General features: G+C 37.6%; 3 protein-coding genes and 1 pseudogene across 3 annotated transcripts; 2 read left to right on the forward strand and 2 right to left on the reverse strand.

The window, feature by feature from the left end:
- Positions 1-26,482: 26,482 nt before the first annotated feature.
- On the forward strand, positions 26,483-26,582 carry LOC113276731 (annotated as a pseudogene).
- A 6,781-nt stretch (positions 26,583-33,363) lies between these two features.
- LOC113275618 (peptidyl-tRNA hydrolase, mitochondrial-like) lies at positions 33,364-36,529 on the forward strand. The gene is made up of 8 exons (XM_026525155.1): positions 33,364-33,749; positions 33,916-34,000; positions 34,552-34,619; positions 34,700-34,750; positions 34,853-34,926; positions 35,612-35,670; positions 35,765-35,841; positions 35,955-36,529. The coding sequence occupies exons 1-8, from the start codon at positions 33,492-33,494 to the stop codon at positions 36,093-36,095; spliced, it is 813 nt and encodes a 270-aa protein (XP_026380940.1). The 5' UTR covers positions 33,364-33,491; the 3' UTR covers positions 36,096-36,529.
- A 1,931-nt stretch (positions 36,530-38,460) lies between these two features.
- On the reverse strand, positions 38,461-40,503 carry LOC113275617 (protein ASPARTIC PROTEASE IN GUARD CELL 1-like). The gene has a single exon (XM_026525154.1). It carries the CDS (start codon positions 40,343-40,345, stop codon positions 38,795-38,797), a length of 1,551 nt encoding a protein of 516 aa, XP_026380939.1. The 5' UTR covers positions 40,346-40,503; the 3' UTR covers positions 38,461-38,794.
- Positions 40,504-42,857: 2,354 nt separating this feature from the next.
- LOC113272570 (thebaine 6-O-demethylase-like) lies at positions 42,858-46,473 on the reverse strand. Its single transcript, XM_026522384.1, has 5 exons — positions 46,371-46,473; positions 45,048-45,322; positions 44,693-44,940; positions 43,521-43,854; positions 42,858-43,428 (listed from the first exon to the last, which is right to left on the reverse strand). The coding sequence occupies exons 1-5, from the start codon at positions 46,471-46,473 to the stop codon at positions 43,183-43,185; spliced, it is 1,206 nt and encodes a 401-aa protein (XP_026378169.1). The 3' UTR covers positions 42,858-43,182.
- Between the last annotated feature and the right edge of the window lie 20,296 nt (positions 46,474-66,769).

Genomic DNA, 66,769 nt, shown 5'->3' on the forward strand with positions numbered 1-66,769 from the left:
ATCGGAAGCTAGAAAGAAAACTTTGATTAAGGTATCTCGTAAAAATCCTTAAGAAGTTTTAAACAAGATATCTCTAGATTTATTCTAGTTGTTCTTGTTGTAGAATTATCATGGTTTTCTTAACTTGGAAATTGATCTTTGGAATCGCCCAAGTTCACTTACGAAAATCAGGTTCACGGACTCCTTGTGTGTGCGTATACTGATTGTAAGTTAAAATCCTAATCTACAAGTTTGTTTTGATATTAATTTTATCTAGTAATTGTTTTTATCAAAATAAACACAAGATTTCCAAAACCTTGATTTACATCTAAAGGTAAATCAAATCAGTGTTGTGCAAACAAAAATCGAATTGTGTCAATCGTGTTGTTGTATCTTCTAAAGAGAGCCTTGGGTTATGCTAGAAGATTTACGAGAAGAATTCCTAAAGACAATCGGTGTTGTGCTTGGAGTTTTTGCTGAAGCATGTACTACCTCTAGTCCGAATAGGTAGTAAGAAATTGGTGTAACAGCTTATAATCAGTGTGTGTTTATTCTGGACTAGGTCCCGGGGTTTTTCTGCATTTGCGGTTTCCTCGTTAACAAAATTTCGGGTGTTTGTGTTATTTCTTTTCCGCATTATATATTTTATATAATTGAAATATTATAGGTTGTACGTAAGTTCAATCAATTGTGAATCCGACCTTTGGGTTGTTGATTAAATTGATTGATACTTGGATATTGATTTTTGATACCGTCCAAGTTACTTCTTATATTCAATCGGGCTCGCAAATTCTTATTTGTTTGATTGCGGATTGAATTGAGAAATTGAGATATAACTCTTTTACTTTTCTTAAGATTGAGTCTGACTGTCTAGATGATTCTCTTGAAAGTATATTGGAGTTAGTCCATACATATTAGCAAACGAATTATTGGGTGTGGTTGTTGTACCCCCGCTTTTTCAATTGGTATCGGAGCAGGCAAACATGTTAAGACCTCACAAGTCTGTGTTTGTAGCAATCTGATTCTATGGACAGAAGTGCTATCTTTATAAAAATACCACCATTCTTCGATGGCACGAACTATTTATGGTGGAAAATTGCTATGCGTTCTTTTATTCAAGTGTGAGATTTTCAATTATGGGTTCGTACAGTTAATGGCTATAATCCTCCATTAGTTACAGTAGACGGTGTAGCTGTTGAAAAGGATATTGGTGAATATGATGATCTTGAGATTCTTGCTGCAAAGAAAAATTCTGAAGGATTAAATGCTATCATCCATGCCATTACCCAGATCTTCAGCACCATGTTACTACATGTAATAAGTCTAAAGATGCTTGGGATATCTTAGAAACCGTATTCGAGGGGAATGCCGCAGAGAAAGAAGCAAGGCTTCAAAATCTAGCTTCTGACTGGGAAAACTTTTGCATGTCTAATGATGAAACCTTTGATGAGTTTAACCAAAGACTTTCTCGAATAGTTAACTCCTCGTATTCATTAGGAAGAACTATTCCGGAGAAAGATATTGTGTGCAAAACTCTCAGATTTCTACCATCAAGATACGAGTCTAAGAAACATGCCATTGAATAAGCAAATGATCTTTCCATACTCTCCAGAAATACCCTTGTTGGAAAGTTAAAGGTCTTTGATAATGAACACGCATCAAGAAAAGAGGTGATTTCTGTTAAAGATGCAACCAATTCTGAATCCTCTAAGGATAAATCTGGTTCGCCAGATACTAAGGATGTTACTCCACGACAATTTAGAAAATTCTTGAGAGACAGGAAAAAGAGTTTTTCTAAAGCTGCAACATATCCTAATGATGATGTACAATGCTATAACTGTCGTGGTTTTGGGCACTTGTCTTCAGTATGTCCTAGATGTAGCCGTAGACAATCGGCATATGCAGCAGCTTTGCCTACTCTTGATGATGGACCTGAATATTATAATCCCCAAGAGATCGCATGCGAGGTTGCATTAGCTTATGGAAAAATTCTTTCAGATACTGATTCTGACGAAGAAGTTTTCCATGTTGATCCAGTTGCTAATAATCTTCTTAAAGAATGTCATCGGAAACTTTCGGAAGTTGATAGCACCATTTTCAGTGAGAAAGTTAAATATGACAGACTTCGTAGTCGGAATAAAGACTTGCAAGACCAACTTGATTCTAGTGGTGCAAGAGATTATCTCAACGGAATACGAAATCTTAAAGAAGAAATTTTCGAAGGTCGAGATCGGGAAATTACTCTTCAAGCAAGGCTAGATAACTTGGAGAACATTGAGATGAACTTGTTATTTGATTCAAAACGAGAAGATATCAATGCTCAATATGAATCATCCAAGAATGAACTAGTTATTGCGCTTGAAAAGGTCAAAAGGTTGGAAGAAGAAAACTCGTTTAGAAATAGCAGCTCAGATAAATTAACCTCAATTTTGGGAGCATGTAGAATTCATCGTGATACACGAGGATTGGGATATGAAGGAATAGACGCTCCTAGTATTTGCAAAGAGGTAAAATTTGTTAGAGCTAAAAATTCTTCTCAACCAAAACCTTCCACTGTTGACAAAAGTGAAGTATCTCTACCAACTGCCGATAACGAAAAGAGGAAATTCTGTCAAATTCCAAAGCAAGCACATACACATTCAGGTAACACTAAACATAAATTTTTCCATTATACTAAAGATTGTTTTTATTGTGGAAAACCAGGTCACTTGCAGAGGAATTGCAGATATCTTAAACGAGATAAAACCAGATCTGATTTTGTTAATAAGATGACAAGATCTGATGTTCCAAAGTGGAGAAAAAATGAGTCTCATAATATCAGTTTTTCTAGTATTTCCTCCAAGAAATTTCATAATTATATTGGGGAGAAAAAGAAATACGTTGCTCCAAAAGATACTCAGAAATGGGTACCAAAGAAGATCAATAAAGCAACGAATACTATTAAGAAGGATCTCCCAGACAAGAGTTCGACAAGGGATAACATCTTAAAAAGGTATGAAATAGTTATTTAAAGTTTCGAGGATGTTTTTAAATTCCTAGAGTCCGTGCATGATTTTGTTTCAAATACCTGTGGTGAGAAAGATTTTGTTCACCTCAACACAACCTGATTGTGTTGAAAGTGCATCCTCACCAAGAAGCCCTAATAAATGTGGTGAGGATTCAAAAGAATTGGGGCGCACACATTGTGTTGGGTAATTTTTGAATATGTGGAACAATTTATTGTTTCAAACTGAGTCTAACGCGCTTACATATTTCTCGAAATATGTGTTGGTAAGCTTTCGCTTTATCCAAGTTCATCTTTACCTAGTGACGAAAGCCATGTTATGTTTCAATCACTTTGAAAATTGCTTTGACGAAAAATGGTTTGTGAATAACAACTATATAACGTCCTCTAAGAATGTTTCAATGATTGAAATGAGAGTTTAGATTATATAACCATTGTTGGATATAAGCATTGTTGTGGAAACACATATATGTATAAGTCCTTATTCCTTGAACCGAAGTTTGCGAACTTTTTTGATCAAGAGAACCGAAACAAGAGCCGTAAACTCAGTTCGCGGACTGGGTTCGCGGACTGGCAGAAGTTCTAGACCCGAGAAAATCTGCTGGAGTTTGAGAACTCCTTTCGGGAACTTAAGTCCGCGAACCCAGTCCGCGAATTTGAGATTGGTTATATCTAAAAATGATTGTTTGTGAACTTATATTTATATTAACTAAGGAATGCAATTTTCAAACCGTGGCTATAAAGTTCATGAACCGATTCGAGTGAATCAAATCGTTTTTGCTTCGATTGTGTCTTGTGTAGTTACATAAGATTTCCTTGCAATTGAACAACTCTCTAACTAGTTAATTTGAGTCATTTGAACTAGTTATGGTTAAGATGAATATGGTTAAATACCACGCGTATTATTCTTAATTACCTAACTTGATTTTTGAAGCATAGCAGGTTAGAAGCAATAATCAAAACCATAATAAGTTGGTTTTTATTGTCAAAGAATCTTTTTCATACTCTTATGGTAACGATTCTCGGTGTAAATCCTTATGGAAAAGGTTATTCTTCCTTATAAGCATGTCAATTCTTGTTTATACAAGTTTGTATCTTAGAAAAGATGATCACAATACTTGATCTTCATGATTACATATTGTGTTATTATTACCATGAGATAGTTCTATTGTTTAGTAACACGATCTCATGAGAGACTTTCAATAATTGGTTCTTAGTTCGTATCTCCTTGTGGGGTTTCTAAAATCCAATATATAAATCCTTATCTCTGGAGTAAGGTCACTCTTGTTGTTCTTTCGGGAATGACATCTTATGGGGGAGAGTTTTTAATTGAACTTGTGCTTAATTGCCATATCTTTGAGGGGAGAAGCGGCTGTGGAACATGTAGGAGTTAACTTGTATTTTAATAAACTCCTTGATGAAGTCACTAAGTTTCGACTCTGTGATATCATCTAAAATAAAGTTGATACGTTTTTCTTTTGGTCAAGAAGTTCCTCTATGAAAATTTCATTAGGATCCCACCAGTCTTCGTACCTTTGCCAATTTATATTGACAAAAAGGGGGAGAATTATTTTGTAGTTCACACTACATATACATATGGTTTACGGATCATTATGTAAGGGGGGGTGTTTTTCATTGTGAGACGAAGTATTGACTAAGGGGGAGTGATACATATCACGTAGTATTATTGTCAAAGTTGTGATACAATTGAACTTTGATGTTGTGTAATAATACTAAGATGGATCTTCAACAAGTACATGATGAACACACGCATAGTTGAAGAACCAAGGAAATCAAGCATGTTGGGTTTTGGAGTAGTAATGCTTTTATTTGTTTAAATCCATATGTAAAATGGTTTTGTCACTAAAATTGACAAAGGGGGAGATTGTTAGAGCATTGCTGGGTTGAACCCACTAGCGTTGGTATGTCAAGTTAGTTGTCAATTTTAGTTTCCAAAATGCATTCTTGATTTAGCATACTAAAGAGAGTTTCGGACTAGATTAGGTCTAAGAAGTTGAATCGAAGCTATCCTTAAAGGATGAAGATTGAAGACTATAAGAAGACATTAACAAGTACTTCATCAACAAAGGTATGTAATTGATTTCATTTGGATTCTTGTTCAATTCTACCTTTCTAATCTATCGAGATAAATGCTCACTCTATGGAACAATTCCTATGACGGTTAATATACATTTATGTATATATACTTGAGGTTATTTGATCCACGACTTTTGTGAGAATAACCTTCATCCTTGGAAAAGTTCTCATGTTATAGTGAATGATCTTACGAATTCAACGAGCCAAGAATCACTCAATTCCGAGTTATAACAATGAAGTTATGAGTGATCTATTAAAGTAGGAAACAACCCATGGACTGCTTGTAACGATTCACGGACTTGGGCCCAATTACATGTGACTGCAAGGCTTTTTTGGTCAAATTGGTGATGTTTCCTTATCTAGGCAAGTTGGCTATTAATCCAAACATATTTGATTACCATATTAAAGTGTTCGTGATTCCTTCCTAAGTTAAAATATGATTTATTCAAATAAATAGAGTATTTGCTAACTAATTATTTATTTAATTATTTTGGAAAGAGTTGTAACTTAGGAAAGACTCTCATAATTAGGAGAGTCTTGAAAAATAAAAATAGCCTAAACCCTAGCTTAGATTTCAAGCTACCTTATTCACTATAAATAAAGGGTTCATGAGTGCTACACGTTTTCACCCCCTTTGGAAAATTGGTGTAAGCTTCATAAGGTTGTTTTCCATGTCTTCTGCTCTTCGTGAATAAGAGTGAGATAAAAGTATTTGTATTGGGGATCACAAAGCCGAGTTGGATTTAATCTTCGTGATTGATCATACAACTTGTAATCTAGGTTTTTCACCTCTTGTCTATTCTAAGGTTTTCTCTTCTGATATAAAACCATTTAAGAGTTATTGATCATAAACCCTAGGTTTTGATAGATTTCAGTTTTCGATCGTATACCAACACTTGTTAGTCGAAATCGGAAGCTAGAAAGAAAACTTCGATTAAGGTATCTCGTAAAAATCCTTAAGAAGTTTTAAACAAGATATCTCTAGATTTATTCTAGATGTTCTTGTTGTAAAATTATTAGGGTTTTCTTAACTTGGAAATTGATCTTTGGAATCCCCCAAGTTCACTTACTAAAATCAGGTTCAGGGACTCCTTGTGTGTACGTATACTGACTGTAAGTTAAAACCCTAATCTACAAGTTTTTTTATAAACTACTTTTAAATAGTAATTGTTTTTATCAAAATAAACACAAGATTTCCAAAACCTTGATTTACATCTAAAGGGAAATCAAATCGGTATTTTGTGCAAAAAAAAATCGAATCGTATCAATCGTGTTGTTGTATCTTCTAAAGAGAGCCTTGGGTTCTGCTAGAAGATTTACAAGAAGAATTCCTAAAGACAATCGGTGTTGTGCTAGGAGTTTTTGCTGAAGCATGTATTACTTCTAGTCCGAATAGGTAGTAGGAAATTGGTGTAACAACTTATAATCAGTGTGTGTTTATTCTGGACTAGGTCCCGGGGTTTTTCTGCATTTGCGGTTTCCTCGTTAACAAAATTTCTGGTGTCTGTGTTATTTTTTTTTCCGCATTATATTTCATATATAATTGAAATATCACAGGTTATACGTAAGTTCAATCAATTGTGAATCCGACCTTTGGGTTATTGATTAAATTGATTGATACTTGGATATTGGTTTTTGATACCGTCCAAGTTATTTCTTATATTCAATCGGGCTCGCAAATTCCTATTTGTTTGATTGCGGATTGAATTGAGAAATTGAGATATAACTCTTTGATATACTTTTCTTAAGATTGAGTCTGACTGTCTAGTTGATTCTCTTGAAAGTATATTGTAGTCAGTCCATACAGATTGCCAAACGAATTATTGGGTATGGTTGTTGTACCCCCTCTTTTTCAGATGAGCCGTTGACAAAGACTCTTATGTTTTATCTATAAACTCCTTTGTCTGGTTAGATAAATCTATCCAATAACTACCGAAGTAGCCAATTTTAGATTCACACTCAATCAATATAGATCTCAAAGAGAAATATAGAGAATGCAGATCTCACGTAGCTGATCAATCAGATAAACTGTTTCTAGTTGGATTCCAGACGATCAAGGTTTATGCACACGATTCACAAGATACGAAGACTAATAAGAAATCTTCAAATCTTCTTTTATCTTCAAAACTTACAGAATACCACCTGAATCTCTTGTGATCAATCACGTACATAACGGAATATGTTAACAATGGATTATCACAAGATGTCTTTAGATCTAACAACAGTTCTAAAGATCCCGTCGATACTTCGATTTAGTTTGAGTGAATCTTATATCATAATAGAAGATTCTCAAGTATAAACAAACTAGGTGCAATCAAAGATTCAACAACCGTTAGTCAATCAAATCAAATCGAAAACTAATAACACTGCAGTTATCTAGTTTCCCACCAATGGTGCTCGTAGAGCTTCTTGATCCCACAAAAGTCTTTAAACGAGGTTGTAAGAGATTTTACCTTATTAGGATACTTTCCTCTCCGAATAAACGGCTCCACCAGAAACAACAATAAATGAAATTTTCCAGGTGTTGATGGTGGTTTTTAGTTTAGGGTTAAAATCATAAAAACTTAGTCAAGCAGTGACGTCACACGTGAATAATAATGTCGCCACTAGCACATTTATTGAACCATTCAACATGTCTGCGTAAAATTACCGGGGTACCTTTTTTTAATATATGCCATGCTCCACGACAGAGCCCTCGGTAGTGACTGACGTCATCTCTACACGTTCCAGCCACGCATACTATCCAAACGTGCCAATGACATGCCATGCCAGCCACATCTCCGCGCCAAAGGCATGCCGACCATGCCAGCCGCACCAACGTGCCAATGGCATGCCATGCCAGCCACATCTCCGCGCTAAAGGCATGCCGACCATGCCAGCCGCACCAACGTGCCAATGGCATACCGTGCCAAAGGCATGCCAGCCGCATTACCGTGCCAATGTCATGCCATGCTAGCCACATCTCCGCGCCAAAGGCATGCCGACCATGCCAGCCGCACCAACGTGCCAATGGCATGCCGTTCCAGCCACATCTCCGCGCCAAAGGCATGCCAACCATGCCAGCCGCACCACCGTGCCAATGGCATGCCATGCCAGCCACATCTCCGCGCCAAAGGCATGCCAACCATGCCAGCCGCACCACCATGCCATCCACATCTCCGCATCAAAGCCATGCCAGCCATGCCACCATGCCATTGGCTGCCAAAACGAAGGGTTGCAACAATCAACGGCCACCCTTCCCTCCGAGATGCAAATCTAAGCCGTCCAAGTTCGCCTCCAAACGCATGCAAATTTTTGGCCCAATGCCAAGCCCTAATTTTGGCCGCGCCTGAACTATTCGAAAACCCTAATTTTGGGCGCGCCTAAAACTATCCTAGCTTGGCCGCGCCTAATTTGGCCACGCCAAAACCATGTCGCTGGCTGCCAAACGGAAGGTTGCAACAATCAACGGCTGTCCTTCCTCCTGAGATGCATATCTCAGCCGTACAAACTTTCCACCAAACGACTTGTGGCAATCTCTTGGCTACGGTGCCAGCTCTTGGCCAAGGAAACAAAGCTCTAATTTGGCCACGCCAAAGCCATGCTGGCCATGCCTCCATGCCACTGACTGCCAAACGGAAGGTTGCAAAAATCAACGGTTGTCCTTCCTCCCGAGATGCAGATCTCAGCCGTACAAACTTGCCACCAAACGACTTGTGGAAATCTCTACGGTGCCAACTCTTGGCCATAGTGCCAAAAATCTAATTTGGTCATTCCGGACATGCCTCCATGCCGCTGGCTGCCAAACGGAAGGTTGCAACAATCAACGGCCGTCCTTCCTCCCGATATGCAGATCTCAGCCGCACAAACTTGCCACCAAACGACTTGTGGAAATCTCTTGGCTACGGTGCCAACTCTTGGCCACAGTGCCAAAACCCTAATTTGGCCACGCCAAAGCCATGCCAGCCATGCCTCCATGCCGCTGGCTGCCAAACAGAAGGTTGCAACAATCAACGGCTATCCTTCCTCATGAGATGCAGACCTTAGCGTACAAACTTTACACCAAACGACTTGTGGAAATCTATTGGCTATGGTGCCAAAGCCCTAATTTGGCCACGCCAAAGCCATGTTGGCCATGCCTCTATGTCGCTGGCTGCCAAACGGAAGGTTGCAAGAATCAACGGCTATCCTTCCTCCTGAGATGCAGATCTTAGTAGTACAAACTTTCCACCAAACGACTTGTGGCAACCTTTGGATATGCAGCCAAATCCTTGGCCACGTCACATACTTAGCTATGCCAATTCTTTGGTCACGGCACCAAACCCTAATTACCCACGCCAAGAGCATGCGCAAGCCATGCCAGCACCGTGGCCACGCCACTGGCTACCAACAGAAGGTAACCACAATCAACGGCTAACATTCCTCTCGAGATGCGAAATCTCGACCGTAGAAAGTCACCACCGAACCGGAAAGCCTCTCAATATTAACTTTCCAAACAGTAGCAACATGCTACACGTTTTCCACGAAAATATTCGAGACATAAAAACATGTCACAAACTGGGGGATGCTCATCAGGGTATTGGTCTGGCGGTTTACAGCGCGCGGCGTACACTACGCTCGTTACAAGAAAGTGTCATAAGAGTGAGGCGGTTAGTAAATACAAGAAATAATTGTGAAACGTTCCCTTCATTATGGAAACATCAATTCCAGGCGTTACCCGTTACCGCTTTCTTACATTAACTCAACTGTTTCCACTTCTTACGAGACCAGGGTACGTTTCGTTGTGACTTGTATAAATAGGTCTCACCTATTTCCACCAAAGGACAAGTTTTTGGTCAGGAGAATACAACACTCAGAAATCACTTGTTAGCTTTCCCATCTGTTAGCTTTCCACTTTCTGATACAAGTTGTAAAACAACTACTCTTCCTGAATCAACTATTCTGGTCTCAACACTCTCTTCGCTTCCCTCCCTAGATCAACCCTTAACCTCCACTTTGTGACCAAAGCAAGTCTGGAACGTCCATTTCTCGGTTTAGTCCAGATTTGTACATATTGATCTCTCGAATCAAAGTACTCCCTTGCAATACATTGTTTAGGGTTTAGACTTGTTTCTCACCCACACACTCGAAATTACCGAAATCAGCAGAAACTGTTTTCACCTTCAAACAATTGGCGACCACAGTGGGAGATTAATCTATCGGTCACAATATCAATTCCCAATTTTTGATTCCATCTTTTCAACCCATATATCGAGATGATGGAAGCATACTAGCCCCGCCTCATTATCAGACACTCTGGAGCGACTGGGGACTTAGAAATGATTGGGGACTTTTCACAATCACGGCGTCGCCGCCCACAAAACTCAGATTTACATCAGGGAGATCCATTTTGTTGGGAGAATCTAAAAAGCAAGTAAGTCACGTCAAAGGAGTTGCATGTTCTACTACCTAGGATTTTCACATAGATAGTAGAAACCGATAGCCATGTTATCCCCATGTTTCATCCCATACTTTCTACAGACAACAAAACATTCACAACTCTGTGACTCTCCTGGGGTATTTATGCCACATATAGTCATAACCAAAACAACATTATTCTAAAAAAAACAACAAAAATTCATTCCAAAAGAATAATCCAAAACCCTCATAGGTAACAATTATCTATCAACCTAAGAATCCAGAAAACCAAACCATAAGTTAGGTGCTCTGTTCGCCTTCAGAAGAAAAAAAAAGCCTAAATAAAGAAGTTCAAAAGACAGGAGTGCATTCAAGGAAAACCATCTAGTAATGGTTTGCTCTTATTGGTGAAAGCCTCCTTCGTGCTTTCGAGAGCCACCCATTTCAGCTTCAGCTCCGTGGACGACCTCGATTTCCGCCTCCTGCTGTGCGACCTCATCCGCGGAAGGGCCTTCAGCCGCCGTAGTCTGCAGCTTTTCGATCTCCGAGAAACCTTCAAAAAACCAGGGAACGTCGAACACGTGGTCTACACACACATCATGATGTAACTTACAGCTTGAGACCACGTCCTTAGAAACGGTATGCCCAGTCATTTTGCACATATCGTCGATCGAAGATAAAGCTTCCTCCACACGCTTGACCAGCGCAAACCGACTAGTAACCTTTTTGGTTGTGGTGATGTGTCCATACCTTTCCCATATCTTGGTATATAACGTATCGTATTTGGCTGGCACGCTGAAGCCGCCGATCAACACATGATCTGGATAAGGAACTAAGTATGGAGGAGCGAAAATGACACCCATAACCGAACCGACAACTGGCAAGGGATTCCTAACTACAATGGCGCCAGCGGTCGCTGGAGCACTCTCCGCTACTTGAGCCGCAACAATATCTTCATCTTGATCGACCTCCATTTCCGGGCCGCCAGGCGCAGCTGCCACGGTTGGAGACAAAGCTGTATCTCCACGGTTTTCTGCCTCGGGGCCATCTTCAGGAGCGGGTTCTCCCTGCGATATCGTGGTTTAGACATTTTTCAAAAAAAAAAAGAAAGAAAGGAAAGATAAGAACGCGTGGAAGGCTCACTGATTCACTTTCAGGCTGACTAGAAGAAGACTCAGCGCTGCTATTGGAAGAGATATTTTCGTCATCACTAGATTCCGAGCTTCCCTCCTTTTCTAGCTCTTCTTCACCACAAGAAGGATCGCATTGTCACCCTCTGCCGCGAGAGCCGTCGTTCTCTGAGGATGATCAGTGCCACCCTCTGCTGCGAGATCCACCGTTTTCTGACTACGTGCAAGCTGGGCAAAGGCGTTCACGCCCAAGTTAAGGAATAAGGAAAGATTTTCAGTAACGAAAGAATTGTTCAATCCGACTGAGTGGGCAAGAAAAAGAATACATACCCGAACGTTGGAAGAATTGAAAGTCATAAGGGACGTTGAATCTGATCGAAAACCACCCGCGCGATCTTTCAACCTTCGCTCCTTCTTTTGGGGACTGTTCGTGTCCATGTTAGGAGACTTCCGTTTGGGAGAGGAATGATCCCTTAACAATGGATGTCTTGCTAAAGTTGCAGCAGAAGGCTTACCACAAGTATTCTTCACTACGTCATTCACGAATCCATGAATGGAAAGGAACTCATCCTGCCAGAATATGTTATAATTGGAAGTTGTTGTCGGATTTCGTGCCGAGAGGAAGAAGGGAAGACTTATACCCGGCGCAAGAGCACTGGCATCAAGAGCAGCTGGCAACAAGTTTTCTGGAACGGCCGACTGATGAGGGAGACGGACCCTTTGGTCAAATCCCATATGTCGAGCCGTCCCGTCAATGTTGTAAGAGACTGCCTGACAAGATCCTCGAAAGAAAGACGGTACATAACCAGGCGTGCAACTTCGCATGAGCACGACCTCGCCAATGCTCGTATTCTTTTCGGAAAGCAAAAATGTATTCGGAACAGAGGAAAAAGTGTCTATTTGAACTATGTAGCCGTGCACTGGAGCCCACGAACGAAAGTTGATTGTGTAGGAGTTGTCAAGGAAGTCAACCAGGTTCGAGCCAGATCTTGGGCGCCTGTTCACCCAGCGAAGTATCCTAGAACCACCCCAATACTCGGGAAGTAAAGCCAGCGATTTGGGAGCGCACTTCTCGAAATGATCCCACAACCACGCTTGAATAAAAGCAACATGGACGTACGAGTCCATTTTCATGTAGCCGTTTGAAGCACGCATGTTCACAACCAGATGATCCAAATGTGTGTACAGAGAACCGAGAAACAAGCCGCCAATGGAAGGAACAACACCTTTTGCTAATCGGATAGCAAATTTAATGAGACCCTGTCTTATTTCCTTCCTACCAGATCCGTCATCAAAAATGTCACTGGATAACCAAATAACCAAGAATGCCGCGACATGAAGTGTACTATTCTTTTGATCCGGCTCTGACTCATCCGTGAACCATTGAGACACCCACCAACTGTAGAAACACCTCGTCTCGTTTTCCTTCCGAACAAAACCTTTTGACTTCGTAACGAGAGCAGCGTGCATTTGTTCTTCATCTTCATACAAGGTGATATCAAGATCCCCTGTTATGCGAAGGTTCAGTAAGACAACCACACTTTCCAAAGAGACAGTCATTTCACTCCACCTGCATATGGCTGTGTGAGTGTCTGGACACCATCGAGAGACGAAAGAAACTAAGCTCGGGATATCTTTCCTGATTTGAAGCGCCGCAGAAGCTGTGACAGCGCCAATAGTTTGCGCTTTGATCAAATTTTCTTTTACGCAGTACTGACTTATCATGAATTGCATCCACTTGTCGAAAGAACGCAACGGACTCTGACAGATTCTGAAGTCAATAGAAGAAGCAGGATACTCTTGCCTCTGAAGGCAAAATCGTATTACACAACCTGGTCGAACCGACTGGGTGTCTCCTTCACCCTCTGAACCGGTCAGAAGGACGGGCACAAACTTAGGAAGATTTCTCCTAGCTGTGGTGGATATTGTGAAAAATTCATCATCCATTTTTGGCCTAGAGCTGCCAATATTTTTCAAAGCCGCTGCAGGGATTTTCTCTGGCGACATCCTAACGAAACCTTCTTGAGCTACTTACGCTTCCAACTAAAACAAAGAAAGGGGTACAAATAGAAGTTACTACAAAGTGCATGAAAACTACTTTATCAACAATGAAGAATCCATTCTGGACGCGAACCAATCTGTTTTAAATTGCAAATCATGACGCTCATAACCGAAGAAATGGGGGACTGGAAAATCCTACGTTGCTGCGGAAAGCACGCCCCTTGCCGAAGCCGTACCTTGCAGCTGAAAGTACGCACCCGGCCAAGAAAGCGCGCCCCCACCGCGGAAACTATGCACACGGTCACCCCAAGGAAAAGGAGGAAACTCTAAAAACCAGGTTTTCGTGGGAAAGGAATTGGTGGCAGGCACCTGCCCGTGCATGCCTATTTTGCATAATAATTGAGGTGGCTAACATTACTGCGGTGATCACGCTTGAAATATTTGTAAAAGTTCATGGAGGATACACTTATGGCTAGGGTTTGCACCAGTACAAAAAAAAAATATTGAAAGAGAAACGCTGGAATACATACCTGGAATATGCTTGCCCGCTTTATTGCTGCCACTCTACAGCTAGCACAAGGACGTGAGAACAAAGATACAAGATAAAAGGAGAGCAAACCCCTTTTATAGGCGTGACATTTTTGGAATTTGAATAAGGAAAGGATTTCCTATTTGAGCTATATATGGAAAAAAGAAATTGGGCCCGCAAGAACAAGCTCCACGGTGCCAACAATCCGCGCCACGCCAAGCCAGCGTCGTGCTAAGCCAACGCCACGCCATACCATGCCGTGCCAACGCCCACACCATGACATGCCAGCACCCACGCCACACCAAGACAGCGTCGTGCCAAGCCAACGCCACGCCATGCCAGCGCCCACACCATGCCGTGACAACGTCCACACCATGTTGTGCCAGCACCCATGCAACACCAAGCCCAGGTCAACGCTCACGCCATGCCAATTTCAAGCCAGCGCCCACGCCGAGTTTACGCTAACGACCCTGTTCCAAGCCAACACTACGCTGGCGACTCCATTCCGAGCCAATACAATGCCTGTGGCTCCATTTTAAGCCGCACAATACCTGCGGCTCCCATTCGAAGCCGACCAAAGCCAACGGCTCCGTTTTTAAGACACACCATGCCAACGGATTGCCAATCCAATCCAGCAATGACAACCACTCTGCGGCCTAGCTAGCAGCACAAAGAGAAAAATCTACGCAAAGCCACCAACACAAGAATCACGAATTCTCCTTACCTCCCGAAAAAGGTTAGACGGATCTTCTTGACCATCTCTTCATGACTTCCCGTTTCGATTTTGTCCATGTTTGTCGCCATATTATGCTTACCTCGCAACAGAGCGCTTTTTCCGAGATAAGCAGTGGACTTAATGTTGATGGTGGTTTTTAGCTTAGGGTTAAAATCGTAAAACCTTAGTCAAGCAGTGACGTCACATGTGAGCAATAATGTCACCACTACCACATTTACTGAACCATTCAACATGTCTGCGTAAAATTACCGGGGTACCTTTATTTTTATATGCCATGTTCCACGACACAGCCCTCGGTACTCACTAGCGTCATCTCTACACATGCCATCCATGCATGCTAGCCAAACGTGCCAATGGCGTGCCATGCCAGCCACATCTCCGCGCCAAAGGCATGCCAACCATGCCAGCCGCACCACCGTGCCAATGGAATGCCATGTCAGCCACATCTCCGCGCCAAAGGCATGCCGACCATGCCAGCCGCACCAACGTGCCAATGGCATTCCGTGTCAGCCACATATCCGCGCCAAAGGAATGCCAACCATGCCAGCCGCACCACCGTGCCAATGGCATGCCATGCTAACCACATCTCCGCGCCAAAGGCATGCCGACCATGCCAACTGTACCAACGTGCCAATGTCATGCCGTGCCAGCCACATCTCCGCGCCAAAGGCATGCCAACCATGCCAGCCGCACCACCGTGCCAATGGCATGCCATGCCAGCCACATCTTCGCGCCAAAGGCATGCCAACCATGCCAGCCGCACCACCATGCCAATGGCATGCCATGCCAGCCACATCTCCGAATCAAAGGCATGCCGACCATGCCTTCATGCCATTGGTTGCCAAAACGAAGGGTTGCAACAATCAACGGCCACCCTTCCCTCCAAGATGCAAATCTCAGCCGTCCAAGATCGCTACCAAACGCGTGTCAACTTTTGGCCCAATGCCAAGCCCTAATTTTGGTCGCGCCTGAACTATGCCAAAACCCTAATTTTGGTCGCGCCTAAAACTATCCTAGCTTGGTCGCGCCTAATTTGGCCACGCCAAAGCTATGCCGGCCATGACTCCATGCCGCTGGTTGCCAAACGGAAGGTTGCAACAATCAACGGCTATCCTTCCTCCTGAGATGCAGATCTCAGCCGTACAAACTTGCCTCCAAACGACTTGTGGCAATCTCTTGGCTACGGTGCCAAAGCCATAATTTTTCCACACCAAAGCCATACCGGCCATGCCTCCATGCCGTTGGCTGCCCAACGGAAGGTTGCAACAATCAACGGTTGTCCTTCCTCTCAAGATGCAGATCTTAGCCGTACAAACTTGCCACCAAACGACTTGTGGAAATCTCTTGTCTACGGTGCCAACTCTTGGCCACGGTGCCAAAACCCTAATTTGGTCATGCCAAAGCCACGCCGACCATGCCTCCATGCCGCTGTCTGCCAAACGGAAGGTTGCAACAATCAACGGCTGTCCTTCCTCCCGAGATGCAGATCTCAGCCGTACAAACTTTCCACCAAACGACTTGTGGAAATCTCTTGGCCACGATGCCAAAACCCTAATTTGGCCACGCCAAAGCCATGTCGGCCATGCTTCTATGCTGCTGGCTGCCAAACGGAAGGTTGCAACAATCAACGACTATCCTTCCTCCTGAAATGCAGATCTTAGCCGTACAAACTTGCCACCAAACGACTTGTGGAAATCTCTTGGATACGGTGCCAAAGCCCTAATTTGGCCACGCCAAAGCCATGTCGGCCATGCCTCCCTGCCGCTGGCTGCCAAACGGAAGGTTGCAACAGTCAACGGCTATCCTTCCTCCTGAGATGCAGATCTTAGCCGTACAAACTTGCCACCAAATGACTTGTGGCAACCTTTGGCTACGCTACCAACTCCTTGGCCACGTCACATACTTAGATATGCCAATTCTTTGGTCATGGCACCAAACCCTGATTAGCTACGCCAAGAGCATGTGCAAGCCATGCCAGCACCGTGGCCACGCCACTGGCTACCAACGGAAGGTAACCACAATCAACGGCTAACATTCCTCTCGAGATGCGAAATCTCGGCCTTCGAAAGTCACCACCGAACCGGAAAGCCTCTCAATCTTAACTTGCCAAACAATAGCAACATGCTACACGTTTTTCACGAAAACAATCGAGACATCAAAACATGTCACAACCTGGGGGATGCTCATCAGGGTATTGGTCTGGCGGTTTACAGCGTGCGGTGTACACTACGCCCGTTACGAGAAAGTGTCATAAGAGTGAGGCGGTTAGTAAATACAAGAAGTAATGGTGAAACATTCCCTTCATTATGGAAACATCAATTCCCAGCGTTACCCGTTACCGCTTTCTTCCATTTACTCAACCGTTTCCACTTCTTACGAGACCAGGGTACGTTTCGTTGCGACTTGTATAAAAAGGTCTCACCTATTTCCACCAAAGGACAAGTTTTTGGTCAGGAGAATACAACACTCAGGGAAAATGGGAATAACCTAAGTTTCAAAGCATCATAATCTAACCTCTAATTCTTAGAGTACTACAAATTTCCTCAAAATCCCTAACATGGTAATAAGGTTTTTCATTTTCTTTCCCTAAAAAGATTGGGAGCATCTGTAAGGTCCCAGGTTTCAGTTCATAGGGTGCCTCCGTTTCAGCTAACTTAATACACGAGGGACGAGTAGTCCTAGTTGGATTCAACAAAGCTTTCAAAGTTGCCATTTCTGGCGCTATCGGAGCAACAGGGATTCTCTCCTCAGTTAAAGAACGTTCAAAAACAGACTCTTCAAAAGTCGGACTCCCTAGATTAAGGTAATCGAGACGCTTCAAACTACTAGGTTTCTCTTTAACAAATCTACCTAGTGCGTCTCTTTTATGTTCATGCATACAATAGAATTTTATAAATTGGAAGGGTATGCACACACATATCAAGGCCGACTCAACTAAATCAAACCTATTGATTTCTAGCAAACAAAAAGCATGATGGCTCCACTTAGATTGTTTCTAGACCAGCTTCTAATCCTTCGAAAGGGAATTCGTAACAATTTAAGCAAACCCCTCTGGAATCAATCCGAGTTAAAGCAAGTTGAATAGAGGCGAGGGAAGCTCGGTGGAGCTTTGATACCCAAGGCCTCACCGGTATTACAAGGTGGCGCAGTCACGCATTCAACTTACAAGAACCGTCAAGAACTTCGAAGTATGCTTAAAAGAGTAACCAATATTTTTCGAATGACTTTCCTGTTAAGCTCGTTACCCTATCAGGCTCGTTCTAGTCAAAATTTTAGGCTCAGGTTCGCGTAGGTTACGTGTTCCTAAAGCGGGCAAGAAGAGAACGGTGATGAAATCCAAACCCTTATCTTGTATGGCCAGGCCTTGCCCTTTACTAGAAAAATAAATGTCTGTATTCAGTCCTCAACATATATGCATACGAAGGAGTCCAGTAACTCGCTGACAGGGGATTCACGAGTGTTTAAAATCTTACCTCCCGTTCCAGACGGGGGATGAATCGGTTTTAGTCGACTCGGGCCACTGACTCCGATGTCAAGTGTACGAACCCAAGGTGCAGAGACAATATCGTAATTGTCCTCCTTCTCTGGAAACAGTTTATATTTAAAGTACCCTTCTGTACGGTGAAAAAAAAAATAATGTCCCAAAGTCCAAAAGTCCAAAAAGAAAAGAAAAATTACAAAAATAATAAACCCTAATACAGTTTTTTTTTTCTAAAAGAAAATAAACAAACCCTAAACTAAAATTGTCTAAAATAAAATAGTCTTCTTTTCTGTTCTTTTTGCTTTAATCTTTAGCTCCAAGTCTTTATGAAATCATCAAACTCTTTGGCTCAATTTTCTTTATGATCCAGAACCTGTAGACACAACACAAGATAAATACCCAAAAAAATTAAAAAAATAAAAATAAATAAATAAATAAATCTAAAACCCTAAAAACAAGTCAGCGTCGGCGGTGCCAAAAATTGATGTGATTTGTAGATAGTGGTAAAAGTGGTTCGATTCTCAGACTTGTGAAGGATATTAATTAGACTTAAATTCTAATATTAAAATAGAAAACTCACTAAAAATTATAGCAAACTCAATCAAAGTTGATATCAATATTAAAAGAACACTGAGGCTAAGATTCCACTATTTTCCAAGATCAAAGTGATTAAACCAATACTTATATTTATGCAATTTTCTCATTTAATTTGATTCTAAAATATTGCAACAAGTAGATTTTCAAAAGTAATAATTGTAAATACCAAGTATGAAGCATCAAAAGTCTTAAAACTAAGCATACTCCATCAAAATAAATCACAATCACTCAAATAAAAATCATATTCAATAGTAGTTCAAGGCGAATAATCATATAATTATTGCAAATAAAAAGATAAAATAGAATATACCACTTTTTGTTGGAAAAATAGCTTCCTCTATCGCCTCAGCAATGGGGTTTAGCTCCTCATATTAACCATGTTCTCAAAGTATGTTTTTATAGCTCAAAAGTGTACAAGAAGGTGAAAAAGTGATAACACAGCCGATTCGCAACAGTGTGAAGGTGTTGCAGAGTCTCTGTTACAAAGAGGAAACAGTAGCTAAAGACCTAATGCAATTACTGTTGATAAACGATAGATGGGTTCTGTTGTTGAATAGCGATTGTGTTCTGCGACAGATACTTGTGCGTCAATGTTCTTCGTGTTCTTCCTCTTCAGCAGCAGCAGAATACTGTATTATCCTGCAACTCGATCTCTGGAGCTATGTGGTGTTCTAAACTTCTCCTAAGGTTTCGTACCCCCTATATGAGACTCGAAACAACTTATATATACTATACAGATGACGATATTTCGAGAAAGATTTCAATTATCTTCCCGTTCTTTTCTCTGCAAGTCACGGACTTTTCTTCACAGAAAGTTATGGATTCTTTCCCTTTTCTTCTCTGGTTTCCGTCGTCAATCCTCTTCTTAGGATAGAATCAAATCCAACAGGTGATATTCTCTTCCCTTTGTGTACGTATTTACTAAAAATAAATCAACTTCCCATAATTTCTCTCTTGCCTTGTTTTCACGAGAACCACATCACAACTTCTCCTGGTTCGATTCAAACTCTACTACCACCCCTGTTTTGTAGCAACGGGCTAATTCGAGTCATATCCATGAAAATATCCAGCATAATCCACGTAACTTTTCAACAGCAAAAAACCCGAGATTATATCACTTTCCTGTTTTGCTTCATACTAACAATCCAGCCCAAGTTCATCGAATAAAACACCCATACACGCCCTGTTTAGTCCACTGAAGCCTAACCCAAGAGAATTCAGCGGTTGAATCTCTCCATAATCAAACCCTAAAATACGATAATTCAAATGTAGAAGATGGTCGCCCCCTATCCAGAGTAGGGGTGCGATTAGCAGCTGCCTGGAAATGGGATGCCCCTTAGTAATTAGGTTACCCCTTATCCAAAGTGAGGGTCCGAATAGCAAATGTCCTCCCATGAACGCAAAAAACACTTTTCGAGCCAATTTAGCCGCAAAATCTTATTTTTCCAAAAACACCTACAAAGACATAAAAAGCCAAAATAAATACAAAATCGAGCACTAACAATATACATAATTGAGAACAAAATAGACATATAAATGTGTCTATCAAATACCCCCAAACTTATTATTTGCTAGTCCTCGAGCAAATCAAATCTAAAAAATAAAATCCTAACTCACTGTTGCAGGCAACGTCGATTGCATTCAGCGTATGCAATAAGCCATTAAACCGCTAGGTGGCCCTAGCGGCGGAGTGTTGTCTGCGGAGGGTTTACCAGAGGTGTACCCACAAAACCTTTACTCCAGACCCTAACCATCTACACAGAACCTTGGAAGGCACTAAAGAATCTCCTTGGTTGGCATACTTATTGACTACAGGAGGAGGTACCCTGATGCGAAATTCCAATTGTTGTACACGAGTTTGCACTCTAGCATACTAAAATTCATATATAAGTGACAAAGATCTATTCAGATAGTCGCACTATGGACATCAATACCCGGAGTCAAAACTAATCACATGGATAGATCAAGAAGATGGATATAGAGAAAAACATAGATGGTTTTGATGTTTACTAGGTGAACGGTGTTTCTCATATCTGTCTGAAGGCCTCCGCCAAAATGAACCTATCCTAATGGACTGAGATACTAGTCTGACTAATATCAACACAGTGGCATATACAAGGGAACCAGTGATTGATAATCCTAACTCTAGGTCAACACAACTGGCATGTACAAGGGTTCCAGTGGTCGAATTTATTGAATTTATTCCAGTTGGTCTAATGGTCTGGTCTCAGTTTCTTTCTTTTTTTTTTTTTTTTTTTTTTTTTTTGTATCTCAATCACTCTAATTCACCCTAGCATTGGTAACAACTTGAATCGTGAGCCCCACCTAATCACTTAGAGAAACATAGTTTAAAAACAAAACAAAACAAAAACAGAAGTGAAAAGGACTCAACGAGATATGGTGAAACTATCATGTTATTTCTAACACCTGAGCTCTGTGCTTTTATGAATAGACTCTTTAGATGTTTCCATCTAGTCAGATTGGTTCCTCAACTCCTACAACCAAAATGCTTCCATCCACTTAGATTGGTTAGTGCCATCCTTAATAGGGATAAATTTCTAGGCTCTGGAGTTTATTTATTGCAAAGAAAAGGTAACAAAAAGTTCTACCCCACCCCCAAACTTAAATCTAACATTGTCCTCAATGTTTCTAATTAAAGAACAATACCAAAAATATAAGTAACATGAGGAAATAGTAAAGAGAGAAGTCGGAAGGATAGTACCTGGGTGAAGTGTAACCAAAAACCTACGAAAATATTATACAACATAAAAAATCGCCTCGATGGTCAATCAAGGTAAACAGGGTCCTCCAGAGGGACCTCCTCAACATCACCTGTAGGAAAAGGCTCTAAAAAGGGCTTCAAGCGCTGACCGTTAACCTTCGAAGAACTACTACCATCTGGTGTCTCAATCTCAACAGCGCCATGAGGAAAAACAGTACGGACCACAAAAGGACCGGCCCACCGAGAGCGCAACTTCCCGGGGAATAGATGCAAACGAGTGTCATACAGAAGAACTTTTTGACCTGGAGAAAATGACTTTCGTAAAATATTCCTATCATGCACAAGTTTCATTTTGTTCTTATACTCCTTAGCACTATCGTATGCATCTCTACGAATCTCGTCCAACTCATTGAGCTGGAGCTTTCTTTGAGCTCCTGCCTTGTCAAGTGAAAATTTTAAGTTCTTAATAGCCCAATAGGCTCGATGCTCTAACTCAACAGGCAGGTGACATGCCTTGCCAAACACTAAACGATAAGGTGACATTCCAATGGGTGTCTTAAATGCAGTACGGTAAGCCCATAAGGCATCAGTAAGCCTCGACGACCAGTCTTTCCTGTATGGATTAACTGTTTTCTCTAGAATAAGTTTAATTTCCCTATTGGAAACCTCTACCTGACCACTAGTCTGAGGGTGATATGGGGTTGCTACTTTATGTGTAATACCGTATTGTTTCATTAAAAGAGAAAGTTGTCTATTACAAAAGTGTGAACCTCCATCACTAATTATAGCTCAAGGCATACCAAAACGTGTAAGTATATTCTCTTTCAAAAACTGGACTACGACCCTGTGGTCATTCGTTTTACACGGAACCGCCTCAACCCATTTAGGCACATAGTCTACAGCGACAAGTATGTAAAGATAACCAAACGAAATAGGAAATGGAACCATAAAATCAATTCCCCACACATCAAAGACCTCAATCACTAAAATAGGGTTCAAAGGCATCATATTTCTACGGGAAATGGTTCCTAACTTCTGACAACGCTCACAAGAAACACAATGACTATGGGAATCTTTAAACAACGAAGGCATGCAAAATCTTAGCAGTAGTCTTCTTAGCACTAAAATGACCCCCACATGCATGTTCATGACAAAAGGAGATAATACTAGACTGGTCACTCTCAGATACACATCGCCTAATGATCTGGTCTGGACAATACTTAAAAAAATAAGGATCATCCCAAAAGAAATGCTTAACCTCGGCTAAAAACCTAGAACGATCTTGCTTACCCCAATGTTGAGGGTTCGACCAGTAACAAGATAATTCACTATATTTGCATACCAAGGTGATTGGGAAACAGAGAACAATTGTTCATCAGGAAAGCTATCCCTTATAGGAAGGGAATCACTAGGGGAACTAACAACTAGCCTAGACAAGTGGTCTGCTACTACATTTTCTGCACCCTTTTTGTCTCTAATGTCTGGAAAATTCTTGTAACAAAGGATCCATCTAATCAATCTAGGTTTGGTATCCTTCTTAGATAAAAGGTATTTCAAAGCAGCATGATCTGTATAGATTACGATCTTAGAACCTAATATAGGACCTAAACTTATCCAAGGCAAACACGATGGCTAAAGTTCCTTCTCGGTAGTTGTATAGTTCATTTGGGCATCATTCAGAGTTTTGCTAGCATATAAATCACATGAAGTAATTTGTTTTCTCGCTACTAACAACGCCTATAGCATAATCTGAAGAATCACACATAATCTCAAAGGGTAGGTTCCAGTTAGGTGCCTGGACTATCGGGGCAGTAGTGAGTAAAGTTTTAAGCTTCTCAAAAGCCTCTAAACAAGCATCATCAAAGACAAACTTAACATCTTTTGCAAGCAAATTGCAAAGAGGTCTAGAAATCAAGCTAAAATCCTTAATGAATCGACGGTAAAAACCTGCATGCCCTAGGAATGACCTAATATCTTTTACGGTTTTTGGGACCTGTAAGTCTTAATAAGGTCAACTTTGGCTTTGTCTACCTCTATACCCTTTGAAGAGACGATGTGCCCTAAACAATTCCTGATTTAACCATGAAATGGCATTTTTCCCAATTAAGCACTAAATTTTTTCCTTACACCTAGTCAACACTAATGTCAAATGATGCAAGCACTCATCGAAAGATGAACCAAACACTGAAAAATCATCCATAAAGACCTCTAAAACCGTTCTACCATATCAGAAAATATGCTCATCATACAACGCTGAAAAGTTGCAGGGGCATTACATAGCCCGAAAGGCATGCGTCTATACGCAAAGGTACCAAAGGGACAGGTAAAAGTGGTTTTCTCTTGGTCTTCTGGGGCAATAACGATCTGATTATAACCGGAGTAGCCATCTAAGAAGCAATAGTGACTATGTCCAGCTAATCGCTCTAGCATTTGGTCGATAAAAGGAAGGGGAAAGTGATCCTTCCTTGTGACCTTGTTCAATTTCCTATAGTCAATACACACGCCATCCCGTGGTCACTCGGGTTGGGATTAATTCATTATTATCATTCTGGACTACAGTGATACCTGATTTCTTGGGGACAACCTGAACAGGGCTGACCCACTTACTGTCTGAAATTGGGTAAATAATACCCGCATCTAACAACTTAAGCACCTCTTTTCGAACTACCTCTTTCATGTTAGGGTTCAGTCGACGTTGCATCTCCCTAGAAGGTTTGGAGTCTTCCTCTAAATGAATCTGATGCATACACACAGTAGGACTTATACCCTTAATGTCTGCTATAGTCCACCCTAAAGCTTCCTTATTGTCTTGAAGTACATTTACTAGCCTACTTTCCTGATCACTATCCAAATGGAAGCTACAATCACAGGTAAAGTCTCAGATGGGCCTAAAAACACATACTTTAGAGTATCGGGTAGTGGTTTAAGGTCCAACTTTGGGGGCTCTTCTAAAGAAGGAATTAGGGTAGTCTCAGAAACTGGTAACGGTTCGAACCTAGCTTTCCATCTATCAGTGTCTAACACAGGGGTAGAATCTAATAGAGCATTCACCTGTTCAATAGTGCTATCGTCGTCAAAATCTAAACCAAAATGGGATAGACAACTTTCTAATGGGTCTTCAGACAAATGTTTGGTAATGACTCCTGAACTAAGGCTTCTATCATGTTCACCTCCTCAACACATGTGTCATCTAGCTCATGAGGTTGCTTACTGACATTAAAAATGTTCATCTCCATAGTCATATTACCAAAAGATAAACTCATCACACCATTTCGACAGTTAATGATCGCATTAGACGTAGCTAAAAATGGGCGACCTAAAATCACAGGTATCTGGTTCTCTGGGTCAGGGACAGGTTGGGTATCTAGGACCACGAAATCCACTGGATAAATAAACTTGTCGACCTCAATAAGAACATCCTCGATAACACCTCGAGGGATTTTAACAGACCTATCAGCTAACTGCAGTGTTCTGAGTAGGTTTCATTTCACCAAGTCCTAGCTGTAAGTATACATGGAATGGCAGTAAGTTCACACTGGCTCCTAAGTCAAGTAAAGTTTTTCTACCCGGAAGTTACCTATTGTGCAAGCAATGGTAGGAGAACCTGGGTCTTTGTACTTTGGAGTTGTGGTGTTCTGAATGATTGAACTTACGTGACTAGCTAAAAAGGCTTTCTTATGGACGCTAAGTTTTCGCTTTCGCGTACACATATCCTTAAGGAACTTGGCATAAGCAGGAATTTGCCTAATTGCATCTAATAAGGGAAGGTTTATGGTAACTTGCTTAAAAACCTCCACTATGTCATTAAAGTTCGATTCCTTCTTTGTTGGTACTAATAGCTGAGGAAATGGGGCTCTAGGCTAAAATCAGACCTTTCAGGAACCGAATTCACATCATCAGAAACTTTATCAGTCTCTTCAGCTACTGGTCCTGAGAGGTGAGATCCTGAGGGGTGAACTACAGTATGTTCACTATCGGGCATGGTTACCTTATTGTCTACAACTCTACCACTTCTAAGGGTTCTAACAGCATTCAATTGATTCGATGGTTTTGCACCTAATTCATGAACTCCTCTAGGGTTGGGTTGTGTTTGACTAGGAAACTTACCTTTTTCTCTCAAAGAATCACTTATCAGACCAACCTGGGTTTTTAACTCGGAAATAGCCTGACTATTTTCTTGTCCTATCCTGTTACTAGCTTGTAGACTCTGTTCTACGGATAACTAAATTTTGCAGTTTGCTGAGTTAACAAGGCGAGAGATTCCTCTAAACTTAGGATTTTCTTATCTGACTGATTCTGAAACTGAGCTAGTCCTGAAGGATTCTTAGTATAGCCAAAACCTGGGGGAGCATTAGAATTACTAAACTGACCTTGACTTTGGCCCTTAGACCACGAAAGGTTCGGATGGTTTCTCCAACCAGGATTATAGGTTTCTGAATATGGGTCAATCTTTTGACGGTTATCAAATCTAGTGTTATTATAAAGAGCATTGGTTGCTCTTCAATATTCTGGCCTTCCCAAAAAGGCTCCACTCTACCACTAGTCTGGCCCACTTCTAAAGCTTCTAACCTTTTTGCTATAGCAGCAATTTTGGCATATGATTCATAGCCTCCTTCTACCCTATTAACGTTTCCTCTACTTAAAAGAATTGTTTTCTGGGGTGCCCTACTATTTTCCCATTGCTGGGTTTTTTCGGTGATTTCATTAAAAAATTCCATCGTCGCATCAACAGTTTGGTTTTCAAATCCACCAGTGCATAAAGACTCAACCATGGTCGTTGTGGAATAATTTAAACCCTCATAAAGGATCTGAACTAGCCTAACCTTTTCTAAACCATGATGAGGACACTGGGATAATAAATCATTGAACCTTTCCAAATACCTATATAAATATTCTCCCTCTTGTTGTGAAAATGTGCATATTTGCGTCCTAATAGACGATGTTTTGTGCCTAGGGAAAAACTTATTGAAAAAGGCAGATGTAAGTTGTTCATATGTCTCAATTGACTCGGAGTCCAAATTATATAGCCATGACTTGGCCTTATCTTTCCGGGAAAATGGGAATAACCTAAGTTTCAAAGCATCATCATCTAAGCCTCCAATTCTTAGAGTACCACAAATTTCCTCAAAATCCCTAACATGGTAATAAGGGTTTTCATTTTCTTTCCCTAAAAAGATTGAGAGCATCTGTAAGGTTACAAGTTTCAGTTCATAGGGTGCCTCCGTTTCAGCTAACTTAATACACGAAGGACGAGTAGTCCTAGTTGGATTCCACAAAGCTTTCAAAGTTGCAATTTCTGGCGCTATCAGAGCAACAGGGATTCTCTCCTCAGTCAAAGGACGTTCAAAAACAAACTCTTCAAAAGTCGGACTCCCTAGATTAAGGTAATCGAGACGCTTCGAACTACTAGGTTTCTCTTTAACAAATCTACCTAGTGCGTCTCTTTTACGTTCAGGCATACAATAGAGTTTTCTAAATTGTAAAGGTAAGCAGACACATATCAAGGCCGACTCAACTAAATCAAACCTATTGATTTCTAGCAAATAAAAAGCATGATGGCTTCACTTAGATTGTTTCTAGACCAGCTTCTAATCCTTCGAAAGGGAATTCGTTACAATTTAAGCAAACCCCTCTGGAATCAATCCGAGTTAAAGCAATTTGAATAGAGGCGAGGGAAGCTCGGTGGAGCTTTGATACCCAAGGCCTCACTGGTATTACAAGGTGGCGCAGTCACGCATTCAACTTACAAGAACCGTCAAGAACTTCGAAGTATGCTTAAAAGAGTAACCAATATTTTTCGAATGACTTTCCTGTTAAGCTCGTTACCCTGTCGGTCTCGTTCTAATCAAAATTTTAGGCTCAGGTTCGCGTAGGTTACGTGTTCCTAAAGCGGACAAGAAGAGAACGGTGATGAAATCCGAACCCTTATCTTGTATGGCCAGGCCTTGCCCTTTACTAGAAAAATAAATGTCCGTATTTAGTCCTCAACATATATGCATACGAATGAGTCCAGTAACTCCCTGACAGGGGATTCGCGAGTGTTTAGAATCTTACCTCCCGTTCCAGACGGGGGATGAATCAGTTTTAGTCGACTCGGGCCACTGAATCCGATGTCAAGTGTACGTACCCAAGGTGCAGAGACAATATCGTAATTGTCCTCCTTCTCTGCAAACAGTTTATATTTAAAGTACCCTTCCGTACGGTAATAAAAAAAATAATGTCCCAAAGTCCAAAAGTCCAAAAAGAAAAGAAAAATTACAAAAATAATAAACCCTAATACAGTTTTTTTATTTCTAAAAGAAAATAAACAAACCCTAAACTAAAATTGTCTAAAATAAAATAGTCTTCTTTTCTGTTCTTTTTGCTTTAATCTTTAGCTCCAAGTCTTTATGAAATCACCAAACTCTTTGGCTCAATTTTCTTTATGATCCAGAACCTGTAGACACAACACAAGATAAATACCCAAAAAAATTAAAAAAAAAACAAAATAAATAAAAATAAATAAAAAATAAATAAATCTAAAACCCTAAAAACAAGTCCGCGTCGGCGGCGCCAAAAATTGATGTGATTTGTATATAGTGGTAAAAGTGGTTCGATTCTCAGACTTGTGAAGGATATTAATTAGACTTAAATTCTAATATTAAAATAGAAAACTCACTAAAAATTATAGCAAACTCAATCAAAGTTGATATCAATATTAAAAGAACACTGAGGCTAAGATTCCACTATTTTCCAAGTTCAAAGTGATTAAACCAATACTTATATTTATGCAATTTTCTCGTTTAATTTGATTCTAAAATATTGCAACAAGTAGATTTTCAAAAGTAATAATTGTAAATACCAAGTATGAAGCATCAAAAGTCTTAAAACTAAGCATACTCCATCAAAATAAATCACAATCACTCAAATAAAAATCATATTCAATAATAGTTCAAGGCGAATAATCATATAATTATTGCAAATAAAAAGATAAAATAGAATATACCACTTTTTGTTGGAAAAATAGCTTCCTCTATCGCCTCAGCAATGGGGTTTAGCTCCTCATATTAACCATGTTCTCAAAGTATGTTTTTATAGCTCAAAAGTGTACAAGAAGGTGAAAAAGTGATAACACAGCCGATTCGCAACAGTGTGAAGGTGTTGCAGAATCTCTGTTACAAAGAGGAAACAGTAGCTAAAGACCTAATACAATTATTGTTGATGAATGTTAGATGGGTTCTGCTGTTGAATAGCGATAGTGTTCTGCGAAAGATACTTGTGCGTCAATGTTCTTCGTGTTCTTCCTCTTCAGCAACAGCAGCAGAATACTGTATTTTCCTGCAACTCGATCTCTGGAGCTATGTGGTGTTCTAAACTTCTCCTAAGGTTTCGTACCCCCTATATGAGACTCGAAACAACTTATATATACTCTACAGATGACGATATTTCGAGAAAGATTTCAATTATCTTCCCGTTCTTTTCTCTGCAAGTCACGGACTTTTCTTCACAGAAAGTTATGGATTCTTTCCCTTTTCTTCTCTGGTTTCCGTCGTCAATCCTCTTCTTAGGATAGAATCAAATCCAACAGGTAATATTCTCTTCCCTTTGTGTACGTATTTACTAAAAATAAATCAACTTCCCATAATTTCTCTCTTGCCTTGTTTTCACAAGAACCACATCACAACTTCTCCTGGTTCGATTCAAACTCTACTACCACCCTTGTTTTGTAGCAACGGGCTAATTCGAGTCATATCCATGAAAATATCCAGCATAATCCACGTAACTTTTCAACAGCAAAAAACCCGAGATTATATCACTTTCCTGTTTTGCTTCATACTAACAATCCAGCCCAAGTTCATAGAATAAAACACCCATACACGCCATGTTTAGTCCACTGAAGCCTAACCCAAGAGAATTCAGCGGTTGAATCTCTCCATAATCGTTCCAAAATCAAACCCTAAAATATGCTCCGCTGTAAAAATAATTCCCGCCAAAACTGATAATTCAAATGTAGAATATGGTCGCCCCCTATCCAGAGTAGGGGTGCGATTAGAAGCTGCCTGGAAATGGGATACCCCTTAGTAATTAGGTTACCCCTTATCCAAAGTGAGGGTCCGAATAGCAAATGTCCTCCCTTGAACGCAAAAAACACTTTTCGAGCCAATTTCGCCGCAAAATCTTATTTTTCCAAAAATAAATACAAAATCGAGCACTAACAATATACATAATTGAGAAAAAAATAGACGTATAAATGTGTCTATCACTTCCCTCCCTAGATCAACCCTTATCCTCCACTTTGTGACCAAAGCAAGTCTGGAACGTCCATTTTTTGGTTTAGTCCAGATTTGTACATATTGATCTCCCGAATCAAAGTACTCCCTTGCAGTACATTGTTTAGGGTTTAGACTCGTTTCTCACCCACACACTCGAAATTACCGAAATCAGCAGAAACTGTTTTCACCCTCAAACACCTGGCTCTTAGGATAGTTTGCTAGAAATGCAAACTTAGGTATTTATAGAACAAGGATGTTTGGACACCAAGGAATTTCCAAAACCGAAAATGTTCTCAAGATATGCAATGAATGGAAAAATTCAGTTTTCCTAATTCCAATAAATGCTTGTCCAAAATTTCTGAAATATCTCAATAGAATATCTCAAATTAATAAATGCACATCACTACTTTTTATTTTCTAGAGCTATGTATTAATTGTCGGTAATTAATGAATATAAAATCAAAAACCTTAATTAAAAGATTCTTAATTTATATTGGCACAGGATCACCTTGAGTACCAAGGAATATCTTTGAACAATAAATGATAAGAGTTACTACTCATGTTCAAAGTATGTTGACATCTTTTCGCTGCAAATCCTTATTTCATATGTAAATGGATTTACATTCTTGGAATCGGTTATACCACACTTCCAAACAAGCTTCGAATTGGTTTGCCTATATTCCAAGATTACTATGTGATTGGTTATACCAAATCACAACGGTTAGTTGTGATCGGTCCTTCCAAGTCACACACATGGGTTCGGGTCGTTTATACCAATCACTAGGATCGGTATACCTAAATATGATACCTACATGTTATCGGTCACACCATTTACCAGGACCGGTTACACCAATTACAAGGATCGGTTCCATCTACACATGGTATCTACTTGTGACCGGTCACACCAGTTACCAGGACAGGTTACACCAACTACAAGGATCGGTCACACAACTCTTATGATCGGTCACACCAATTACTAGGATTGGTCACACCAATTACAAAGATGGATCATACCATCACATGGTGATTACTTAGGATCGGTTACACCAATACCAGGACCGGTCATACCAAATCATAAGTCCAGGCATTGTGATCGGTTATACCAAGATACATAACCTGAGTTAAGATTGGTTCTACCAACTCACACATGTTGGTCATCCAAAGATAACAATGAATAATAAGACCAATAAGCCTATTGGATTCCCTTTCGATTCACAAAACAAGTTTAGGAATGTACTTCCTTTAAACGAATGTAAAACATTGTTTCCTATGATGAAATCTTCACCATAAACCATACACATAATCATAACAATATATACAAGATTATGTCGATGTCATATCTACGAAGTTCAAAAGATAAGCGTTATACTTCGTGGTCTAATTCCTTTATATTATGATTATACTATTATGATCATGTCACATCACTAGAGTATAATATACAATATATACAGCTTCACGGTTATGTTTTCAATATGCACGAATTGAAAGATATGTTAGGAATGAAACAAGTTCAAGTCAGTATTACTACCCTCAAGTGGAATGATCATGTCGTCGTTGTAGTTCGTTACTTCTTCGCATTCTTAAGGTCTTCGAAGTAATACTTGTATGTCTCAACATTCATATACTTTCTAGTCTAACCTAAACGAAGTTGAATATAGTATTTAATCAAGAAACTTTAGATGAGTTTTGATACTAAAATATTTAATCAAACTTGACATACCAACGCTTGGTGAGTTCAACCGAGCTATGCTCTAACATATATGATCAGAAAGGAAGAAGAAAACAACTCTCTTTGATAACGAATTCGATACTCTTGATTTCGTTGAGGATCATCCCGAAATAAATTCCTACTTTTCCTGCACTCGTCAAGATGTTGAGGAAGGGAGAATGATTTTTGCCGATATTGTTTTTGATTTTATTAAATTCTTTGAGGAAGCTAAGATTCAACTTGTTGCTAATATGAAAAATAAAAACATGTTAAGAATTGAGTTGAAAAAGGTTCTTGCTGACTTTGCTCTCATGAAATTTTTCATGTTAATGATCTTCTTAATGAAGCTTAATGAATAAATATTTCCCCTGGAATTTGTTGATGGTTAAAGAAAAACTCAAAAGGGTTAAAAACCAATGACGAATCTATTAACAATAATAATGAGCAGAAACCTAGTTGGCTGGACATGTGGTGAAAACGGATTTGTTCGGAACAGACGTATAATAATAGCTTCAGTGGATAATTTCATATGTCTCATCGATCTCACCTCTCAGCTATAATGCTCAATCCAGCGAACGAAGGTAATAGTTATGTTTCGTTCAACACTCACTTTAGAATTCCAACGAGAATAATGAGTTGTCATCCACTATGCCTTTAAAGTGAAGGAAAATATTGAAGGAGGAGTTGGGAGATTTAGGGTTGTAAGAGAGGTGGCTTGAGAGACCATTGTACTTGAGAGTTGTTCATAGTTTGCATGTAACCATCATCAATACTTAGTGAAATAACTCCAATGAACGTAAAATTTAATACCGAACCACGTAATTATCTTGCCTCAATTACTTTATTTACTTCCTTATCATACTTCACGATAACTAACCTTTGATTACTCGAATCATAACCTTAGATCTCTTTGGTTGTGACCGAAGGCTTTTCCTGTAGTTATATGCTATTGGAAAGTATAGAAGGGAGGCACTTTCCGATTTTCCAAAACTGAGCATATTATTACTAGCATAAGCTGCATAATCACATCCGAATGAGTAACCCAAGTGTCTATAGAGCTGCACAAGAACCGACCCATCAAGTCGAAACCCGTCCGCACCCAATGAAATCGTCGGTTTTTAAACCAAACTCGCCCGTAGTGGGTTGGTATATGGTTATGAATCAAAAAACCCGATATGGATGGATTAGTTTATGGTTTAATGCTAAAACCGACCGAACTCTCCTATAAAAATCGATAGTGTTGGTTGTTATTTTATTTTTATTGGAAGTATTGTTATATTGAACTTTGAAGACTTATGGTTGTGGTTTGGCTTGTTTAAGTAATTAAGAACTTAAATAAATATGTCTACATTTTAAAACATGTGTATAGGTGTATTAATGATCATTCAATATATATATAGCAGGTCCAAATATAATCAATATTACAAATAAAAAACTGGCTGGAAATGCTGAAATATAGACATTGTAGACTGGGTTAACACGGATTTAAACTCAAAACCGACCGACCCAGAATAGGCGAGTTTAAACATGAACTAAAAATAGATCGGGTGGTTTTGGTTTTAAAATTGTAAAACCGAAGTATTAGGGGGTTGGTAGGTGTTTTTGGGCGAAACCCGAGCCAACCGACCCATGTGCAGGTCTAAGTATCTAGATTCTAGGGCCTAACATATTTCCATCCTAGCCATCAGCGCAAGAAATCCTCACCGTACCTAAATCAATTGATCAAAGGGGTGAGAAGTCATTAGCAACTACCTAGAAATTCCAGAACAGAAAGTAGAAACCATTGCGAATCAGAACAGGAAAACAAGTCTTTAGGCAACTTGGAAAAGGGAAACCAAAAACTTGCGCGTTAAATTTCAGTATATCAAAGGAAACAACCATGATTCTACCGGCAATTTCATCTTCTTCTCCAGCAATTACAGTTCGTATTACTTGTCGTGTAACTATTGGTTTTCTTTCTCGGAGAAAGAAAATGGCCGTATCTCAATTCTCATCTTCTTCACCATCAACCTTAATCTCATGCGCATCTGCATCCACAACCACAAGCACAACAACGGAAACTGACGGTAAACCTAAACCATGGTTATTCGTTGGTCTTGGCAACCCTGGAAAGTTATATAACGGAACCAGACATAATGTAATGTATTTTACCTTAATTAATTTCTCCTCTTCTTTTCCATTCAATTGGGCAGATATATGATTAAATTGCCTTTAAAATTCTACTTTTATTCCATGAATTGGAGTTTCTATGGTTCATTAAATAAGAAAAATCTCACCTTTTGTTGTTACTGTTTGGTATTTAGGTGGGATTTGAGTTAGTAGATGCTATAGCTGAAGCTGAAGGAATATCAATGAGTAGTGTTTCGTTTAAAGCTCTATTTGGAAAAGGTATTTCTACAAACTCTACTTGGTTTACTCGGTGTTTCGTTTAAAGCTCAATTTGGAGAAGGTATTCTACATACTCTTTTTCGTTTACTCAATAAGGTTATGAGTTTCAAGTAACTCGCGTTCTTAAAAATTGGTAACATGGGGTACTAGAATTAGGTAATTGTTGTGGGAAACAGTAATAGAGATTGTTCTGGCACCATTACATAAAGTGATCTAAGTCTAGCTAAAATTGTTCAACTTCAGAACGAGGGTCTTAGAGTTGAGGTTAACTTTTAATTTCTCATGTTTATGCTTAGCGATGAATCCACATTTCAAGGATTTAGATGAAAAGTTGGATCATTCTTTGATACATACCGACTCAAAGTCAGTAGCTAGTTGGGCCTTATAGAATAATCTAGTTTGATCCCGACCGTGTGGGAGGTTTACAAGTTTCAAATAGGTCGCTATGTTGTAGAGATGTGTCACCAATTTGGTGTATCAAAACTAATTTCCAAACAATAGCTAGTCCTTTATTTGATGGTTCTTGATTCGATATGGTTTTCTATGTGCAGGCCATATAGGAGACGTTCCTGTTATGCTTGCGAAACCACAAACTTTCATGAATTTGAGTGGTCAATCGGTAAGTAAGCAAATTCTGTGAACTTTTTTTTTATCTATTGTTGCTTCACCCGTGTGCTTAATTTTGATCCTCATTTGTAGGTTGGTTCCATCGTTTCATATTACAAGATACCGTTGAAGCAAGTAGTTGTGGTAATGAATTTAGTTATATTAAATATTTCCTATACTGGTTTCAGAAAGAGAGCATTACATTTCTTCATCACTTCTATTAAACTCTTATGGTCTTCTAAACAGATATTTGATGACATGGATTTGCCTTTCGGAGCATTACGTTTACTGCCAAAAGGTGGACATGGAGGGCACAATGGGTAAATTGACTAAATTCTATGTCGCACTACTTCTTTTGATTTTCTAGGATTCTTGGTAATCATGTCACACTTCTTGTTTCCTTTCTAGAAGGATTCATCTCCTCTATCCGAATCTCGTATCATTTCTATTATATTGTCAGTTCCATGTTCTGTTACCTCCTTACTGGTACACTTTCGCCTTTCATAGGATGACAAGTCACAAGCCTTTTAATTTCTATTCAATTCATAAAACACACTTGATACTCCTGAGTATATTATATATGATGGCATCATGTAAATTGCGGATAGATGAAGCTCCATGACTAGAAATGATCTGTGTGGATATAGCCCCCCACCAGTAAGGGTTTGGTTTTAATTTGGCGGGATGTTTTTCAGAAGCATTGCTCCTAAGAACTTGCCTAGACGTATGACCCTGGGCTAGGAACTGTCTATTTTTACTAAAGAAGAGAAGTTTTGGGGGTATTTTGTGCATCCTTAAGGGGGAATCCTAAAGAAGCAACACATATTAGTCCTAAACACAATATTTATTGATCAAGTGGAAAAGGAAGAAAACTGATTCTTAACCAAACTAATCCTAGTTTTTTTGGTATTTTCATTTATTTTGTCATTTCTCTTTAGAAATAACTGTATAGTATGGCCATATCTTTGCTTAATTTGTGAGCTTATCGTTTTCCTTGAATGGCAGGATGAGAAGTGTCATTGACCATTTCAAGGGTAGCCGTGATTTTCCACGGTTGAGAATAGGTATGCATTTGTATATCTTGCTTACATATCTATCTAATTTTTGTCTGTATTATAATTGAAAAAATATTAAAGAATTAGTGTTTATTCTGATAAGGAATTGGACGACCTACTGGCAAAATGGATGGTGCATCGTTTGTTCTTCGACCTTTCAATAAACAAGAGCGCGAAGAGGTACATCACACTTTGTACTCGCCTTGGAAGCACACTATAATCAAAAGAGTAAGGGTTAAAGAAAGTTAGAAATAATTCTAATTGTCTAGTGTTTCATTTTGTGTTTACTGCAGTTGGATTTCACTTTCCAAAATGGATATGACGCGTTAAGGATACTTTTGCTTGAGGGATTTGATAAAAGTGCTGCATTTACTAATTCTGCATCAAAGTCCGCATCGAAGTCCGAATCAAAGTCTATGAAACAGCTTGGTTAAAATGTTAAAGTTTTGATAAATTATCTGGATAAGCAGAACCTTACAATCTCCAAAGAAAAAAGGTTTGTTGTTCTTTGAAATGGTAACCTGAAGCTGAAAACCAGGGTTTTGCCAGAGCCTGGTTAAGAGTTTCAAGCTTTTTGAGGTGAAGAAGCATCTAAAGTTGAATGATCCAACTGTCAGCTGGATTTCTCCAATACGGATCGCATTGAATTTCCCGATTTTTTGTTCTGATGTATTTATCTCATTTTTTATGTGAAGTAATTGTTGCCTATCCCAAACACTTAATTTTCACTTCACATCACAGCTATATCCCTGAATGAAAAGCTTGTGGAAAAATTTTCCGAGGAATACCAGAATAATGTTCGACTGTTGGTGAAATGTGAGCATATTTATTCTGACTATAGACAGGAAATCTGAAACTATTCGAGCTACGTTTTCGTTTCTGTTTTCTTTTCTGTCTTTCCACAGATTCAGCATAAGCAACTGCAGATATCATTAGCCATCCAGCATCAGCAGCTGCAGATACCATAAACCGTCCAGAAATGGTGCAGTAAATCATTCCTTATTCTTCAGGTACCTACCACAACCTTAAAGTTTTCCTTTCTCATTTGAAGAAATCTTTTGCAGTTACGTAAATAGGATTTCATGTATTTGAAATTTTGAATAAACGACCAGCAAATCTAGACATGCCTGTTGCTTTATACGGATGCTTTTTTCATGCAATATTTTTTGGTGAATAGCAGCCCTCTTTGACCCACAGATAAAAGAGGCATGTAGTGTATTTGATAACAAAAATAAACATTGGTGGGACTAGGTTTTTCATGGTTTCTTATTCGGTTGTTTCTGTCTGGCAAGAGTCACTTCTTTTTTTTCTTCCACGAGGATCATCAGAATATATTTTACAAAACTTACTATCTTCCAACTCTGGTCAATATGTTTGATCCCCTGGTTAATAAATTCTGGTCCCTTCATCATAGCAGCCTTTTATTAAATCTCCCTACAGATGAGTAGTAAAAGTAAAAAACGCCCTACGGATTTCTTTTTCCTGTCGGGAAGTTAGGGTTAGGCAACCAAGGATATGCACTTTATATTTTCTTGTAGCTAAAAAAGAGTTTAGAAGTCTGTAAACAACTAGTTCATTAGAGGATATGATCCCCATGGACATGTAATGTGCTCCTTTTGATGCAGTCAAATGACAAGTAACAATAACAAAAAGCTTAGAGGCGTAAAAGTATGTTATTTAGACAACAATTACCTAAAAGGTTTCGCTAATCTTTGGTTAAAACAATAAAGTGCCATCTAGGATTTTACAGGGACTTGTTATCATGGTTAGCTTTCTGTTAAACCAATGCAGTTGCAGTGTATTGTAAATAAAAATCTGGAAATTAGATCCCATGGAAATTACTTCTAGTATCTAACAATTCTAAATAACTTTCATCCATAAAGTAGTATTTGGCATGTATATTTTATTTTGTTCTATCAATATGCCCCCAAACTAACAGGCTTTTGTGAGTGGAGAATCAAATGATTATGTGAAGGTGTTGTACAACCAGCATATTAGGGTATTTTGATTGGTTCACCTTATTACATGATTTGATATAAAGTATGCTCTTGTCTAGTGAAGAATATATATAATTTTAAAAACATGAAATTTTGTATAGACAGACTGTTTAAATCATCTTTTTTTTCTTTGGCTCAAGACTGTTTAATTCATCTCCAAGAGCCAAATGAATCCACTCTTAGATTATCTCCAGTCCACAAGTGAATATTACGGCTTAAAATCTCAGCCCAAAGCACCAGAACTTGCACAAAATTGTACTGAAAAACCCCCATTGGCGTCCCTGCAAGATTATGACCCCTTGCTTTTCTGGGTATTATTCCATAAAAACTCCAACTTGAATTGATTGAACTATAACCTCTCACAATCTTTCACAGAAGAATGGTGATAGGAATCTACTGCACTGCTCTATTGCCCAGTGGTTCCTGGCCTTGCTAATTATCACAGAAAACAAGCCAAATAACTTCTTGCCCCAAAACTTACCCCCAGGACAGTGTCGCAGAGGTCCTGCTCTATGGCTGTTCAACAGGACAGAGGCCACAGATAGATAGGAGCCGAATTGGGAGATATGTACGGGGAAAACATTTGGAAGTATCAAGCAGCTTCGAAAATACCCTCTGCACACCGTGCAGTGACCAGTGAGCATAGGCAAGATTCATTTTGGTACTGAGAACAACTTGGCCTTACTAAAGTCTAAAAATATGAAGTCATCAACCACCAGCACCACAAATGTCTCGCATCAGTCAAGATAAGCAACAAGGTACAATGTTGCCAAACTTTGATTCCTGAAAACATGTGAAGTGCTTCCCTTAAATCACATCTTCCAAGAAATTGACCCTTCCTACACACCACAACAACATCACAAACAAAAATATAAACCCCACAAATATTGCACCTAGATATTCAACCGACAAACCACATGTCACCCATGCAAACCATAAGTCCCATTACCTATACTCCCATTTCTATTAAATACACATCCAACCGTAGATAATAACAACAACAACCTCTCCTGTGGTAAAATTTCTTTAAGAAAATTACCTCAAACAACAGGAGTAAAAAAAAGACCGTAAAAATAAAATAATACATTACAACAACAAAGAGCAATATTTTCTGCTCAAAATCTATCTATCTATAACTAACATCGACTGGCAGAGAATCCAACAAGAGAATTAACCAAATCAAAAGTGACACGTGTACCCTGCTGTTGAATATTCCCGATAATCGACAAAGAAGCTGACGTCGGTGCAAACGCTAAACAAAACGTCCCGGCGGAGTCAAGCGGCACCAAGTAGTTCTTAGCCGGTAATGCTATATATTTCTCACCGGGGAAATGTAAAGAAATAGTCGGAACATCAACACTTCTCATCGTTGAGAGATCATAACACGTATCGAAAATTGCTACACCACTTGTAGACGGTAAATTCTGAGTTCCTTTAACAAAAGCATCTCTGAGTGAGTTATAAACATCGGTTTTCAACCGAGTCACAGCCGTTCCGGAGTCAATAATTATGCCACCGTTACCACTTTCATCCACTTCAAATGCCGATGGCGGAATCGTTAACATTTCTCCTCCAACACTTAACCCCGTTAAACCCAGATAGTAATAAGTATCTAATTGGTTATTGCGGAGTAACGGAGTTGTGACGGAGTTATTCACGTTTAGCTCTGAGCTGGTACCGAAGTCGAGTGTTGAAGTTGAGCTAGAATCTCTATCGACTAAACAATAAGAAAATGATTCAGTTTTGAGTTGTGATGGAAATGAAAGTGAGCCGCCACCAAGACCTAATAAACCAGCTGAGCCGACGAATAAACCTTCATTATCATGACCACAACCAAGAGAAACGTTGTTGACGGAACTCGATTTGCCGAAAGTTAAGGTCTCGCTGACAAAATCACCAACAGTATAAGAACCGTCACCATATGAAACCTGATATAAGCAAACACCGGCACGACATGCCGAAACATCTAACGCTTGGCATGTATCAGTGTTACACATAATCTGTGAGTAAGATGAAGAAGAAGACGGTTCAAAAATCGGGTCGGTTTGCTGGTAACAGTCTGTACAAGGTGAACATTGTACCCAAGTGACATCACTACCTGTATCAAGAACCATATATAACGGTTTAGGTGGACGACCGATTCCAACTCGGGAGAAGTACTCACCACTTCCTTGACTCGTTCCTGATATGATTGGACCTTCTAATTCAGTTTTTGATTTCCCTCCTCCTTCAGTCATCAGACTTCGTTCCAATGTTGTTTCTACTGGTTTGAGATCTGATTTCTTGATTCCATTAACAGCTAGATCTAGTTTAGTGTTAAGAGATCTGACTCGAGCTGAATCACGTTCTAATCGAGATTTGATCAGAGTTTTGTAGTCCTTATGTGAGGATGAGTGAAGTGAATCTCTAGAATGCAGTTCCAGAGTAAATGATTTTGATGAAGAAGAAGAAGAAGAAGAGAATTCAGATAATGTTGTTTCTTGTTGGAGAAATGTGTTCTGAATGGTGGTTTCTGGTTTGGAAGAAGAAACAACATCAATGGTTTTCTGAATTGAAGCTGTAATATCAAGAAGTGTAGTTTTTTTAGGAGTTTCTACTACTAAGCTTCTAGATTGAACAAGTGAAGGTGAAATATAGAGAAGAGTGAATAGAAGAAAGTACATGCAAAACCTCCTTAATTCCTCCATTGTTGTAACAGAGGAGGAAAGTGGAGAGAGTGAGAAATGGTGTGGATTAGGGCTTCTTCTTTTAGAAGGAAATGAATGGAAATGGGGGGTTAGGTTTATTTAAGAAGTGAGAGAAAGAAAGAGAGTGAGTGAAGGAGTGACTGGTGGGAGTAATGGCAGTCACGGCCCTCCCTCGTTAAAAGGTGAAAGGGGCAAATTATAATAGCTAGCGACGAAATGAGTGAGAAAGAAAAGAGGGAATGGAAATTTGAAACGTTTATTTACATCTAAAATTGTATAACAGGTGTTAGTTTTCAAGATAAAATATTTTTTTATGGGCAGAAGCAGATATACTTTTTACTGAGGAATTTCTATTTTTTATTTGCTTCGATCATCATCAGGTCTCGGAGTTTGACATGTAAAACTTGGCTTTGCTTAAAAAAAAAACTTGGCTGGAATAGTAAGAGTTTGTGAATGGTTGGTTATGGAACTGCCTTGGTTACGTCTACAACTGAACATAATCCAACCGGCGGAGAGCCATATCTACAGCTTTCTGAACTTGTTTGAATATGCTTTTACTATTCGTAGTAGATTTTCAAATCTGGAGTATTAATTTTCGCGATCATTCTCTTCCTTCTTTTCTAACCAGACTGTTATTAAGAATGTACTGTACTTTTTTAGCTGACCGTAGTCCACAGTGACCGTTGCATAAGTCGTGTAAAAAAAAACACAAAAAAGACAGCAATGATGTCTTGTACCATTTTGCGGGTAGCTATCATGCTCAAGCGGTTTCTTTACCGTTAGATCACGTTAGAATCCAGATCTAACAGCCTTGAACCCTTTAGAAAAAATGGTGGGTCCGTTCCTGAAAGTGGTGGATCCTTTCCTGAATGCGAATCTAACCGTTGATTTGATCATCTAAAGGTAAAGAAGTCCGCTTGAGCGGGATAACTTCCCGCAAAACGGTGCGGGGTAGCATTTGTCTAACGACAAGTAGTTTAAGTTGCAGAAAACCTTCAACTGGTAGGCGAAAGATGCAAAGTAGTACTCCTTTTATAAGCCAGTTATATGACATAAAATGATACAAATTTATATGGATAAAGAATCACATACTTGCAATACCTTATTCCATAATGGACCGAGGTGAAAATTAAAGTTACAGAAAGACAACCATACAATTACCTCTGAAATGGTTCTTCCCATTTTAAGACTAACATTTCCAATCTAATGTTGCTGAGAGCCTTGGAGAAATGACATCAGTACAAAATATTCGCCTCAATATCTAATATGATCTTTTGAGTGTACTTTTCTTTTACCTCTCCGACGAATATCGGTTGATTACATTCTCTCCAGATGTTGCAACAAATGGCATAAGGTAGGATTTTTTAAATTAATAAATTTCCACTTATAATAGGATTTGTTCAATCTTTGTCTCTGAAAGCATCCTTTATGTCATCTCCTGGAGTTCATTCACCTAACCGCTGGTCTTCCCGAAATCTAGTTCTATCCCCTTTATGCATGATCCCTTTATAAAACTCCCATTTGGTTGGTGATCTCTCGCCACATCACGCTGCCAATGTTTTTTCTTATTTTTTTAATCAGTATGTGTTTTTTATTTATTTTAGTCCCCTCTTACTTTTTAAATTAGTGTCTTTTTTATTTATTTTAGTCCCTACACAGATCAGATACTAACCAGTGTTGAACTCATACACTTTATATCACCACCTAACAACTTTATCACTGTACCACATTTTTTTATTTTTTTTGATACATGATATATTGGTACCTGAAATATTAGGGAATTCAGTTTATTGATATACAGTTCAGAAAACAAAACACCGGAACCATCTCCTCAAGTGAAGGTGACTTATTGTTTACACGTGAATAGCATTATATATGCACGCTTCCTAGAGAAATAAGCAAAGTAGTACTCTTTTTATAGAGCTTAATTAATTTTACTATGGGAAAGCTTCAATGACAGACTGAATAGCGCGAATGGGTCTGATTTTATGAGACCGAAACCCTGCACTTCTGAACAAAACTTCCAATCATTTGCAGTTCTCTCCTACCACCAGTATTCACCATCATATCCATATTTAGAATCAATCTTGCCTTTGTAAGTTCATCTTCAGATTCTTCTAGAAGTACTACATCCACTATGATTACTTTACTCGTTTCTTTCGGCATCTGCGATGCAACCATGAAATCTATTTGAGCCATGCCTGGTATCATCGGCACCATACTTCTCCGCATCTCCTAAAAGTAGAGTACCGACCGACTTAAATGAGTAAACCTTCTCAACTCCGCCATTACAAGTTTCTTGTTATAAGATATTCAGGTGTACCAAGTTTCTTGCCAATTTTGTACAAGTGCTCCCAGTGCTCAAGCTATCTTACTCAAGTTGAGACATTTAATCTGTGGTTTTGGGTTGTGTGTGTGTGTTTCGGGTTGTTTTTGTAAGTGCTCAAAAGTCTAGCTAACTGGTTGGTGCACCATATACGATTAAATCACGAGAGAAAAGAAAGAACCTCGTGGGAAAAATTAGTAACCATAGGAAACAAAGACCAAAACTAAGATCAATACAAAATTGAACATATAACAAAACACAAACACAACACACTCTCGAGAAATTACACTTCTCAAGCACTCTGTCAATAATAATTATTGTTTCTCATTTGCCTCAATACGTTTTATTTTCTGGAAGTAAAGGTACATTACATAAGAGTTCTTGAGAAAAGTCTTATTAATTAGAATCAAAAGTAATGATGAAAACAATTAAGGACTCGAGCACCAACAAACGGCAAAAAGACAGCTGAATATGACATCCAATCACGTAGTATTATTGTGTTCTTGAGATTTCACATCCTCATGGAGTCAAGAAATGATTTTCCGTCGAGCTTCCTTGACTGACATTCCTCCACAAGTTCCCCAAACGTAGATCCACTTTTGAACAAAACATGTGTCTCTGGAGTAATCAAGCTTGATATTGGGCCTATTACCGACTCTAGACTAGGATCATGAAATGTTGCGATTGAGAGCCTCTCCTTTGTTGAGTTCACTACTGCCCGGTGATCGACGCTATGGTAAATTCCATTAGTCATTATCTGTAAAAGAAAAACAATAAGAAATTTTATGGGTATAGGCAAAACCAGTACTCAAAACAAGGAACAGTAGTTACCCTAGCTTAAATAAATACCTCCGAAATGTCTTCAACATTCACTATGAACGCATTAGGTAGAGGTTTGACTGAAATCCATGTCCCTTCTTTCTTTATCTGTAATCCTTCAACTTCGTTGATTTGAAGGAGGATGGTCAAACCGCCAAAATCCGAGTGCGACGTAAGACCGATGACGAGATTTGGTTGAGGACAAGGGGGATAATAGTTCATCCTCATTGCTTGTGTCACATATTTAAACACCTCTGACATACCCTTAATCTCGGCTGCTTGTACGTGTAGAGCTTTTTCCATCTTCTCAAAGAGAACCATGGATAAATTTTTTATTTCTGATGAGTAGGATTCGATTGTATCCCTGTACGTAAATTAGATGATTATATGAAAAACTATAATAAACCAACCAAATTAATTTATCCAATCACATCACTGAGAAAATTCCAAAAGAGAGAAAAATATTATGATCCACTATAATGCATACTCTTTTAAAGAGCGTTAATTTTGCATGTCTATTGGTCAATGGGGGAGCCAGAAAATAATATCAAAAGGGATAAAAAATTATAGAAATAGGGAGACTTAGGTGTGTTGGTTTTTTTATGTCGGTTCAGCAATAAAACATAATTTTTATTACTTTAAGCTGAATTAGTACTAATCCTAATCAATGAATTAAGGTTTGTTTATGTTAATTATGTATGTTTAAGGGTACATAAGGACAAATATCTTTTACACTATTTGGAATGTCATACTAGTTATGATAATCTTATGTGAGGTTGTTTTCAACTCTTGATGGAAGGTTGAATGACACATGTGCTTCCTAGTATGAGGTGAGGTGTACTCCGTTCTATATCTTATTTAAAAAGGAATTTTCCATCATTAAAGAATAAGAGAAGATAAAATTGGAAGCATCTGCGTACAAGTTGTAGAATATATAATTCTAAAGCATGCATTTAGAGAATTATATGTCAGCATAAAATATTAAATATGTTCACATACAACATGGTTACAACTAATAAGGAATTGTAAAGAATTATTTAAAGACTGATATTCTAACAAGGTGGACTAAATGTTAAATATGTGTGGGCCAAACAAAGAAAACAAGAATAAGAAAAAACTGAGTGAGGTGCATACAAACCGACTATGAAAATGTGAGATTAAAAAGTCCAGTGCATAAAAACCGATTATGAATTAATAATAACCTGAGAGGCGGTGGGAGTTTTGAAAATAAATGAGGCTTCCTTAAATGGAGAGGAAGAGTGAGCATCATAAATATATCTGCCCAGTCAAGTGCTTGGTCCTCTGATGCAATAAAGCCTTGTCCAAATCCTTCTACATCTCCATCTTCCTGTTCATATTTAGTTTTCTCATCCATAGAAAGGTTAAAGAAACCTTGAATTTCTGATTTTACATTATCCAACAATGAAGCATCGACTCCATGGTTTACTACCTGCAATATATATATATATAAAGGAAGATTATCAATATCTAATAATTAGTGTAGCAAAGTACAACTACTTGATGCAATCACAATGCTTGTATTTACGACATATATACCTGAAAGAAACCCCATTCTTTGCAAGCAGAATGAAGCCTATCCAATTCTAACTTTCCGATTAGGGGTTCTGGAGATAATAAAATTTTTATATCAATGACAGGAATGGTTTCATGATCATCTATCACAGATGCACCCATAGGAAACATAAGGTTTTCATCGGTGCATATGTATCGAGAAGGAATTTCAGAAAGCGTGAGTTTAGCCAATTCTTGAACACTTGGTATTGCCATACCATTACCTAGCTTCACAAGTTTTTGCTTTCTCCATGATTTTTCTAAACTAATTAATGAATCAATTTCTTATCGGAAATTCCGAATGTGAAGTACTTGTGTTTCTTTCTCTCTTTGGATAATCCTATATATACTTAAAATGTATTGCGCACTGTTTGTACGAGTCATGCATTTATCTTTTCACTAGACGAAGGGACAGAGCTACTAGTTTGATGTCTATTAATATGATTTTACCTAGTGTTCAAAGATAATCAACAACTAAATTAATATGATCAAGTTCTTGTTTAGAGCAACTGGCGGTGATTGTGAAAGCCTAAAAAGGTACTGTGTTGATTTGCCATGAAAGAATTATATTTGAGTCTGCAATGCGGTTTAGGCTTGAACAAATTAGCATCACAAATTGTTCATTTTTAAAGATTATTATTCATACATTTTGCATAATGTGTATGGGCCAATGACCCCTCTCATTGCTTTTGCTCACATGGGAAAAGAAGTGTGTACTTATGTATCATATTTTGTGACGAAATCATTGAACTGTTGCGCTAAAATCCGCGAAAGCGTTTAGCACAACTACATAATAGTACTCTAAATATTGCAAATAACTACAAACTAGAATAAAAAAGACGAGAATTTAACGAGATTAAATTTGATGCCATAATAGTACTCTAAATATCGCAGAAAACCTTCAACTGGCAGGCGATCTTGTTTTTCCCCATACAAAATATGTTTACCAAAGTTCTCCCTCTCTTTTCTAGATCATCCCGAGTTAGCAAGAATTATGATATAGCAACCACGTAAAAAGTTTAACTTTGGTATGCATATTATTATTACGAACAATCTTGTGAGGAAAGTCAACGAGGGATGGGGAAGGAATTAGAGATGAGTAGCAGGAGCGTATCGTAAAGTCCCCGCATGTTCCCCACTTACATATTTTCTGTTCTTTGACGTCACTCAGTGTCACGTGTTGCATCTTGTTCGATAGTTCCCCTGCTTCTACTATCTCAATATCTAACGGTCTCCTTCTCAATGTAGTCAATATCGGATTTCGATGAATATCGGTCGAGTAGCGAGACACAATATTTCAGTGAATACCAGTGAAATATCGGCCAATATCGGCGGAATATCGGCCAATACCGGTAATATCGGCATCTCGGTTAAACAGCGAAACCGATATTATCGGCGGTATCTCGGCCATCTCGGCCGAGATTAACTACATTGCTCCTTCTCAAGTCCAGGTTCCAATTCAACTACCCTTCCCTATCCCTGCTATAAAATTGCTTGACTACATTGTTTTTCTTTCTTGAGACATTGTATAGGTTGGGAAAGGCAATTTTCCCAGGAGCATTACCTAACCACTGGTCTTTCCAAAATCCAGTTTTATATATTTATCTACTTTATGCATGATTCTGATTACAAAAAAAACCTTTAAGCATGATCCCTTCGTAGAAGCTCTCCGTTCGGTTGGTGACCCCACTACACATCCTGTTGCCAATTTTTTTTATTTTATTAATTAATGTGTGGTTTTTTATTGTGAAAATTTCTGAGGAACTCATATTTGATTCCTCTCTCTTCTAAAAACCCATCATTAAGATAGTATATATCGGTAGGATGTACGGTTAAGATTAATAGTTTTAGATTGACTTTAAGTTTCCAAATTTTATATGAGACTAAATTAACCTTTATGAATTACGACTAATTAAAAAAATTAGTAGTGCAACTAATTTCACTTATAATCAGTCAACTAAGTGGTCACAAGATATTTAGATTGGATTTATTCTCATTAACTAATCTGTTTCCATTTTTCTAGGCTAGTTACCGTGATTTTCTTATTCTTCCGTCTTCTTTTCTCTGATTGATATTTTGTCTTCTCCTCGGCCTATATAGGCATTTATTCTCATTATACTTTGTTTTGTTTGATCAATTAGTTGTAGGGTTCTTCTACGTGCTGAGCAAAATACAAAATCAGAACAACCAACGATATAAAACTGTGTTGGATTTGGTATGGATGTACTTGATGGTCGGATGGTGGGTCTACAAGAAATAGATATGGCAGTGACGAATACATCGATCGGCTAAAGAAGATAAATCTCCTATATGATTAAATTTTTTTTTGAAGAAATCCTTGTCAACGTTTGAAACCATGGTAATCCTAGTAGGATTTTGACATCAAACACATCTCAATCTTAAGGTAATTCAAGGAAGAATATCTCGAAACACCTTTATTAAGAATATATATCAACAGATTTATGTTTGGTTCCACTTGTCTGTTTAAAAGTTTTAATTTCAATGTGAAATAACACTAGTTCAGTTTATAAGAAACACCTTGATAAACTTATACTACAAGAAATATTAACTAGTACAATAGTTGTCATTGTGGAAGTGCCGACCAAAAAACTTGACAAAACAACACCACTACGTAATTGCCCGAATTCAGACTCGTAAACGGTTGTAAAAAAACACAAAATTGGTTAAAAAGACCAAAATCAACAATTCCTGGGTGAAATGGACAGTTAGATTTTGATACTGTTTAAATGTAAAAATAGGCAGGATGTAACCAATTTCATCGTGCCCATTTTCAAATATTTTTTCTTATTTTTAATTTACACAGGATGTATCCAGTTTAATCCTTGCTATTTTTTAAATTTAAGCTAGGATGAAACCAGTTTCATCATTACTATTTTTTCTTTGGCCATTTCACCCAAACTATTTTTTACTCGTCAATTTAAACCGTGATTTAAAAATATTTGGACAAATGACCCATTTTCCGTAAAAAAAAAATGTAATCGTTAATACACGAAAATGAAAAATGTTATTCTAGACAATTTATGCTCAAAAACCTATTGAAGAGGAAAAAAATGTACGAACATTAAGTTCATTGAAAAACTATAAAGATTTGTCAGCAATTCCTGAACATTTGATGTGATTTTTACCTCCAAGATAATTTGTTTCTAGAGCTCGTGGTTAAGCATTTCCACTAAACCGGCTTGAGTCATTTGTGGATCTCAATGGGACACTATTGTCTCAGATACCAAGTTTAATGCTCCATTGAGCTGGCTTGGTTCATGACTTGGCAAAACTTGTAGAAAATTCCAATCAGCGAGGTAACTTGTCGAGAAATGGAGACCGATCAAAAGTTAGAATTTTCCCAACAACTAATAGACTTCTTCCTGCACGTTCTTTTACATCTCTTTAATCTGAAATTAGCCAATTAGTGTACTACACATAGTTAGAAGAACAGTTGCATCCAAATCCCTTTAGTTATCAGATGACCTGAGAGTACGCCCAGAAGTAAAGACAGGAAATTTGAATCTTTACTACAACAAACAAGGCCATCTTTTGCTTCCTCTGTAGGTAAACAGAATGTGTTATATCTCATATACGTTAGCAGTGAGAGCTGTAAGAGTTGGCGATGTCGCAGGACTATGCCAATCAATTGTTGGTCGACATAGGAAGATGTCATATGGGTCAAGGCTTCCTACTTGATAGTTTACACTGGCAGTAAGCCCCAAAAGTGGCCCCAGGCTAGCTCCAAGCAGTGCCGGGACTCAACCCCATATGAGGGGGCGGTTTTTACCTGGTCTCCTCCACGCGGTTCATTTAGAACTACTTAAAAAAAAAAATTGTGGTCGGGATTTGATCCTGCAACCTCTAGGTCACTTTACCTTGGGTTTTACTAATCTGCCCTTCAACGATTAAAACATTTCCAACCGCCGTGTCCTTTTTTCTGCCCTCAAAATTTACACGATTACCCTTCATTTTGTGTTGTATTTACATTATTTTTTAGTGAGAAATGGAAACATGGAGGGTGCTCTCTAGTCCTTTCATTGTTGATTGAAAAAAGTTTGGGACACCAAATCCAATTTTTTTGTGTCAATTGATGACTTAGGATTTACAAAAAAGTGGCCATATAAAGGACACCCCTCGCTTCGGTCGGTCGGTCCAATTAGTGTTATTTTAGTGGCGGGACAAAAGGTTTTAAGAGTACAATGCCAATCGTACATAGATGCTAACATATGCTTGGCAATGCCAATCGTACATAGATGAACCCCGATGCTTGGCAATGCAAACTGATGAAGGTTTGCATACTGTAGCCCTGTGGCCATTAACATGATATTTGACAAATATTCTTTTTTTTTTTAATTTTTACCTGTCATTTGAGTAAAAAAATTGAGAAACAAAAGGGTTTTCATTATTGGTTTTGTTGCTATAAAGCTCCCAACTTCTTGACTCGTACATATTTTGTGTGAAATTAACTTTTCATGCATAGGCTGATGAAAATTTGATGTTCACATGTTTTCTCGATGAACATTGATATTTTCACCCCATGTAAATTAACTTTTCATGCGTATGCGGATGAAAATATGATTTTTCACATGTTTTATAAGTGAGAAATCATATTTTCACTCTTATGAAAATGATTATTCGTGAACTTATACTTATATAAATTAAGGAATGCAAGTTTACAAATCGTGGTCATAAAGTTCATGAATCGATTCGAGTGAATCAAATCATTTTTGATTCGATTGTATCTTGTATACTTCTATAAGATCTAAGCAATTGAAAAACTCTCTAACTAGTTCATTTGGGTCACTTGAACTAGTTATGGTGAAGAAGAATATGGTTGATATGAAAGTGCTCATATGGCTAACCATTTGGTTAACTACTGTTGAACCAACAAATGTACATGTTTGGGTACGGTTACACAAACCTAAAATCGTGCATTTCATTTGTGTGTAACAAGCTAAGTTTTCGATCTAACGGTTTAAAGATATTAGCTTGAATCTAATCAGGTTTTCATCTAACGGTGAATATTGAATGCTTTGTTACTAAGCTAACATTGATTGCAAACCCTGATTTGAAATACTATATAAGGGAGAACTCTAGCAAATGGGAAACTTAATCCCCACACTTCATGTGTGATGCTAGTTGTATAACCTAGAGTCGATTCTCCTTTAACCTTAGGTTTCTTCGAGACCCTGTAGGTTAACGACTTGAAGACTTTATTGGGATTGTGAAGCCAGATCGATACTACTTTTTTGTAGTTGTGTGATCTGAACTTGCTGATTCTATCATGTTGAGTACAATCATAATGATTGGATTGAGATTGATATCTCCGATAGGCAAGATATAAAAGTAATCACAACCATCTTCGTCTCATCGTTTGTGATTCCGCAGTATCTTCTTTCACCGCGTCGATTAAGATTATTGTGAGTTGATTGATAATACTGAGATGTTCTTCGGGAATATAAGTCTGGTTTATCAATTGGTTCCTGTTCACCTTGATTTATCAAAAGACGGAACAAAACTCGTAGGTATTTATGTGGAAGACATATTTATCTATTACCGTAGACTTTTCTGTGTGATACAGATTTGTTTATTAAAGTCTTTGACTTTGGGTCGTAGCAAATCTTAGTTGTGGGTGAGATCAGCTAAGGGAATCAAGTGCGTAGTATCCTGCTGGGATGAGAGACGTAAGGAGCTCAACTGTACCTTGGATCAGTGTGAGATTGATTGGGGTTCAACTACAGTCCAGACCGAAGTTAGTTTGTAGTAGGCTAGTGTCTGTAGCGGCTTAATACAGTGTGTGTGTTCAATCTGGACTAGGTCCCGGAGTTTTTCTGCATTTGCGGTTTCCTCGTTAACAAAATTTATGGTGTCTGTGTTATTTCTTTTCTGTATTATATTGTTTATCTTTATAATTGAAATATCACATGTTGTGTGTTTGAATCAATCAATTGGGAAATCCGACCTTTGGTTGTTGATTGAAATTGATTGATCCTTGAATATTGGTCTTTGGTACCGTTCAAGTGATTTATCGTGTATTCAATTAGACTCGCAGATTTCTATTTGCTTGAGTAAGATTTGAATCGAGAAAGAGAGATATAACTATTTGATATACTTCATTAAGATTGAGTCTAGTTGATTCTCTTGAAAGTATATTGGAGTTAGTCCATACAGATTGCTAATCGAAATATTGGGTGTGGTTGTTGTACCCCCACTTTTTAGTCTTATAATGTGACAAAAGATGGGGGGGGGGGGGGGGGGTTGTTTTAGATTTTAAAAGAAAAAAAAAGTAAATAAAGCAATTAAAAAGATAAAGGAAATCTATAAGAGAGATTAGATCAAGGAATCCTTCTTTGTTGCAAAACAATGATTCAAGTTATGTTCTTTTCCACTTTTTATTACTCAAAGATTATCACCAACCGTAGGTAAAGCAGCTAGATCAGCAACAACATCTTTAAATTCAACGCAAACCCAATCTCGATCTGTTCTTCTCTGTCAAGCCAATAAATATCACCTCATTCTATTACTGATTTCAATAGCATCAGGATTATCTTCTCAATTCAAACCAGAGAACAACAACAACTCATTCGAACTCAACCCCATATGTGTTCAACATCATCTGCTTCCATTTCTTCTCTGTGTTCTTCAATCGACTAAGAGAACCTATCTTCCTTCTTATTCATCTCTCGACTTCATATCATCTCTTTCATCTACGATTAACAGAAACAACACCACCTCTTCTCAAATCCATACAGCTAACATCAATTCCATCACTGCATCATCAATTCCTCATTCTTCTTCTTCTTCCATCTAACCCATCTCTCAATTTCTGTAAATCTCAGATCCCCTTTTTATCTTCGAGAACACCAACCCTAATTTCTAAATTCATCCATCATCTATTTACCTCATCTCCATGTCTTGCTCGAATAAACAGTGGCAAACCCCCACCACATCTCATCAATTCTTCTTCAATCAGTCTTTGATTCAACAGCAATGGCTTCGATTTCTCTCAACTCTCTTCTCTCGGTTTCATGCTGTTGTGCAGCCATTTCTTTATCCTTCTCAATTTCAGTAGCAGCGACTACTGTTTTATTAGTTTCAGGTAAAAAATAATGAGAATAATCTCTCGATTCTAAGGTTATAGATTAGGGTAGGATGATGATACCCCATTAGATAAAATCCACCCCAGTTTGGGTGCTTTTAACAATTATTTATAAACACAAAAATGGCTATCCCTTAGCCTTGCCCAGCCTTCCAATATCACTCGCCTGTGAAATAACCTTTTAGCCTTTTTTAACTCGATTTGGATAGTTTCTTCTTCTTTTCTTCCGCATGACTTCAGAGTACCTAATAACTCAAAAACACACGTAAGATACATAATTTACAAGAAAAATAGCAAAGAAAGCATAAACCATAGATAATAAATATGGTGTATTCTACACCTATCAAATTCCCCCACACTTAGACTTTGCTAGTCCTCGAGCAAATCAAACTAAAACTTACAACTTCAAAGCATTCCAGTGTCCCAAGCATCCAAAGAGCTATGAGGACATAGAGTTTCTGCATGCTAGTAATAAGAAGTTAGAAATACTAAAGAACATGTTCTCATTCTTAAACGTTGAGTGAGAAATAACCAAACCATAATGATAGAACGCGTGTTTGAGAGCGACCAATAAGCATTTCGCCTCGACTTCTGCCTCACCAAAAAGGATTTTATGAAATTGCACTCAAAAGACGTACTTTTATGGTTCTCACATGTGTGCAAATAGGAATGAAAAGAGAAATCCTGCAACACGTTGAATTGTGGGAAGGACAACTTCTGAAATATTTTAAAAACCCACATATTTTAACATTTGGAAAAACCATTTTTTCTGAAAATCTCTAAGAAATGAAATCAACCACTATTATCGAGGATGAGATTACTTACTGAGTTTCACATACGATGCCAGTTATGATAGCACCACTCTCATAACATCCAATAGAAACGTCTTCCGCTCCTCGTCTTCATCTTCTTGGTCTTCGTCTTCGGCTTCAACTATTGATGATAAACTCTCGAACTTCGTAGATCCTTGATAATTTGTAATTTTTTTCCTCAAAATCCTTGTCGCTTGAAACTTCTTAATGTATTTTTGTTTCCCCACGGCTTATTAAATAAATAAAAACCAAAAAGTAACAAAAATTTCTCTTATTATCATTTTTTTTTTCAACTTTTGTTTTTGGTAATTTTTTTTTTTTAAAGTAAGATAAGAGAAATAATACAAAACAAAGTGAAATAAAACAAACCATGGCCGTGGGAAAAGTACTTTACCGCTCGATTCTTCACAACTTGTATTGTCTCGATATCATAAATTTCAATAACTCTCACCTTTTGATTTTCTTTGCTCTTGTAAATAAGTCTCCAACTTGTATGTGTAATTATTCTCATTGTATTGTAGGTCTTCAACATATATAAAAAATCTGCTCTTTGTATGTTGCTTTACTTGAATATGAAATTTGCTCTTTTTGTCGTCTCGCTGCTTGTAAACCTTGAACGTCTTCAACTTTCCTTGTAGATTTTGATGTCGCTCCACTTTTTGATGATAATGGTGTTTCTATGGACCCGTTGTTGTCGAGAGAATGGTGCTAACAACAAATCGAACTACAAGAAGGAGGCTTTCATCCATAGACGTCACCGTCATGATTGACAAAATTAGCACTCAAGAGATCAAAAATAATGCTGAAACTAGTGTGAAGTTGGGTAGCTCACCATTCTACCCGGAATTAACGTACGGTGACACACGCTCAAATCAAAGCTTTTTTAGTCAGCTACAAAGAATTTTTGGTCAGTGCCTCACATGATATAAATACGAGTAGTCTCCACTAATGATTGATCAGCAACTCTAATAATGCATTTCCTTATGCACCTCATTTGCCACCGGCATGATTAAATCCATTATTTAACACTCTAACAAGTAAGAAATCCGAACGTAGTTTTCTAACACTTCCAAGTTTAATTATGTCGGTCAGAATTCTCTATGTGAACATATCTAGAAGTATGCTAGTGACTCTAAAATCTCTACAACTTGGAGGTTTTATGCAAAAAAAAATTTTAAAAAAAATATGCTTAACCACTCCCCCACACTTAAACCTTACATTGTCCTCAATGTAATTGAATCCTCCTAGCAAAGTCAAGGTGGGAAATCCTAACATGATATGGAACAAGAAAAATAAATAACAAAACAAAAGGCAAAATAAAAAGCAAAAGGATAAGAAATACAAAACCTATGGGTTGCCTCCCATTTAGCGCTTGGTTTAACGTCGATGGCCCGACTTGCCACTTGTAAGATTCACTCCCCATATACTAACAATCGGAAAATTTGGGGATCCAACCATAGTACCTGTTTTGCAAACACTAGCTTCATACAGATATTAGCACAAGAAAATAATAATAATGTTATCACTCGATAGAAATTTCCCCCACACTTATTCTTTTCCACACTCGGAAGTGTATAAAAAACATAGAATTTGGGAACTTCCATGTATTCCTCTTGGCAAACCTGCATAGTGTTAGAATCAAGTGGTTCCAATGGTGGATATCGAGAAACAAAATCATTCAAAAATATTTTCGAAGCACATACATTCAAACCAATAATAGGTAAAGGAGAAGAATCAATATGCAAAGAGTTATACAAACCTTGCACAATCTCTTGTATTACGGAATCCTCTTCATCCTTAAAGAATTCGAGTGAATTACTTACCTCTTGTATATCGTGGTCCTCTATCAACCCTTGCAAGCATTCTTCGTCGTTTTTTACCTTAACTAAAGTCTTGGCATCATTAAAATCATTGGCAAGTTCAATTGGGTCTTCCACGAATTCAATCAATTTGGTTTCATTATCGAGCATCATCTATTCAACATCTTCATCATAGGAATCGGGCCATTCACTAAAATGATTCTCGTCGGTATAAATTGTAAGATCTTCTTGTGCGGGTGTTACTCCGTTCATAAAAATAGGTAAGTCACACCCAATCTCCTCCTTTTGAATAGGTGAAGGGTCGTTATTATGATCCGGAGTTGGAATAACTTCCTCATTTTTGTAAAGCTCATACACTACCGCGGACTCATTTCTTTCCCTAAGGAATTTTTTAAAAGCACTTATTGCATATTCCTCAAGCTCTACCTTTTGAATAGGTGATTGATCATTATTAAAATCAAGGCTCGAGTAAGCTACACTAGCGTCAAAAAAAATCTCCAAAGGTTGGTCCTTTTCAACACAATCATCTTCACTTTCAGACTCACCATAATAAGAATATTCATTGGTTTCATAACCTTTATCCAGACGTCGTTTAAGTTTCATATGAATGGTCCTACTAATTTCTGCGACAAGCTCTTCTGAGGATCCATCATCTTCCAGCTTGTATAATTTCTGTGCAAGTTTCCGGACGTTAATACACTTTCCACCATTAATAGAGTTACTAGACTATATCTCCTGTTTTGGAAAGAGTGAAGGAAAAACACGACGAAGAGGAGTATATTCCAAATTCTCTGTCTGCACATTACTAGAAAACAATTTATTAGAAGTAAAATTATCCTTCCATCCCTGTGATTGTCCACTTACATACCCGTCATAAGGTTGTTGATATGTATGAGAATATCCATAAGATTTTGTAGGAAATTGATCATAGCCAAAATATTAATTTTGATTGTATCCTAAGGATGGTTGGAAGTTTCCATAATGTTGAGGTTGAAAACCGTATTGATTGCTGTAATATGCTTGCTCTTGTCCACCATACATGGAAAACTGGTACCTGAAATAAAAATTCTCGAAAACAAAGTTAGAAACAAAAATAGAATAAAATGAAAATAAAATAAAAACAACAAAAGCTGCTCCGCTGCTCCTCGGCAGCGGCGCCAAAATTTGATGTGTGTCGTAACCACAACAAATTAATTAATATTTTCCACCTAATTAACAAGTAATATAGCGTAGTCAAGTTCGTTCCCACGAGGATCAAGAGGTTTTAGTTGTCTTATAATGTCACAAAAGGGGGGGTTTTGGTTTTATATTTTAAAAGTAAAAGAAAGTAAATAAAGAAATTAAAAAGATAAAGGAAATCTATAAGAGAGATTAGATCAAGGAATCCTTCTTCGTTGCAAAACAATGATTATAGTTATGTTCTTTTTCACTTTTTATTAGTCACAAATTATCACCAATCGTAGGTAAAGCAGCTAGATCAGCAACAACATCTTTAAATTCAGCGCAAACCCAATCTCGATCTGTTCTTCTCTGTCGAGCCAATCAATATCACCTCATTCTATTACCGATTTCAAAAGCATCGGGATTATCTTCTCAATTCAAACCAGAGAACAACAACAACTCATTCGAACTCAACCCCATCTGCGTTCAACATCAGCTGCTTCCATTTCTTCTCTGTGTTCTTCAATCGACTAACAGAACCTATCTTCCTTCTTATTCATCTCTCGACTTCATATCATCTCTTTCATCTACGATTAATAGAAACAACACCACCTATTCTCAAATCCATAAAGCTAACATCAATTCCATCACTGCATCATCAATTCCTCATTCTTCTTCTTCCATCTAACCCATCTATCAATTTCTGTAAATCTCAGATCCCCTTTTTATCTTCGAGAACACCAATCCTAATTTCTAAATTCATCCATCTTCTGTTTACTTCATCTCCATGTCTTGCTCGAATCAACAGTGGAAAACCACACCACATCTCATCAATTCTTCTTCAATCAGTCTTTGATTCAACAGCAATGGCTTCGATTTCTCTCAACTCTCTTCTCTCGGTTTCATGCTGTTGTGCAGCCATTTCTTTCTCCTTCTCAATTTCAGTAGCAGCGGCTGCTGTTTTGTTAGTTTCAGGTGAAAAATAATGAGAATAATCTCTCGATTCTAGGGTTATATATTAGGGTAGGATGATGACACCCCATTAGATAAAATCCACCCCAGTTTGGGTGCTTTTAACAGTTCTTTATAAACACAAAAATGGCTATCCCTTAGCCTTGCCCAGGCTCCCAATATCACTCGCCTGTGAAATAACCTTTTAGCCCTTTTTAACTCGATTTGGATAGTTTTTTCTTTTTTTCTTCCGCATGACTCCAGAGTACCTAATAACTCAAAAACACACGTAAAATACATAATTTACAAGAAAAATAGCAAAGAAAGCATAAACCATGGATAATAAATATGGTGTATTCTACACCTATAAATTAATATGGCAATTGTTTCCTTGGTAACATATCAAAACAAAATTACTTTGTAGTTTCGGTTTTGATATTGGTTATATAAAATAGTGTGTGGAACCCTCGTGCTTAACTCTTATAGGTTGCAAGTCTTTTGAGATTTGTAAGATCCTTTCGGTTTGTCCTTTATTTGCTCGTACCTTTGTCATTTTGTGAGAAAAAGGGGGAGAAATAGATGGAGTAAACAAGTGATATTGGTATTGGTTTGGTATCACTAAGCAAAGGACAATGGTGCTTAAGCGTTATATCTAACGAAAAGAGTAAAACATATACTAAGGGGGAGTGACATATCATATTGATACTTGTAGTTATCTTAACTACAAAGGTATAACAAAGACGTGCGGATTGAAAATCTACCTATCTTACCTTTAGGGGGAGTATTAGCTTTGTTATTATAATGTCAACAACGACATTTGTGAATTGAATGTATACAGGTTATTGTGCTGTTGAAACTTGGAATCAAGTGTATGTATAATGAATTCTTGTAATTTGTTTATCCATATGATGTAAGAGTTTTGTCACTAAAATTGACAAGAGGGGGAGATTGTTAGAGCATAGCTCCGTTGAACCCACCAAGCGTTGGTATATCAAGTTTGGTTGTCATATTTTAGTGAACCAAAACTCATTTGAAGAGTTGCTTGATTATTTACTAGAGTCAACTTCGTATAGGTTAGATACAAAGTTATTAGGATATGAGACATACAAGTATTACTCAAAGACTTGAAGAATGTGAAGAAGTAAAGAGCTACAACGACGACATCATTCTTCCTATTGAGGTTAGTAATATTTTGACTTGAACCCGTTTCATTCCTAACGTATCTTTCAAGTCGTGCATATTGAAAACATAACTGTGAAGCTGTGAATGATTATACTCTAGTTAAAGGTAGTATTAAGGAATACAATACGAATTATAACGCTTATCTTTTGAACTTCGTATATAATACATCGACATAATCGTATGAATACTATTGTGATTATGTGTACGGGTATGGTGAAGGTTTCGTTTTAGGAAACAATGTTTTACATTCGTTTAAAGGAAGTAAATTCATAAACTTGTTTTGTGAATTGAAAGGGAAATAGCTAGGCTTATTGGTATTGTTATTCATTGCAAATCTTTGGATTACCAATATGTGTGTTTAGTATAACCGCTTATGACTTGTTTATGTTCTTGGTAAAACTATTCACAAAGCCCGACTTATGTATCGGTATGACTTTTATTAGTGAAACCAATCTTAAGTAATCACCTGAGATTGTATGATCGATATTTGTAATTGGTGTGATCAACTATAGTAATTGGGCAACCGATCCTAAAACTTTGTTGGGACTAATCACAAGATGTTAATCGATCCTTGTAGTAGGTTAACAAGTTTTTAGTAATTGGTGCGACCGATCTAATAACTTGTGCAACCAATCACAAGTAAGTACCATATATAAGTGGTAACCGATCCTGGTACTTAATTAGCCATTTTATGGAAACTAGTGTGACCGATCCTAGTAGCCACTTGGAGGTAGAACCGAAACTTGTTTTGGTAGAACCGTGAAACCCATGTTTGGTGGTTGAATGTTTTTGATCAATCACATAGTTCTTGGAATACAGATGAACCAATTCTAAACTCGTTTCGAAGTGTGGCAAATCGGTTCCAAGATTGTAAATATGAAAGAGGATTTACAAATGTCAACATACTTTGAACACGTGCAATAATTCTTACCTTTTATTATTCAAAGATATTCCTTAATAACTAAAGGAGAATCCCGTATCGAAATAAATTGAGAATCTTTTAATTAAGGTTTTTAGTTTTACATGCTTTTAATTTCCAGCAATTAATTGCATATCTTTAGAAAATAATAATTAATAATGTGCATTTACTAATTGGAGATTTTCTACTGAGATTCCGGTCATTATTTAGACAGAGCATTTCCAGGAATTATGAAAACCGATTTGGTGTTTATTGCATATCCTTGAGAATATTCGATTTTGGAAATTCCTTAGTGTCCAAACTTTCTTGGTCTATAAATATTGAAGTTTGCATTTCGAGCAAACTAATCCTCAGAGCCAGCAAAAGTACCTTGTTGTGTTGTTACTGGTGGAGCCGTCTATTCGCAGAGGAAAGTAACATAATTAGGCGAAATCTCTTACGACCGTTCGTTTTAAAGAATTCTTTGCGATTGGGAAGCTCTACAAGTACCGTTGGTGGGAAACTAGATAGTTGTAGTTTATTATTAGTTTTCGATTGATTTGATTGACTAAAGGTTGTTGAACTTTGATTTCACCTAGTTTTTTTGTGCTTGAGAATCTTCTCTTCTGATATAAGATTCACTCAAACTAGATCGAAGTTTCGACGGGAGATCTTTAGACTGTTTGTAGATCTAAAGACGTCTTGTGATAATCCATTATTAACAGACTCCATTATGTGTGTGATTGATCACAAGGGATTCAATTTGATTGTGTGCAGGTGTTTATTGAAGATCTAAGAAGATTTGAAGACAAAGAAGATTTCTTATTTGAGTTCATAATCTTTGGTGTGCACAAAAATTGATCGGCTGGGGATCCAACTATAATCCGTTTATCTTTTGACAGATTGGATTGATTAGTTGTGTAGATCGGCATCAATACATTTTTTTGTGATTAATAGTATTGATTTCATAGTCTAAAGAATTACTTTGGTAGTTGTTGATAGATTGATCTAATAACCCGACAAATGAGTTTATTGGGATAAACGGAAGAGTGTTTTGTCAAACTCATATCACCTTGATTGAAAAGAATTGTTACCGAACAGATTTGTTGTTCCTTTACTGTTTGGAATACGAACCAAAGGACTTGTTCCAAGTGCGTGACTTATTGCAAGTTGGAGGCGTATGGATACAGAACGGAACTAGGTGAACTATAGGTTTAGTTGCTTGGTATCAACTATACGAAGTTGGTTTAGATTTTTTATAGCGGCTTAATCCTGAGAGTATTCAATTTTGGACAAGGTTCCGGGGTTTTTCTGCATTTGCGGTTTCTTCTTTAACAAAATCTTGCCGTGTCATTTACTTTTATTTTCCGCAATTATAATTGTTGTTATTATAATTTAAAGTAACTTACACAAACGTTAATTCATATTTACTTGATAGCAATCCTATTGTGTTTGGTTAAGTCCGAACCTATTATCAAGTAAACATACTTCGTTGTTGTATTGTCTCGATCTCGTATCCAGAGACGATCACACGAAGTGTGAACTGATTAGTTGTATTGTCTCGACTCAGTCCATAGAAAATCACTTTCGGAGAAAGGACTTATAGGTGGAAAAGTTTTAGATTGAGGTATATTTGGGTACCCTCGTATTTTCAATTGGTATCAGAGCAGGCAAACACGAAAAGATCTAACAATCTGTGTTCGGTGCGATCCAACCTATAAGAAATTTAATCTATGTCCGGTTCAGTTAATGTAGAGCAAGAAGATGATATACTTCAGAAAGGATGTTTGTTTTCAAAACCTGATAATCAGCTTAGCACTGTTAGTTCACTAGCGGAACACAACTCAGGAAATATTAATCATGATGTGTTATTAAGATAACAAATACTTGAGACAAACAAGTCAGATTCAGATGACTGTAATGAGATTAAATTTTTCATTAAGCTTGCAGAAAAATATAATCTAAAGGATAATATATATTATCCATATGCCGAGAAGATCGTCAGAGAATCTTTGATTCATGAAGATGCTGAATCTAAAGGAATTGACTTTGTTCAAGCCAAAAGGGATATATTAGTTAAAACAAGGATATGTGATTCTAATCTCCAGAATCTCTTAACTAATATACAACATTGTGATTATAATAGTCTAACCACTTACAAGAATCAAAATACATGTGCTTCAAGGGATAATTCTATGACTAGTATCGGTCAAGACCATCTGTCATCCATTATGACAATAATTATCTCTTAGACAGAGGGAAAGATTAACTCAAGAACACAAAAACAAATGATTTCAGATCATGTTGTTTTGTTGTTGATCAACTGTCTAAAATAGAATCCAGGAACCAATCTCATCAAATGATGTTGTCATATTCCAAGAAATTCCTGGGTCAATATAAGAGTTCTATTTTTCTCACAACTCAAAAGTTTTCAAGTCAAGCTTCTGATCCTGTTTATCAAACTGATCATTCTGATAAATAAAATTACTCCAGTTGTGACTCAGTAAAAGAAGTTTATTCTTGGAATAATCCCAAAGGGTAAGATATCCGAAAATATCAAGATGGATCAGGTTCCACAAAAATTGAGCTATCAAAAGCTCACTTCAACACCTGATATTGACAATCAGAACATCCCTAGTTGTGCTCGGTTCAAATATATGGGAATTTCTTAAAAGGAGCACAAGAACATGAAGGAAGTATAATAATATACTCAATCTATCTATCTAAAATGTTTTTATATGTTTGGAATACCTTTTCTATGTTTCGAAAAATACTTTCGATCTTTGAAAAGTTCATGAGAAAATTTGGGAAAAATATTTTCGGATCCTCTCAATCATATTGTTTCGGAAAAATTCTTATGTTGTTTCCGAAAGTGTATATTTTCACAAATAATATACCTTAATTAGGTATCTCAATCTTGGAAACCAATTTTGATTTGTTATATAAATCATCTATAGGACCGATACTTCTCTCTATGTTTAGTTTGCGGTCAAAGATGGATGAAAATACTATTGACATTGAATCTCAACTGCAAAAACTTGAAACATTCTAGGTTGATCTCAAATGCTATTTTTCAAAAGAACATAAGAAGAATCATATTTCTTTTGAACTTATGCTTATGCTGATGGGAGATTCTGAAGTTGCTCGTGATCTTATGAAAACTGCAGTTTTGAATGAAAAACTGCTCGAGTCAAATCTCTTAAAGTTGGTCATGGAAGTAAATCTCTTGAAAAGGGGACTCAATAATCAGAAAGAAAAGAGAAGACTTAAGAATCAGAACACCGAGGAATCTTCGGTGAATAATAAGCACACTTCTTGGGATTAAGATACATGCTACAATTCTTAATCAAGGAAAATAGACATAAGTTTTTGATTTCTTTCAAATAATTGTATAAGGTCTATTTTGAATAAAACTATCTAGTATTAATGAATAAAATTATTATTTTATAAATTTTCTTGTGATAGCTTTTCGATTACATAACCTGTGCTTGAATGCTTTATATTATTGTTATGTATGTATGGGATGTTTGATTTAGGTTTTCATAACCTTGATATTCAATCTCATAGAGTGTGAACCCTTATGGTTTGAGTGACTTTTTGGTTTAGCGCGATTAAGTTCTATCCCATGTTTGTGGGCTTTATCAAAGGATCATAAGGGGTTCCGATTGAAACTCATGTGTGAAAAAGTCACAATATGTTGAATCGTTTTTTTTAGCATAAAATCATATGTGTTTCGGGGTTTTCAACTTTTGCTATGCATTAGTTAAAACCGGTTTTCAACCTTTCACTGGTAAAGGTTGGTTGTTGTTGTTCCTTTGTCTTGCGAGAGGATGACAACATTAATGGGGGAGAGTTCTAACTGGAACTTGCACTTAATGACATATCTTTTAGGGTGAAGAGGATGAAGAACTTGAGGTAACGAATTTGTTAGTTAATCGTTTCATGTTTAAGAAAAGCCTGATTTTATTGCATATATTTTTCTTTTGCTTAACTAAATTTTGGTACAATTGATGTTTATTCCATTGTGTTTGTATGGATGTGTGTGTATGATTCAATTGTTTCCGGATAAGAAAAGCTATTGTTATCTTTCTTTATTTTTTGGTATCAATTGTTTAGGATTACGAAATTACGGTGAAATTGCGGTGCTATAATGTCTATGATTGTTTCTATTGCTTCCAGTTGAGATAAATAATTATGCAAGTTGATTTATTTGGTTTGTATGAATTTTTTATGGCTTAACAAAAGTTTTCGGGATTATTTGTTTAGTCCAATTCGATTCCGGATAAGAGAAACTAAGTTAATTCTAATCTTAGTTAGACTTATCAAAGTGTAGGATTTGGTTATTCAAGTCTAATCGAATGCCTTAACAAGAAATGCTAGTTAACTAACCTAGTACTTGTCTTGTTTAAACTGAAAGGTCTAAGTTGTTGTTTGAATAATTAGAACCTGATGATAAAAATAAAGTTAATTATGATCTTTATTTTGGTCTTATCGAATTAAGCGATTGTATTTGTGCAATCGGTTTAGCAAAAGAACTAAGGTAGTTAGTCGATTTTTGATTTGCTAGACTATTAGGGAAAATTGCTTCGCGCAATTGTTCCCTTGGTAACATATCAAAAAAAAATTACTTTGCAGTTTCGGTTTTGATATTGGTTATATAAAATAGTGTGTGGACCCTCGTGCTTAAGTCTTATAGGTTGCAAGTCTTTTGAGATTTGTAAGATCCTTTCGGTTTGTCCTTTATTTGCTCGTACCTTTGTCATTTTGTAACAAAAAGGGGGAGAAATATATGGAGTAAACAAGTGATATTGGTATTGATTTGGTATCACTAAGGAAAGGAAAATGGTGCTTAAACGTTATATCTAACGAAAAGAGTAAAGCATATACTAAGGGGGAGTAACATATCATATTGATACTTGTGGTTATCTTAACTACAAAGGAATAAAAAAGACGTGCGGATTGAAAATCTACTTATCTTACCTTTAGGGGGAGTATTAGCTTTGTTATTATAATGTCAACATCGGCATTTGTGAATTGAATATATACATGTTATTGTCCTGTTGAAACTTGGAATCAAGCGTATGTATAATGAATTCTTGTAATTTGTTTATCCATATGATGTAAGAGTTTTGTCACTAAAACTGACAAAGGGGGAGATTGTTAGAGCATAGCTCGGTTGAACCCACCAAGCGTTGGTATATCAAGTTTGGTTGTCATATTTTAGTGAACCAAAACTCATTTAAAGAGCCGCTTGATTATTTACTAGAGTTAACTTCGTATATGTTAGCTAGAAAGTTATTAGGATATGAGACATACAAGTATTACTCGAAGACTTGAAGAATGTGAAGAAGTAAAGAGCTACAAGGATGACATCATCCTTCCTCTTTAGGTTAATAATATTTTGACTTGAACCTGTTTCATTCCTAACGTATCTTTCAAGTCGTGCATATTGAAAACATAACTGCGAAGCTGTGAATGATTATACTCTAGTTAAAGGTAGTATTAAGGAATACAATACGAAGTATAACGCTTATCTTTTGAACTTCTTATATAAGACATCGACATAATCGTATGAATGCTATTGTGATTATGTGTATGGGTATGGGTGAAGATTTCGTTCTAGGAAACAATATTTTACATTCGTTTAAAGGAAGTAAATTCATAAACTTATTTTGTGAATCGAAAGGGAAATCGCTAGGCTTATTGGTATTGTTATTCATTACAAATATTTTGATTACCAATATGTGTGTTTAGTATAACCGCTCATGACTTGTTTATGTTCTTGGTAAAACTATTCACAAAGCCTGACTTATGTATCGGTATGACTTTTATTAGTGAAACCAATCTTAAGTAATCACCTGAGATGGTATGATCGATATTTGTAATTGGTGTGGTCAACTATAGTCATTGGGCAACCGATCCTAAAACTTGGTTGGGACTAATCACAAGATGGTAATCGATCCTTGTAGTAGGTTAACAAGTTTTTAGTAATTGGTGCAACCGATCCTATAACTTGTGCAACCGATCACAAGTAAGTACCATAAATAAGTGGTAACCGACCCTGGTACTTAACTAGCCATTTTATGGAAACTAGTGTGACTGATACTAGTAGCCACTTGGAGGTAGAACAGAAACTTGTTTTGGTAGAACCCTGAAACCCATGTTTGGTAATTGAATGTTTTTGATCAATCACATAGTTCTTGGAATACAAATGAACCAATTCTAAACTCGTTCGCAAATCGGTTCCAAGATTGTAAATATGAAAGAGGATTTACAAAGTTAAGATAACATACTTTGAACACGTGCAGTTTTTCTTACCTTTTATTGTTCGAAGATATTCCTTAATAAATAAAGGAGAATCCCGTATCGAAATAAATTGAGAATCTTTTAATTAAGGTTTTTAGTTTTATATGCTTTTAATTTCCAGCAATTAATTGCATATCTTTAGAAAATAGTAATTAGTAATGTGCATTTACTAATTGGAGATTTTCTACTGAGATTCCGGTCATTATTTGGACAGAGCATTTCCAGGAATTATGAAAACTGATTTGGTGTTTATTGCATATCTTTGAGAATATTCGATTTTGGAAATTCCTTGGTGTCCAAACTTTCTTGGTCTATAAATATTGAAGTTTGCATTTCGAGCAAACTAATCCTCAGAGCCAGCAAAAGTACCTTGTTGTGTTGTTACTGGTGGAGCCGTCTATTCGGAGAGGAAAGTAACCTAATTATGCGAAATCTCTTACGACCGCTCGTTTTAAAGACTTCTTTGGGATTGGGAAGCTCTACAAGTACCGTTGGTGGGAAACTAGATAGTTGTAGTTTATTATTAGTTTTCGATTGATTTGATTGACTAAAGGTTGTTGAACTTTGATTGCACCTAGTTTTTTTGTGCTTGAGAATCTTCTCTTCTGATATAAGATTCACTCAAACTAGATCGAAGTTTCGACGAGAGATCTTTAGACTGTTTGTAGATCTAAAGACGTCTTGTGATAATCCATTATTAACAGACTCCATTATGTGTGTGATTGATCACAAGGGATTCAATTTGATTGTGTGCAGGTGTTTATTGAAGATCTAAGAAGATTTGAAGACAAAGAAGATTTCTTATTTGAGTTCATAATCTTTGGTGTGCACAAAATTGATCGGCTGGGGATCCAACTATAATCCGTTTATCTTTTGACAGATTGGATTGATTAGTTGTGTAGATCGGCATCAATACATTTTTTTGTGATTAATTGTATTGATTTCATAGTCTAAAGAATTACTTTGGTAGTTGTTGATAGATTGATCTAAGTCAAACTCATATCACCTTGATTGAAAATTGTTGTTACCGAACAGATTTGTTGTTCCTTTACTGTTTGGAATACGAACCAAATGAATTGTTCCAAGTGCGTGACTTAGTGCAAGTTGGAGGCGTATGGATACAGAAGGGAACTAGGTGAACTATAGGTTTAGTTTCTTGGTCTCAACTATACGAATTTGGTTTAGATTTTGTATAGCGGCTTAATCCTGAGAGTATTCAATTCTGGAAAGGTTCCGGGGTTTTTGTGCATTTGCGGTTTCCTCTTTAATAAAATCTTGCTATGTCATTTACTTTTATTTTCCGCAATTATAATTGTTGTTATTATAATTTAAAGTAAATTACAAAAACGTTAATTCCTATTTACTTGATAGCAATCCTATTGTGTTTTGTTAAGTCTGAACCTATTATCAAGTAAACATACTTCGTTGTTGTATTGTATCGATCTCGTATCCATAGACGATCACACGAAGTGTGA

Source organism: Papaver somniferum, chromosome 4 (assembly GCF_003573695.1).
Source record: "Papaver somniferum cultivar HN1 chromosome 4, ASM357369v1, whole genome shotgun sequence".
NCBI classification, from domain to species: domain Eukaryota; kingdom Viridiplantae; phylum Streptophyta; class Magnoliopsida; order Ranunculales; family Papaveraceae; genus Papaver; species Papaver somniferum.

What these genes read in the sequence shown, in the direction of transcription:
- LOC113275618 (XM_026525155.1), top strand. Translation starts at nt 33,492, where the DNA reads ATGATTCTACCGGCAATTTCATCTTCTTCTCCAGCAATTACAGTTCGT. An exon ending in GGACATGGAGGGCACAATGG is followed by an intron (nt 34,927 to 35,611) that starts GTAAATTGACTA and finishes CTTGAATGGCAG; the next exon opens with GATGAGAAGTGTCATTGACC. An exon ending in TTTTCCACGGTTGAGAATAG is followed by an intron (nt 35,671 to 35,764) that starts GTATGCATTTGT and finishes TATTCTGATAAG; the next exon opens with GAATTGGACGACCTACTGGC.
- LOC113275617 (XM_026525154.1), bottom strand. Translation starts at nt 40,345, where the DNA reads ATGGAGGAATTAAGGAGGTTTTGCATGTACTTTCTTCTATTCACTCTT.
- LOC113272570 (XM_026522384.1), bottom strand. Translation starts at nt 46,473, where the DNA reads ATGGCCGAGATACCGCCGATAATATCGGTTTCGCTGTTTAACCGAGAT. An exon ending in TATTGGCCGATATTTCACTG is followed by an intron (nt 45,323 to 46,370) that starts GTATTCACTGAA and finishes TAATTAGTTTAG; the next exon opens with AAAAATCATGGAGAAAGCAA. An exon ending in AAGAATGGGGTTTCTTTCAG is followed by an intron (nt 44,941 to 45,047) that starts GTATATATGTCG and finishes TATATATTGCAG; the next exon opens with GTAGTAAACCATGGAGTCGA.